General features: G+C 43.3%; 2 protein-coding genes across 3 annotated transcripts; both read right to left on the bottom strand.

Moving 5' to 3' along the window:
- Nucleotides 1-2,935: 2,935 nt before the first annotated feature.
- Nucleotides 2,936-8,375, bottom strand: LOC130253093 (adrenodoxin-like). Its single transcript, XM_056491382.1, has 4 exons — nucleotides 8,131-8,375; nucleotides 5,048-5,172; nucleotides 4,492-4,621; nucleotides 2,936-4,267 (listed from the first exon to the last, which is right to left on the bottom strand). Exons 1-4 carry the CDS (start codon nucleotides 8,295-8,297, stop codon nucleotides 4,147-4,149), a joined length of 543 nt encoding a protein of 180 aa, XP_056347357.1. The 5' UTR covers nucleotides 8,298-8,375; the 3' UTR covers nucleotides 2,936-4,146.
- A 5,633-nt stretch (nucleotides 8,376-14,008) lies between these two features.
- On the bottom strand, nucleotides 14,009-54,739 carry MSN (moesin). Of its 2 annotated transcripts, XM_056491302.1 has the most exons (13): nucleotides 54,600-54,739; nucleotides 32,256-32,339; nucleotides 24,453-24,548; nucleotides 23,681-23,955; nucleotides 23,138-23,221; nucleotides 22,647-22,793; nucleotides 22,083-22,179; nucleotides 20,885-21,048; nucleotides 20,283-20,413; nucleotides 19,499-19,659; nucleotides 18,903-18,995; nucleotides 18,256-18,489; nucleotides 14,009-17,237 (listed from the first exon to the last, which is right to left on the bottom strand). In XM_056491302.1, exons 1-13 carry the CDS (start codon nucleotides 54,609-54,611, stop codon nucleotides 17,073-17,075), a joined length of 1,743 nt encoding a protein of 580 aa, XP_056347277.1. In that variant the 5' UTR covers nucleotides 54,612-54,739; the 3' UTR covers nucleotides 14,009-17,072. The 2 variants fall into 2 exon arrangements, with proteins under 2 accessions (XP_056347277.1, XP_056347278.1); XM_056491303.1 differs by lacking the exons at nucleotides 23,681-23,955; nucleotides 24,453-24,548; nucleotides 54,600-54,739 and having other exon boundaries at nucleotides 32,256-32,314.
- Nucleotides 54,740-70,212: the final 15,473 nt, after the last annotated feature.

The following is a 70,212-nucleotide window of genomic DNA, read 5'->3' as shown; positions in this document are numbered from 1 at the left end:
GAGTAAGAGTTTACAATTTGCATCACATAAAAGTATCATAAACTTAGAGATTAGTTTAGAAGAAACACTGGGAGAGGCAGGGAAAAACACACAGTTTTCTTTGCCGCATCTTAGGCAGCCTAATGTGGGCACAGTTCCCTGGGTAACAGCTCTAACCTAGCTCTGTATTATAGCATTTTTCTTTATTTTAAACAAAACAAAATCCTGCAAAACACAGCACAAACCAGAGTTCTGGGCTTGGAAATTTGCAGCCCTATTTTTCCATGAGCCAGACAATAATGCAACTCAGAGACCAATCTTGAAAATGTTCCACAGCCCTCAGCTTGCTTGTAACAAGAAATAACAAGTACACAGACACTTAGGTTGGCTTTCTGCCCCAGAAAGGACTATACATTAAGGGAAGATGTGGCCTGAGATGCAAACAGGTTTCCCTTCTTTCTTTGCCCATTATCAGATCATTTAGACCACGCTGGCCTGTCAGATACTGAAAGCCCTGCTCAGTGCCCCACCGGATGCAGGCTCTTGGGAAGTGGTGTTACATGGTCACCATCCAGGAAACAGGAGCCTTCAGGGCCTGCTCCCAATTTAGACCAAGGCCAAACAAGTCCAGCTCATCTGCCTTGAAGAGAAATGACTCATGCAGCTCAGCCTCATCTTATTTCTGCTCAGGATATATGATTTCTTTCCTTATCCTGCAGGCTGAGAGAAACATGACAGAAGTGCCTGAAGCAGCTGTAGTTTACTTTAAATTTTCCAGTTCTATTTCTGATGTTTCAACTGCCAGGAAAGCCAATCTTCCAAGACATAGTGTCCCTCACCCTCTGCAGGTAGCTCCTTTGTGCAGAGGCCTCTCCATTATCCCACGGCACCTTCGAGGGACAGACTGTCCCAGCAGAGTAGCACAGGCTACTTTGACTCCCTGCATTTCAATGCTGACAGCTTGTCCTAGAAACTCTTCCTTCAGATGTCACCCACCCTCTGAAGAGGAACCCAGCAGTCATTCAACCCTTCCAATCCAGGAGCTGCTCCCTCCCTTGCCATCCTGCCAGGACGTGTGCAGAGAGCTGACATCTTCCAGTAGCAGCCTAGGGTCCAGCTCCAAGCTCACAAGCTGGGGACTGAGGAGTGGGACTGCAAAGCTCCAGATCACCTTGGCTTTACAAGTGGTGGCACCAGGAGGGAGAGACTTGAAGTGCTACTGAAGGTAATGGCTTAACTGCTTTCATTTAATCCATATTTATTCTCCTTGGTTTTTTTACAGTAAGCCTGGAGGAGAAGAGGTTTGGGAGAAACAGGCACAGCCTAGAAGACTTTTTTGATATATGACAAAGCAAAGGGCTACCCTGTCAAATTCTAGTCACAAGGCTGAAGCCTTAGTATATCACCAAAACCATGATCCCCAAACAGGGCTGGGACCCTGCAGAAATCCTCTCTTCTGCCATCACTTCTTACAGCACATGGTTCTGGCCCATGCCAGGAAATCCTTCCTGCAAGTACCCTTCTGCTAAGGAAAAAATTCTGACATGGATAAACATTTTTTTTGCATGAAGGATCAGAGACGAAGACAAAGGCTATTGAGGATTCACAGTGTCACTCATCACCTGTGCCTGTGCCCACAGGGACACCAGGCCACGCCGGGCATGGCAGCAGCAGGAAGGTGTGAAGGTGCACAGGGATCATCAGACACAAATGGCAACTGTGGCTGCCCGAGACAGGCCCAGGCTCTAGTCAGTGTGAGGGGAAGGAGGAGGGACGGGCACAGTGCATTAGCCTCGCCACCACTGCTGCCTCTGCTTCCTCCTTCCTCCTCACAGCCCCTACTGCAGCCTCCTCCTTCTTCCTCCTCAGAGCCCCCACTGCAGCCTCCTCCTTCCTCCCCCTCAGAGCCCCCACTGCAGCCTCCTCCTTCCTCCTCACAGCCCGTATTACATCCTCCTCCTTCCTCCTCCTCACAACCCCTACTGCAGCCTCCTCCTCACAGCCTCCACTGCAGCCTCCTCCTTCCTCCTCCTCACAGCCTCCACTGCAGCCTCCTCCTTCCTCCTCCTCAGAGCCCCCCACTGCAGCCTCCTCCTTCCTCCCCCTCACAGCCTCCACTGCAGCCTCCTCCTTCCTCCTCCTTCTTCCTCCTCAGAGCCCCCACTGCAGCCTCCACCTTCCTCCTCCTCACACCCTGCACTGCAGCCTCCTCCTTCCTCCTCCTCACAGCCCCCACTGCAGCCTCCTCCTTCCTCCTCCTCACAGCCTCCTCCTCTTCCTCACAGTCCCCACTGCAGCCTTCCCCTCCTTCCTCCTCCTCCTTCCTTCTTCTTCCTTCTTCCTCCTCCCCCTCACAGCCCGTACTGCAGCCTCCTCCTTCCTCCTCCTCCCCCTCCTCACAGCCCGTACTGCAGCCTCCTCCTTCCTCCTCCTCCTCACAGCCCCACTGCGGCCTTCTTCCTCCCGCTCTCCTCCCCTCAGCCGCCGCCCCCGAGCGCCCCCCTGGCGTCCCCGCGCCGCCACAGCCGCCCCCGCGGCCTGGGCCCCAAAGTCGTGTTGGAATTTCATCCACGACGGAATTGTTGAATCGCAGAACATCCTCACTTGGAAGGGACCCTTCAGAATCATCGAGTCCAACTCCAGACCCCGTGCAGGACATGCCAAGAATCCCATAATGTGCCCAGGAGTATTATCCAAACAGTCCAGGCTGGGTGCTGCTGCCCTGGGGAGTCTGTTCCAGTGTCCAACCACTCTCTGGGTGAAAACCTTTCCCTGAGATCATGGAAACTCAAACCTCCCCTGATTCAGCTTTGTGCCACTTTTTCCAGTCCTGTCACTGGTCACAAGAGTGAAGAGATTGGTACCTGTCCTTCCACTTCCCCTCATGAAGATGTTGAAGAGCACAGTGAGGTCTGACCTCGATCTCCAGGCTGAACAAACCAGTGACCTCAGCCACTCATCAAGCTTCCCCTCCAGACCTTTCACCATCCTCATCATCCTGCTCTGCACCCTCTCTAACAGATTAATGTATTTTTTATATTCAGTGCCCAACACTACTTGCAGTATTCCAGGTGAGGCCCCACCAGTGCCAAGTACAGCAGGACAATCCCTCCTTTAATCAGCTGGCAGTGCTGTGCTGAATGAAGCCAACCAAATTTCCATCCAACTCATTCTATTCCAGCCAGACTTGTGGTACCTGAACCATGCATCTTGTAGGTCTAAAAGGCTCATTATTAGGATTTTATTTGACATGTGGGATAGTACAGCAATGAGAAAATTTAAAGTTTGGAGAAAGTGGCTGCTTCTAGCACAGAACAATTCAGGGACTCAAAACATCTCAAGTTCATAGAGCTGTTTCTGTTTACAGGAGCTGCCAGCACACAAATGTCCTCAGTATGCTCTTGCTGACCAAACTCAAGTCACCTCATCACCAAGCCCATCTGAGACTGATAATACTGTAGATTTAATTAGCATATGCAGTTTGATAACCAGGATACCTTGGCAAGAACAAACAGAGCTTTGAAGATTACAAGAAGATTGGATCAAGACTGGCGACAGGAAAGAATATTGACCTAAGTAGAAATGCAAAGTTTATGTGTGATGTTTAACACAATGAATGTAGTAAAAGAATTACTAGCCTTCCTAAAAATGGTATATAAGCAAATGTAGCTCACAGTAAATTGAGATTCTGATCACAAAGCAGTAGTTCCCATCTCTCTCAATTGTTGATACATCAGTACACTGACTTGCAAACCACAATCTCTTCTTAAGCTTCCCAGATTGGAAAAGTCTGCCTCACTTTTAAAGAGCCAAGCCTTGCAAAATTCTCAGCAGTTACTCAGAATAGCAGAATTCTTAAATTTCAAAGGATAAAGCAAGTCACATACAGCAAAGATATTTACTGACACCCACCCAGGGAAATATAAAGCCATAGGCTTTAATCCAGTTGCATGCAGCAGAGCATTTAAGCACTTAAAATACACACCAAAGACACTATTAAGCATGATGCCTTCTTTAAATAAGAGATTAGCCAAACACATCTTTTATACTGAATCAGACCTTTATGGCCAACTGCAAGCCAGCCACAGAAAGCAATAGTGTCAACCAAAAGCTAAGTACCCTGCCACGCCTAAGTGAGGATATGAGCTGTGTATCAGTCGTTTCCAGTTACTGTTTGCTTTGCTTTCCAACCTCCAGTTGCTTCCTCATGTCTGTCACATCCATGGGGACCCTCACAGTAACACCATCCATCGACTTCTTCACGCACACCTGGCAGCCAAGGCGCGATCTGAGAAAAAAACATGAAGTCAGGCTCCTCTGTTCCCAAAGTAAAGAGAGAAATTCCCCACCCACACTGGGATGTCTGGTCCAGGATGGGTTTTTACTAACTCTCCTGCTCTCAAGGCACAGCTATAATACAGAACAAGCCCCATCCCCTTGGAAAGAGGTGCCACAAGGTGTGAATCTGCCTCAGAGGGTTGAGGATCTGCTGTGACCAGCAGGGAAGCTTACGTGTCAGTGAGTCCATATGCCAAGTCCAGCATGTCTAGCTCTTCATCTGAGATGGCACCAAGCTTTTGGAAGGTGTCCTTGTCAAAGATGAGGTGACAGGTAGAACAGGCTAATGTCCCTTCACAGGCACCTGGTGGAGAAACAAGGAGATGGGAGCAAATCAGGAAAACTAAGGTGGTGAGAGGGCCCATCTTTAGGAACAGTGTAAGAAAAGCCCCTTTAACAGATCTGAAGCATGTCAAGAGAGATGCCAGGAAACACAACAGATGGATGCAATTTCCAGGCTGCCTCTTCTCTGGGAGAATCACCATCATTTTTTAAATTTTTACATCAGCTCTATGCAGCCAAAAGCACTGACAGAGGCTGCTGGAATGCCCATGGTGACTGTGTGAGGTTACATTGCCACCTCAGCATGGTGAGCACCCAGCAAGCAGCTGGTGGGGAAGGGAAGCTTGTTTATGGTCTTGGGAGAACACAGGGGCATATGACTGTTGCACTATTCCTGAGTACCCACTGGCCCTAACAGCACATGTACATATCCTGCTGCAACACCTACCAAATCCATCAATGGCCAGGTTGTGATTGACTACCACTTCCAGCAAACTCTGCCCTTCTTTGGCTGTGGTCGTAAGTCGCTCTCCATCCCGATTTATAAAATGCACTGTCACATGATCCTCAGAGCTGTAAGACAAATTTGCAAAAAAATCAGAGGAATCCACCCTTTTCTACACGTCCACAATTGAGGTCTTTTGGCTGAGTGCTAGAGACACTACACTTAGGGGGAAATGTGCATGCAAACACTTTCCCAAAGGATTATGCCATGCCCAAAGAAAAAATTCAAATTATCAGTTCTCAGTGGCAGGCAAATCTGATTTGCCCCATAATATTTCCCACTTTATCAAAGAGCCCACAGAATAAATTTCTATCTGTGTACAATCAAGTGCAGTGGTCTGCATGTGCTGCCCCTGCTTGGGCTGGCTGGCAGAGGCAGCATGTGCAGGCAGGCATAGCATTTGCAAATCCCAGGTTAATCCTGGGTAGAGTGATGCAATAACCAGAAAAGTGCTCAGGATCAGATACTAATCCATCAAGAAGGGCTGTTGTCATTCATGTTTTGCTTCCCCTTCCTTTCCTAAGGGGATTACTTGATGATTGTTCATTTTCTGCTGCTTTTTCTTCCGTGAAATGCCCACTCCTTTCCTTAACTCATCACAGGGAGCCTTCTTATGAGACATGCCCAGCCCCAGTTTACTGAGCTACTGGGCTGAGTAACTTCCTCTGAGCTGATGTGATCCATGCTCAGGAAAAATTGCTAGTTATTTTGACAGCCTGCAAGATTTAATCTGGGCAAGAGTTAGGAGCATGGCCATCAGCTTCTCTGAATGATAACTTGCAGAAAGGGCATCTACAAATGAGAGGGAAACAGCATCCAGTTCATCTCCTCCTGACCAGGCTCTCACACCCTGACACCAGTGCTCAGGATTTCTCACCAAGACAGTATATTCTGAGACTCCTATATTAGCAGAGGAAGCACATTAGCAAACACTGTTTTTTTCTTAGTGTACAAACCAAATGCTCTCTTAGATAGAGGAGGTCCCAGCTATCCAAGGGTTCCACCTCCTGTGCTGAAAGAAGGCAGCAGCACCCTGGAGGTGCACCCAGTAACTCTCAGTGTGGCACTGCCCAAGTGTCCATCATCCCAAAGCCCAGGACATTCTCCAGCAGCAGAAGCTTCTCTTTCATTAGGCTGACAACATAACACCAATTTCCTTCAATAAAGACACCTACAGATATTTCTAAATACACAGTCTAAAGACTAGTTCTCAAATGTCAAAACAAAATAAAACAATCCTCCTCATTTTTGATGGATCATAGTAATTTATTCCATTTGTATGGCAAATAGGCATGTTTCAAGGCAATGTTTGGTTTATCTTTATGGGTGAAATAATTTGTTACACAGTAGAAATAGTAAAGTGATAGAATTCCACTTAGTGCTGCAACAAAATTGATTTTTCAGCTGGATAATGAGAGATGACTGCCTCCAGAGGCTGCTGGATCTAAAAATTCCCAAAGCTGTCTGCACACTTACTGACAGAAAACTTAATTCCTATTATCCTTGAGGCAACTAGAGCTTTAGCCAACATTAGTTGCAGGAGAATCTCTGCACCAAGCTCCCACAAATCTAGCTCCCTGCAGTTCCTCTGAGTTCCACCCTTGCTTTGGCTGTTGCTGCCAGTTATGTGGGCCCCAAGCTGCAGCCAGGGACAGCACACAGGGCATCCAGTTAGGTACAAGGAAGGATTGATGCTATTGTGAGACACCCTGCATGACTGGATAAGCCTGGCTGCAGAGTTCACTCCTCTCAAAAGCAGGGATGATGCCAAGCACTCCTGACCATGATGCAGAGGGCACCTGCAAGCAGCTTCCCTCTATTCTGGCTGAAGAGAGCATTTCAGGTACTTGGCTGTGTTCTCAGGATTGCTGCCTCTGTTGAGGGACAAGCCCAGTCTGATGACTCCCTGTTTTCACTGTTCAATTCAGTAACAGACTGACTTGCATACTGGTCTCATTGTCTTTATATCCCTCAAATCAGTCCCAGGCTCAAGTCTCCTCTGAAAGACACCTGCTTTGGGCACCCAAAGCTGGAAACAAGGCCTGCAGCTTTTTATTTTATTTACTTTTCAATTTGTTTATTGGTGCTTTTGAAACAGTGAAAAAATTCCTTTCACACTTTGTTAAGTAATTTTGAACCACGATTAAAAAAAAAAACAAAAAACACCAAAATTAAACTACATTTTGCTTCATTTAGTCTGAACTATTTTACAATGGCATTACTGTCACAGGTTTGGAAAGATCTCACCAGGATGTGATAAACTCAACACTGCAAATTCAGTGTATACCAACTGATTATTCTCTTTTAAAAATCTCAAACCTTCTATGACATAGGAAATTGGTGAAAGAGGTTTCAAGAAAGTAGTTCTTGCCCCATCAATGTTTTCCCTAAAAGACACTTTCCAAGGCCAGCAAGATACAAACCAGCAAGATCCCTACAAGGACTGCTAGAGATAATTTCATAAGCAACAAACCAATTAGAAAGAAATCCCATCGATAATGAGTCTTCATAAATCCCACCAAGCAGGGTTATCACTGTGACTTTTCTCTAAGGTCAGATAGCAAAATGGTTTGTTGTGTTTTCTGTGATGTTGGTTGGATCTCTCTCTCAATGCCTAGCAGATTACAGTCTGACCTAGATGATACTCATCAAGGAGATCCAGAAATGACATTTATTTCACCATCTCTTCCTGAACTATCCCTAAAGCAGAGAGAGGAAAGGCTGGCAGGGAGCCTGCAGTAGTTCCTGCTGTGGAAATGGGCCAAAGGACTTTTGTGCCTCTTTGTCACCTTCACGAGCTGGCTCCCAGCCACTAGCTGTGGCCCCCAGAGCTCTGGAGGCAGCACTGGCACCACTGACAGGTTCCCACAGCACGTCTGAGGCTGAGTCCTGGCACCACCTTCCTCCCATCAGCATCTGCTCACCTGAGCTGATGCTCTTGTCCCCCACATCCCACTGGCCTCTCCTCGTCCTGTCCCAGGTGCATGCCCAGCCCTTCACATGCAGCAAGGTAGAATCTAACTCACCTTGACTCCCCAGGGCCATCCTGGGACCCCTGCACGGAGCTGAAGCCTCTTTCTGACCACTGTGCTGGGCTGTGGTGCTGCTCAGTCCCACCACAGAGAAGGAGGATTTTGCTGGCGTTCAGTCGGCTCCGCAAGGGCCGCAGGAGCCCCAGAGCGCCGTGAGCCATCCTGCTGCTGTGCCCCCTGAGCTGTCCTCTGAGCAAGGACAGCTTGATGAGGGACTTATACAGCTGGGGAGGATGGGGGAAGGCGAGAAAAAAAAAAAAAAAAAAAAAAAAAGAAGAAGAGTAGGACAGCCTCCCTAGGGGTGGAGGGAGGGAGGAGGGAGGGGAGGCAGGAAGGAAGGATGGACAAAGGGATTGTGCCTGGATCTTGCTGCAGCCCAGCCCATCAGGGCATGGGAATTGGTTGAAGCACAGCAACGTGTGAAACATCACCTCCACATGCCAGTTTCTGGGCAATGTACACTTTGTTCTCCTTACAGAATTCTCTATCAGGAGCCAGAGCTAAATCCAATTTGATGTCTAATCATACAAGGAGTTGCAAGTTGAGGGCTGGAAGAGCAGAGTGCTGATGACTGCTGCCTTGAGGAGAGGGACACACAGTTCTACAGCAATTGAGGGAAAGCAAGGCACTCGAATTCTGCTCTTGATGGCATCCAGCCACATCATTGCCTTACCCAACACAGCAGGCTCCCATCTCTAAAATGTCAATATTCACTTACTTCACATGATAATGGTAAGAGGCAGCCACACTTAGCTGCTCATTTGCTAAACTCTCATAAAAGTACAGATAACTGTCATTCATTTAATACTATCTGAAAATTCATGCTACTAAACTTTGAAGCCTTGCAGAAGTAAACTCTTAATTTATTCCCAGAAACAGTCACTGGTTGAGTCTACCCTTCTCTACAGTATAAATCAATATGAACCCAAGGGCCAAAAGTACAACAGCAAAGACAGTCTCAGTTCCAGGTTTCTGGAGAGTTAGGGAACAGCTCCCACCTCAAGAGCCTGAATGGTTCCTTCCACCAAATTAACAGCTCACCATTTGGTAGGTTGTCTGCTTTAATAAAGTTTTTTTTTTTAATGTAACATATTGGTAGCCAGTGTAAGCAAAAAAGTGTTGATACTGGACTCTGTAATCAATCTGTACAGGGAAAAAACTACAGCATAAGATAGAAAATTTCTGCCTCAACACAGACACACACTCAGTGGATTCATAGCTCTGAAGATAACCAGAAAGTTTTGGCTTTTTGCCCCAAAATGAAAATTTTCCACACAAAGCTTTCAGGTTGGAAGGGTTGGAAAGGCATGCTTAAACTTTCTGAAGAAAGCATTGAAGACAGTAAGGAATGCAAGTATTTTCCATAAGCTGGAAGAGAAATGTATTCTTCAGTTCAAAGGCAAGTGTTCAAGCATTCAAACACACCTGTCAGACAGCTCTGGTGGAGACAAATTCATGTGCAATGCAGAAAATTAAAAACAAAAGAAAAAAAAGTCTCAGGTCAACTTTTCCAAGTGATTTGCTCTTTCCTACAAGTTGTCCCAAATTCTTCAGATTTCAAAGCCAAATTACTGAGCTCCATCTCACCCCCAAACTTAAAACCACTCTGTGCAGCCTCTGCAGCTGAGAGACTCTGGCCAGCTCTGCCTTTGCTTTCCAGGCACTAGAGAGATGCAGCAGACATCCCAGTTCTATCTCTCACTCATTTCCATGGAAAGAAAGCAAGGCTTGCCACGAGAGAGACAAGGAGATACAGCACATGCAAACCACAAAGACTCTTATCTCTCCAGCAAACCTTGAGTTGAGAGAGATACATTGATATATGCACAGCATTTCCACAGCAAGGACATTTGTGTGTTTGTCTGGCACTGAGTCCTCTCCCTGCCAGGAACTCGGAGCACAGCAAGTGACAGGTCAATGTCACCTGATGGAAGAGAGGCCAGTGCAGAGAGGAAAGTCAGGGAGATGAGGTGCAGCAAAGGGGATGACTGCTCTTGGTGAAAGCAAAACAATTCTGCTGGGGCAGGAGAAAATCAGGCCCTTACAGATTTTGGATAGCCTGTTTTAAGGTGTTTGAAATGCTGAGAAAGGGCAGAAGTAAGTTCTTTCCAGAGTAAATCATTGTTCATTTAGCTAAGGCCACAAAAATAGAAAGTTTTGCAAATAACCACCCCTCCCACAAAATACCAAATCAGCCAACAAAAAACCCAAACCAAACAACCAACTAAACTAACTAAGAAAAAATACCATTGCTTTGGGGGAAAAAAACCCAAAAAAACCAAAACCAAAAAAAAAAAAAAAAAAAAAAAAAAAAAAAAAAAAAAAAACCAACCCAACCCCAAACCTCAAAATTTCACTTTACAGGTCATATTTTATGAGCAGGCCAGACACAGCTGTGTTTCAAATATGGTTTGGCAGGAACCAACTTCCCAGCAGTGCACACAGGCACATTGCCCCCCAGCTCCCCTGTTTCTTGCCAGCAGGCCACACTCTGTCAGTGCAGTGGCTGTACCCACACATCCAGTCATGTGTTGGCACATGCTGGTAAGGAAGTGGTTTTCTAGCTTGAAGTAAGTTGTCTTTTGTACCACACACCAAATAATGTGGTCCTCCCTCCCCCCAGTCTAGGGACTCTCATGCAAATATCCAAAACACCTATGAGCTGCCCCTAACTCCACCTCAGCTCTGATTTCTGCACAAGGAATAGAACACTGAAATCAGCACTGGTCTAATCTAAGCAGAAGTTACACAACAACTTTGCAGCCCTCCACAGTGAGGAGATACTTGGATTTTTGAGATACCAAACCCAGCTCCTCTGACCACTGCTAGAGCTTCTTGCCAGCAAGCAGAGCTGCCCTGGATCAGTCACTGCCCACACTTTTCAGGTGTAGATAGAGACAAGTTCATGCTGTTCCCATGGGGGAAGTCTCAGGGACTGTAGTCAGAGCAGCAGGCACACAGACCTGGGAATAATGAAGATTTCTGGAAGCCAGCCTTCATGAATTGGAAAAGCAAGAACAGCTTACCTCTCCCCTCCTAGCAAGCCCACTGCCTCACAAATGCTCCTGTAGGGAAGATATGGAATATATATCTTGCTGACACAGAACTACAGCACTGAACAAAACCAAAATTCACCTTTGCCACTGTCACTTTAAAAACCCATTAACCACCTTTCCTGTTCCAGAGCAAGTTGCTAATAAAAGCAAACAGAATAACTTGTACTGGTTTGGCTTTCTACAAGCCCACAAGCCCAGACAGAGAGCGCTTCTGCTGCCTCAAAAGAGATGCAGAGCACAGATCTGGGACAAAGTGCACACATTGAGTGAAGCCCAAGTCACAGGCACTGCCTCAAAGGGGAAAAGCCTGTAAATGTGCCTCAGCCTCTACAGCTCTCAAACAAGATTGTTTGCCCCATTCTAACCTTCCCTAGATGTTCAGCAGCCTTCTGAGAATGACACAAACAAAAGGAGCAGGAACCATATTCTCACCACTGGAAGCAGGAGGGCAGACATGCAATCAGAGATGGGCTGAGACTGCAACAAGAAAGCACAATGAATTCACAACAGGCTTCTGGACAGCAGCCACTTCTGACAATGCAGCTGCTCCTGGCTGGGTGAAGGCCACTGAAGTCACAGTGCCCCAGCCAAGACCTTCACTTGCACATGCTTCTCCTTCAAGCATCCAGTCAAGGGTGCTTCAAAGATGGATGGGAGTGCAATACTGCTGCATGTGGGGTGTAGACAGCCTTCACCATAACCTCCCAGCTCAAGAGCAGTTTATTTCACACCCCCTTCAGTCAAACTTGTTGACTCAAGACCAATCCCAGCCTGCATTTTGTTAAAGGATGATGCACAACCACAGGCTATAGCAATCATGGGGGCTTGTAATTTTTTAATTAGCTCTGCTCACCAGAAAGATTTGTATTAATAGCTGCTCTGAGCAAGTAATTCTGACCAGAAGCTGAAGGTATAACCCCTTCCACAAGCATCCAGTATTACTTTTTGCAGTTTCAGCATTACTTCCTCTAATATCTCCTCATACTTTCTTCCACTTTTCACTATACCCCTCATCCTGAGACCTGTCCTGAAAAGCTCCATTTGGAATTGCTATTAATGTTTAGATACCCACCACCTGGAGCTAGATACTCATTCAGGCATTGTTCAGATGCAGGAATCTGCTCCCTTGTCTACAAGCTGCACTTAGAACAGGCAGCCTCAGCCTAGCATTTCATACATTGAGGCCCAGACCTTTTTTTACAGAATGCCCTGGGTTGAAAGGGATTAAGATCATCTAATTCCAATCCCCTGCCCATGGGCAAGGATGCCACCCACCAGATCAGGTTGCTCAGGGCTTCATCCAACCTGGCCTTGAATATTTCCAGGGAAGGGGCATTTTTCTTACAGAAGTTATTTTTTCTGCAAGGGACACTTTAATATCACATGTGGCACCAATTTGCATGTGGGCATGCAACAATTATGGCTTGACATCAGCCACAGAGGATTCTGTTCTCTGCCAGTTGTCACATGCTCTGAGATTATATGCCCTGGTATAAGACATTTAAACTACACAGCCAAGACTGAATTATGCACAGCTGCAGAGCTGGCAGGGAACAGAACAGTCACACTGATGGTACAGGGCAAACAAGCCATGCCTGGAGTGCTCTCTGCTTTCTCATTGCAGTCTGCCTTTGTAGGGGCTCAAGCAGCTGCCATGTGAGTGCCTACAATTATCATACCTTACCCTGTACATTACCAAGCTTAGGATGCTGGAAAAATGCTTGTGCTTCCCTCCAAACATATTCTCCTGAGCAAGAAACTAATAAGCTTTTCATCTACCTAGAGAAATCCCTACAGGGCTTGTCTGCATCAAAACAAATCAGAATTTGGAGACTATGCTCTTTCTAAAGCAGGGAATTGCAAGGGCAAACAGGAGAAGGAGGAAGCAATCAGAGTATTATTTCTGCAGTTACTTTGTCCTACTTGGAGTCAGTGCATCTCAGGCCAAATGCCTTAATCTACCAAACAGTCTGCTGTAGCATTGAAGGAGACATTCCTTGAGTGGTCAGGTTTTTTGAATCCTGGCAGGAAGGAACAATAAAAAGAGACTCACCTGTTGAAACTGAATGCAAGCCATGCCTGGTGGGGATTGCAGAAGCCTCTATTGTTCCACACTTCATGTTTTGCTTAGAGAAAAGTTCAGGTCTTTTCCCCAGTACCAGATCTGAGAGCTAACATGTTCCAATGAAATCTCCACCTTATTCTGCAGTGCAGCAACGATTAGGCAGAGGTTCTGTGAGGCCCCTCTTCACAACCACAAAGAAAGCAGCTGCAAATAAAGATCACACAGTTCATTAGCAGAAAGGTGGCAGCAGCCACTCTTCCATTCTGGAACCCATCCCAAGACAGTGGGAAACAGGTAGAGACAGGCACAGCAAGGCAGCTGTGAAGCAAATTGTGCCAAAAGCCCCAGTACAGGCTGGTGACAGCACAGGCTCAGCAGGGTGTCCATGCAAGCAGCAGCACCAAGGGCCAGGCACCCTCTCCAGGCTGAGTGCACACAGGTCTGGATTCAGCACAGCAGGAACTCACCACAGCAGCTCCATCCCCTCCATCTGGCCAGCCCATTGCAAGTTGAACACTTACATTCAGTGCCTCCACAACAAAGTGTCAGTTCCAGCACTGGCTCCAGCTGGACAGCTGGGGAGGGGGAAAGGGCTGTTGCTGAAGCAGTTCCTTTCCAGAGTGCAAGATCTACTTATTTGCACAGGAGCTCCCAGGCTGACCTCTGAGCAGCACAAAGCAGATCTGCTCAGCTATGAGACACAGCACTGGACTTAGAGCAAACCTTAAGTAACCAGCCAGACACAATCTGCTGAATTTCTCTGAACTTTATTGGCACTTCAGGAAGAACAAGGTATGGATTTTAACAACTCCTCTGAACAAGAAAAACATGTCTTAATCAAGGTTCTCTCTGCAGATAAGCACATGGACCCATGAATTACTCCACAACCTTAAGGAATTGATGTTTTATTATAATCCAGTAAAACAACTGGTCAAAAACCTTCAACATAATTTACAGCAACAAAAAATAAAACAAGAAAAAATAAGCCAGGCAACATGTGATAAAGTACTTCCCTCCCCCCACCCCCAAGAGGAGTAGTTATCCAATTAAACTGGAACATGAAGAGGAAGAACAATTCACTGTATTCTAACAAATAAAAAATGTGTCTACAAATCTCACCATAATACTGAAAGCTTCTTACATTAGTTTTCTTGCAAAATATCATCTTTATAATACAGTATACATTCCAAGGGAAGGAAGACCATAAACATACCCTCCATCCCTTGACTAATATTTTCTAATTGTGCATAGCTAGAAATATTGAAATCAAATATCATTAGATACCACTGGAATATAATACTGGTTAAAAAGAAGGCAGGGCTGAAACAACTACAAAGAGTTAGGTGGACTCACTGGCACAAGCCGTTCTATTCCTTTATTGGACCATGTGGAATTAGAACGTTTAAAAAAAACCATATAAACAGAAGTCATGCCAACATCATAATACATGAGAGCTCAGCAGTGCTGTGTGACCCATCAAAGCAGAAAAGGTTTACTGGTTTATTATTTGAACACATATTCCAGGCACCATACGTCAGCTTGTTAGGAAATAATTAAAATATTAGATAGAGGCTTTTCTCCCCTCAAATGCATCAATAGTTGCCATGGACAGAGCAGAAGTGCTGAGAACCAGCTTTAAAGCACCAAAACAGAAGTTGAAAGGTTGTCTGTTCCCCAGTAACAAGACTCACACAGAGCCAATGCCTATCACCTTCAGTACAGAAATAAACAAAAACATTCTGACAAATTGAACTGCAATCTTTCATTTGTGACTTTCATGGTACTGAGGCATATTTTTCTTGGCCAACAAAAAGCTTGCCATGCCATGTGCCCTGCAAAAGCACTCTGTGTCCAGGGGAGAGAAGAGGGCTCCCCATGACACACCTGGATGTTTAAGAGCATAGGTTGGCATGCTGCTTCTAACAGAGGTTGGCTGGTATTTGTATGAAACTCCACACAGACTTGCATTGCTTTCAAAAAATAAAATAACACAACTGGTGAGGTTGTTTCCAGCCACCCAAGGAACTCTTGGGGAAATACTGCAGTTTGTTAACACTATCATGAACATTTATTTTTTGGCACAGTCCCCCTTTGCCCTTTTTCATACACCAGGGAGCTGAAAATGCTCCAGTTTTCAGATGTTTTCCTTCTATTACCATTATCAGCAACATCATATAAAGGGAGAATCAACAAATCTGAGCAAGCCACAAAAGCTGGGATTATGCTAGGCAAGAAAATAAATCCCAGGCTAGCCTAATGACTTCCTATAGGGACAGGCTGATCCAAGGAGGACAAAACAAAGGAGGACTTCACTACTTCACTTTAGGTGGAGCCCATTTTTAAGATGACTCTCCTGAAGGTTAACAGCTCCTTTTATGAGGGATCAAGGCAACATCCAATTGAACCCTGAGCATACATGGCTATTTCCTCCACAGAAATGGCAGGGAGGATTCTGGATAGCTACAGCATGGGCAGCCTGGATGACAGGAGGTGATGGTTATTACAATAACTGGCACAAGCAGCTCTCAGGACCAGTCTCACAACCATTTGTATCTCAATTCTAAGAGAAAGTCTTCTGTTCTCAAAACTGCAAAAGGCCAAAACATCCTTCTGGGGAAGGAAAAGCACTTGAGCCAGGGATGTGGCAGACTGCTAGAGAGAATTAAGAAAGCAATTGGACAAGTGTCTCAGGATCCTCTCCCCTCAAATGCTGCTTGATGCCAGGGAAGACAGATGCAGTCTTGTACATGACCCAAATATGAGAGTAGTTTTTGGTCCCCAGCTGCTGATCACTTTTTATGATTGCATCTAGTTTAAACTAAGGTATCTGAGCTACAGTAGATCTATACACAGTCATAAGGCACCAACAACTATGTGCTAAAAAGGCCTCTTATGGAAAAACCTGAAATCTTGTTCATGTAACTAGAAAAGTATCTGTCCAGCAAGGGAAAATACAGCTACAATAATTTCTAGTCTTTATATTTCTACCTCCCACTTTAGGTTTTCATTGACAAAACCAAAAAGGAAGGCAGTGTACTTTAGCTATCTCTGCCTCACTGGTTACATTGAAGTCAGACAAATGATGGTGAACAAAGCCATTGACCAGAGAAAAACCTCTGGAAAGCAGGGAATTTGAGGCTTCAAACCACACTGTATCAGTGGAAATACTCCAAAGGCCTCCTCATGATTAGGAAATTCAAAGCTCCATCATTAAACAACAAAAGGTAACACCAGCAGGAACACCACAGAATCTGTTTGGTCTGCTTATTTTTGTAGGACAAAAGCTTTGGTCTTTTAGAGAGATAGTCCATATTTTACCTTTAATCCTTCTTCCTAAGCTCCAGTCTCCCCTGTTTAACTAACATGATTCAGACTCTGGGTTAAGTTAGAAATTCAGACCCTGGCCACTAAGCTTAATCCTGAAGCTTGCACAGGTTAGTAGGAAGGCAGAGTGTCAGACTGTCAGCTCTTGACTGTACATAATGCAGTGCAAGTGTCTGCTGGCCTCCCCACACAATGGGAGAAGACAGCAACACAGCCACCTCAGTGGGCAAACCCAACATCTAGGACTTTACCCCAAGCCAAACAACTTCATATTTGCCCCAATCCACATTTGTTTTCCCAAGCCACCCCTAGGCAGACATAATTATTATTCTTTCTTCTGTGACTTAACTCTAGCATTTGCCCAAAACTTGATAAATAAGACCATGGTCACTCTTCTGTAGTGGTTCCAGCATAGCACGATTATGAGTGAATGATGGGAGAGGATGGGGAGAGGGGAGAAGAGAGTGCAGGGCAGCAGGTGCAGGGACAGGTTACATGGACTCGAACTCGTCGATGCGCTGCTTGGTGTTCCCCTGCCGGATCTGCCGCAGGGTCTTGTACTTGTCTCGGCCCAGGCGCATGTTCTCGGCGTGGATCATGTCGTTGGCCGTCTTCTTGGTCTCATCCCGAGCGTTTGCCAGCTCTGAGGAAAGAGCCTTTGGGGGAGGAGAAACAGACAGCAACAGGTTAGCACATGTCAGAGACTCAAGATTTCCTGCAGATCCTCCTAAAGATGCAGTATCTATAGAGACAGGAAACAACAAACCCCAGTGTATTCTTCTGGGCAACCTGCTCGAGCTGACCTTGCTTGAGCAAGGAAGTGGGATTAGATGATCTCATGAAGGCCCCTCCATCCTAAACAGATATATGATCTTGTGGAAGTTGTTAATATTTCTCCCTAACTTTTGAAGGTAGAAAACATCAGGCAGTCACATATTCATCTTCATCTAGCAGAGTTAAGAAAGATTGTCTCCAATGTCTGTACTTTCAAAGAACAGCCATGTGGAGTGATCCCTAAAGACAGCAGGAGCATCTTGCAGAATCTGAGGAATTACTAGCTTTCCTCCAGAAAAGAAACTTGCTGCAGAAGATAAAAATGCATCTCTACCCCTCTGTGTGTAACCACCACAGTACAATGCAGAATGAAAAAAGTCTGGTGCAAGTCAGGCACCACAACTAAATGCTTGGAATTGAACACCAGACCACTGGAGTTCCTCACAAGAAGATGGTGCAGTAGAGCTGTCTCTGTGCTGAGCCCTTGTGGGCTACTCCAGGGTTTTGCAATGCAGAGTTTTGCAATGCAACCCAGACTCGACAGTTAGAGACAGCTTCTGGATAGGAATCAGACCAAGCTCTTCAATTCATTGCAGCCAGGGCTATGAGCAACTGTCAGGTGGCTGGCAATACTCACAAAGCACACAACATCTGACAGATGCTACTTGTTGGCACTGCTTCAAAATACTTCCCTGCTTCCAGTAAAATGGAAATCAAGTGCCAGGAGACAAGACCTGCCTTTCTACTCAATGGTTATTCAGCTATCTGGCAAGATGACAATCATCTCTCTTCCCTGCTTCTCCCCTCATTTTTAAATAACAGTAATACCTTCCAGCTGTAAGAAATGTTGAGAAAAGTAGAAGCAGCACACACACACACACTCTGCTGCCAGCTTCTTACCTTCAAGTGTTTCTGGACCCGCTCATTCTTCTCTGCCTCGGTGGTGCGCTCCTCCTCGCTGCGGTCCTTGATGGTGGCCTCTGACCGCAGCTCAGCGCTGGCCTCTGCTGCATTCTCATCCTGCTCATCATCGTGCTCATTCTCAGCATGCATGGGTTCAGTGACATGAGGGGTGCTCATGGCAGTCTTCAACTCCTCTTTGGTCTTCTCTAGGTCCTCCTGCACCCTCTGTGCCTGCAGTAGGATATGCCACAGTGAGGCAGTCAGTATAATCCTGAGTGCCCGAGGCTTCTCACAGAAGCACCACTTGGTGCTTGTTACAGGACACCTTGCACCTCTGAAGGGGTATATTCCAAAGCTACTCAGCCACCATTATTTGCAAAATTTTCTGGTGGATAACACTTCAGAGATTTGAAGAATGATTACTGTTAATGGAAAATGGGCTACAGGTCTAATTAGTCAAAAATTGTAACATGGAGTTAGAATAAGTCACCCAATTCCATGGAGAAAACCAAAGGTGCTTATTTACAACAGCCTCAAGCTTGCAAGCATTGAGTCTAGTGTGGAATCTAGTGCAGTAGTTTAGGTTACAAGGAACAAAGAGCAATTCCACAAAGAGTATGGCATTTGCTCAGATTCTGCTTTACCTTATGCTGCCACTCCTGTGCCTCACTCTCCTTCTTCTGCCTGGCCAGCTCCAGCTGTGTGATCCTAGCTGTGAGTTCTGCCATCTCAGCAGCCTGCAGAAGAAAGGCTTTTAGTGGAAACAAAACCCAAGGTACTTGCTTAATGAAGGATTTCGTTCAAGTCCTGAATGAAAACACATCTTTTCAGTAAGAAGAAAATCTTCCTGTTAAGTTCAGTTCCACCAGTACCTCCATGATGAAAGAGTAAAGGAAGCAAAAAACTTGTGTTTCATTGTGGGTTAGGGTTTTGTTTGGTTGTTGGGTTGGTTCTTTTTCCTTCTCCCCAAAACAGAGCTACAAAACTCAGTTCTTTGAATCCAAATCAGGGAAAGCCACACTTGATCATTATCACACACAAAAAAAGGGCAAAAAGCAATACAAATCTACTGTACAAATACACTTGTATTTACATGTATTTTCACCAAATTGAGGATAAAAATTAAACAATCTATGAATATAGTGCTTCCTCAGTATATTCATAGCCCAGTTTGCTTCAAAAGCTTAGATGCTTCCCCTCTTACTCTTTTCCCTATTTGATTTTCAGTTCACCAACTTACCAACTGTTCCTGGGTTTTTTGTTGGTCATGGGATGCTCTCAATAGGGCCTCCTTTGCCTCTTCTGCTTCTCTACGTTCCTTAGCCAGTTTCTCTGCTTCCTCCTGAGCTCGTTTTCTCTCCTGCTCCAGCTCCAGAGCTCTGCGGGTCTGTTCTTCCAATTCTGAAAAACAGAGGAGCACATTTCAAGACAGATCAATTAAAGAATGGCAGTAGAAGAGTGAAGTCTGGATAAGGGTTTCAGATGGACAGGTAAAGAAGGGACACAAGCAACTGTGCCCTTTCCTCTCCTTTACATTTTACCTGGAGCTGGAAGACTAGAAGTCAGGCCCACCCCCAAAGGATTTGTGGGGAAGCACCCACCCCAAAATTACATACCTAAGGGCAGAGAGGCATTCAGTATTTTGCTTGGGCAATACACTAACTCCAGCCAAGCAATTAGAGAGTAAATCACCACAGCAATGGCTGGTGTGACCCCTGCTACACTTTTTGACTCCTTCCTCTACAGACATGCTGGGATAAACTTCCAGCCAGCACAGGAACAATGGCAAGATGCTTCCACTGCCAAGAAAGACATCTTCACTGTTAGCCATTTCTTTAATGCAAATCTTTTTTCAGCAACTGCATATGGAAGGCTTACATTCAGCTTCAGGAGGTTCAACCAGAGCCCTAACACCAGTTAGCACAAAACACTGGAAAGACAAATTACTCAGAGATGCTCATAGCTTTACTAATTGAACCCTTCTCACTCAGACTACTCAAAGAAACACAAAGATTTCCTACTACCTTGCTGAGCTTTCTTGGTTTGCTCCTCAATCTGCTTGAGTCTCTCCATCAGCTCCTCCTTCTCACGCTCAATCTTCTCCTTCTCCTTTTCTGCCAACTCCCTCTTCTTCTTCTCATTCTCCAGCAGGGCTCTGATGGAGGAAGTCACAATGTAATTTCAAACCAACTAGCACCCAAACTGGAGCACTTCCTAGTAAACACAAAAAGAGCACACACAAGATGTGCCCTATAGCACTCCAATAATGAGCTTTACCCCAGGTGTGTCCCTTTATAGAAGTGCAAAAATTAAAAAATGCCATGCTCTGCTGGCATTCATCTCAATGACAAGTCCATAATAACAATGTTATAAGGGAAATCTCCACATTTCAATGTATGTATTAGTCCCATCAAATGGACAGACAAATCTGTAAGTTCAAGAAAGTAATGGGGACTCACATTTGTGATGAGTACCATCACTATCAACCCACTAGACCTACTGAAGCAGAAAGCAACCTTCTCTATTTTTGGCTCAAGCAGATTAAGGTACTGCCAGCCATTTATCTAGCACATGATGCTACTTGTGCATGATTAGTCACACCCAGGTCACTCAGACCCCTACCAACCTCTCCATCTGTTTCTGATGTTTCTCTTCCCGAGCCTGTGCCTTCATCTGCTGCACCTCGATGGTGTCCGGCTTGCGCCTGCGCATGTAGAGCTCGTGGTTCCCCATGCAAAGGGCCAGGATTCGCTTGTTAATCCGTAACCGAGGGGCATAGAATACAAAGTCCTTGGGACAAGAAAAAGGCAGCATTAGACCTGTTCTTTCAGCATAAGAAGCCCCTTGTGTATGCACCACAACTCTGTAGAGTTGCCAGCCAGCTTTTCTTAATAATGTCTAATTCATTGCTGGTGGCAGTTAGACATTTCTTTCTGGAATGGATTTCAACCTGACAAACACACCCAGGGCAGGAGCACTCAGTGTGGCATTCCAGTGTTGTGGGTTTCACTGTAACACATCCCTAGCACCAAGCACACAGCATCTTAGCAACACCATTTCATTACAAACACCAGCAGGGCTGCTTTACCAGGCACGCTGAGTCCCTGGCTTCTCCCACCTTCCTCCCCATCTGTACAATAGCCTGGCCAGCCACACTGAATGTACTGGCTTGGCTTATGCCAGAAAGGGTGTTAAATGTTACAATCAATGGTTAAATAACTTTGTTGTGTTAAAAAAAAGCAACAGCAGGAGGGAAATGTTTTCAAGAAGCAATGGAACAAGAATGACCAGAAGAACAGAAGGTACTGGCTAGCACAGTAAATTATTGGGCCTTAAAGATGAAATAAATTACATTCAATATAAGTTTTTAAGGAAAAAAATTTCTAGCCTACCCTAAAAAATGACCTAAAGTTTCTGCTTTAAGTAAGGTAAAAACCTGTAAAAGATCATCCCACACACTATTAAAGCCAGCAGGTTGCAAAGGAAGCATCCACAGTTAATAGAGGTACCTCAGATCCCTAACTGTATTATCAGAGAATCTGAGCAATCTTAGGAGAATCAGAAACCCTAAGCAAAGACCTACTCCCTGCCACTGACCCTAAAAGTTAAAGCTTACACTAAATTTCTACCCACTTAGCTAGAAAAAAAATCATAATTATCACTCGACTGCCTTGAACAGGTTTCCCTGCTTACATCAGCATTAATGCTATTGATAAAAAGATTCTGTGCAAAAAAACCCCAAAAACCCCCAAAATCAAACTCCCAGAAATCATTCAGCTAAGAAGTTGAAAGTTTAATAGATTAATATGAATCTTGTTTCTTACTGGTGCTTTCTTGTCAATAGGCTTAATAACAAATTTCTTGTCGTTGAATGAGATATTTCTGATCTCGCTCCAAGGGAATCCAATTTTCGGTGTTAGCCTGCAGAAATGGGAAGCAAAAAGAAATAAGAGAGCCCAAAGTCATTCCAAATTCTTGACTTAAAATATAAAGCTCAAAATTATACCAAATTAACCCTTGTATTTCAGTGCTCTTATGGTAGTTGCAATCAGCAGACAAAAGTAGTCACACAGGTGAAATATAAAAATAAGCAGTTTTTCAATCCCACTTTTTTTGGTCTTTTGAATGAAAAACAGAACTGGAGAATGCTTTTACAGCAGGAAGACTAGGGACACAAGTGAAACCATCTTAAAAATATTTGCCAATTTCTTGTATTCATTGGTCCAAAGAAGAACATTTTATGGATTATTCTGGCAATGTCAAAAACACAGCCAAGAATGATACAGCAATTGTGGAGTTTAAAGATTTGAATTCCAGGAGAGAGTGATTTTGAATGACTTTATATTGAAAAGGAGATTAAGGCAATGATGAAGAGAGGGGTTTATTACCTATCATTCTGCTCATAAATGTTGAGTCCAAGAGCATCTACACCTAGCCAGAGCTCAGAGCCTTTCTTGTTCTTAATGCTGAAGTAGTTCACACCGTACATTTCCAGATCCTGTGCAATTTTCAGGTACTCCAAGACAGCATCTTCTCTGCAGCATGTAAAAAAAAACCACAGATATTCTTTTTTGAGTCTTTAAGCCATTAGAGCAAGAAGGTGTTATCTTCCCCCGTGGAGTGAGCAGCAACAAGCTGGCAAAGGTTCCAAGCATCACCCGAGTAGATAATTACAAACTCTACAAACTCAGTCTTGTTTTACTAAGAACAGCCAGCTGATGTGGACCAGCAAGAGCAGAGGCATGTGGACCTAGTTATTGTGAGCTAAATAAGCTGAAGAATGCTAACTTATCCTGAAGCAAGTCAGATTTTTGTATGCACTCATATATTACACAATAACAGTACTTCAAATACAGCAGTTTCACACTGCATCAGTTACCTAATCATTCCTCGATGTTCCTCATGCCACACCTGGATCCTCTCCTCCCACTGGTCCTTGTTAAGCTTGTGCTGCTCCAAAACCCTAGAAAGAATATTCATGGCATGTTTAAAACCAAGGGCTGCATACATGCACTACATAATCACATCACTCTATAATAACGCTTCATTAAATACTCCATTGGCATCAGAGTTCCCCCACAAAATTATTCAAAGAAATACACTTTTATTAAAAGGTTAGATAGAGACATAATGGTCAGTATTCAGACTTCTAATAAATGACAAATTCTATTCAGTTTTACTTCTCCTTGTAGCATATTTTGTTTTGGAGCTTCTCTCACTACTTCTGATTAGAGTTTCAGAGTAGCAATAGGAAGTTTAAGGTTAAAGCTCTTAACTGAATACTAATCTGAATGCTCAAAGTAACACAAGGTTATATTTTATCTTGAGCATTGCAATCAAAACACACCCTACATTAAAAAAGAAAATTAAACATCACAAACTCTTAAAAACAGAGAATGTTTAAGGCATCCAGTTCACTTGCCTTTGTGGGAGCAGTTTATCACTAGCAAGGTAGCCAGACTTGTGCACATCTTTGTTGAAGTCTCCATATTTGGACTGGACAGCATAAGAAGCCAGCAGCACAGCTGTTTCTGGAGGACAGTAAATGTCATCATTCAGAATTGCCTCCTTCACTTGGAGGAAGAAAAGGCGCTGTGTGATGTCCTGGATCAGCTCTTCTGCCACATCTTCTGGGTAGAACTTGGCACGGAATTTGAAAAGCAGGGGGCTTTCTTTACGTACATCCTGTGCTGTTACCTGCAACAGAGTTGGCAGATTTTATAGTCTGTATACCAAGTGAAGGGGAGCAGGTTACACACAGGAAGATAAGCATGCACTAGAACAAAAATTTCTTATTTCCAATGTGTAAGAGAATGGGCAGAAAAGCAAGAATTTTCAATTATTTACTGCTAAATACCTCTTCACTTCTCCCCACTGGACTTACACAAGCCACTAGTTATGACCAGTGGTAGCTAAGTTACTTTCCAGGTTTCTCCCCAGCCAAGATGCTCACATGAGCACAACATCAGCATTTTAACAGGAAGGATAACAGACCTGGATGCAGGACCAGGTCAGATACAACAACTCCTCATAACCTGAGGAGGGAGTGTGTGCACTCCACAACTCACTGATCTTGCAGTACTTGAGGTACATGGATAAGCAAGAACAGTTCCTTGAACAGAAGTATGGGACTGAATTTGCCCCTGCAGTCTCAGGAGGGGATAAGGACAAGAAAAATCTTGAAGCAAACATACCTTTTTGTTCAGTTTTAGCCATGTTGAAAAACCCTTGGTGTCTTGATACTGAAGTCCAAAAAACCAGACCTCTCGCAAACCAATTGTCTTGACAACCTGGAAGAAAAGTGATTATTAGCAAGATCCCCAAATGGACTGAACTTACTGAGAATGTGTTAGAGGTAAGTTCAGGCAAAGACAAACAGTGCCCTTCCACCTGCCTCTGCTGCTGCAGTGCACAGAAAGATGACTTGGCATCTAAGAAGTCTTATGTGGATGTGTGTGTAATATTCTTTCTTCTCCTTCAGCTCTTTAAGGCTTGTTGCTATTCATAAACAACAGCTGGGACATTTTTCCTTTTTCAGCTACTTATAAGCCAACATATATAGCCAAAATACAATGCAACAGCTCTGACAGGTTTAGTAACTGCCAGGAATGAGGAACACAGCTCCATTTTCAGGTACACCCCACACTTATCATACAAATGTACTATTCCTGGACAAGTCATGAATCATCCTGCTAGGCTGTGCTTCTTTAAGGTTGGTTTCTACTCCACTGATAGCTGTAAGACAGGCCTTTCATACAGCTCTTTACTGAGCAGCACCATTAAGAGGAAGTGCAAAGGCTAAATCCATATGCTACCCCTTGTGCCAGGACAAAGACCCACCACAGACATTAACTACACCACTATGTAAGCTCACTCTGTAGTTACTTCCCTAGCACTCCAGGCATGCTATGTAAATAAGAATTAAGAAGGCTTTAAAGACGTGTTGTGACAGGAGGCAAAGTCTCATGGTGGGGCAGCAAGACTACTGCAGTACAGTACCACTGTGGGTTAAAAGGAGGGGAAGTTTCTCCAAAGCCTGGCATCCTCCTTTGTGCCCTGAAAAACCTGGGACTTGCCACAGGGTGCAGCAAGTGTACACAGTGAAGCTCCCCCACGACCTGAAGACCCAGGAGTTGGTCTTATATTGACAAACTGGAGAGCTGGGCTAGAGCCCCTGCAGATTCAGGGGAATGTAGGTCACTTGTGCATCTCACAGCAGGATGCACACAGCTAAGCAGGTTTTTGGAGAAGGATCAGGGTTTGCTATGTACATGCAGTTTCAGACACTACAATATAAGAAAGATATTAATCTCTAATATTAAGATATTATAGAAGGTCCAAATGGGGCAATAAAGATGAAGGGCCTTAAGGGGAAGCCCTATGAGGAACAGCTGAGAGCACTTGGTCTGTTCAGGAGGAGACTGAGGGGGACAGTCTTTCCTCACAGTCTACAACTTCCTAGTGAGAGGAAGAGAGGGGCAGACACTGATCACTTCCCTGTGGTGACCAGTGACCAAACCCAAGGGAATGGTCTGAAGCTGTCAGGGAAGTTTAAGGCTGGATACCAGAAAAAAAAGATTTTCACCCAGAAGGTGGCTGGGCACTGGAACTGGCTCCCCATAGAAGTGGTCACAGCACCAAGCTTGACAGAACTCAAGAAACATTTGGACAATGCTCTCTGGCACATGGTGTGATTCTTAAGGGTGTCCTGTGCAGGGCCAGGAGTTGGACTCAGTGATCCTTGTGGGTCCCTTCCAACCCAGCATATTCTGTGATTATGTGACTGGAAGCAGATGGTTTAAGGAGGGAAGAAAGGCTGTCCTAGAGCCCAAGGATAGCTGTTCTTGGAAGCATTAACATATGAATGGGATGGAGGCTCCTCACTCGACTGCATGGGTCTGCTTTCCTCTCTTCCACTTGACAGCAGCTTATGCTGGGAATTCAGCAGGCTGGACTGCCAGCAAGGAGCTGAAAGGCTCCACACTGTGGCCCCACACAAAAGGACTTTTATTCCACAGCAGAAGCCTGCACAGCAATAGCAGAGACAACAACGAGCTGGGGGCAGAGAAGAGGGGAGACAGCCCAGCACTCACCATCACAGTCCCAAACTGCCACTGAACTAAGGCAGGGAGGACAGTCCTCCTCCCTCCTCAGCTTTAGCAGGCTGTTTAGGTCCATTCAGCAAAGGAAAAAACATGAAAAAGAAACAGCTTTCTACAGCTGCAAGAAATCTGGCTGGCAACAGCATAATTATGTCTGGGGGTGTACAGCATTCAGAGCCCTAATGAACTGTGAGATGTTCCAAAAAGCAAACAGCTACTGGCAGTGGCTAAGGATGGACAAAGGCTGCCACAAAGGATGGGAGAATAGAGAGTACTGTTTAGCACTGACCACAATACTTAAATACCTAAAATCTACACTCATCTGGAAAGCAGCATCTCTTCTTCATGCCAAGGGGGAGCATTAAGTCAGTCCCTGAGTCTTGTTTAGCCTGCTGGATTAAAGCCTGGTTTACAATGGGCAACAGAATGGATGTAGCCTTAAAATCCAGCTGTTCCATGGTACCTTGACCAGCTACTACAAAACTCTTGAGTACTACCTTAGAGCACTAGCTTAAAATTCTACTCAGTAAGCCATACTGACCTAGGGAAAAAGGTGCCTTTCTGGTGACTCACTTCATCCTTTCTGCAAAAAGTCTTAGCACAAATTAGTAGGGCTTTTTTACTTATGTTCAGCAAAGAAACAGAAGATATTTCAGGTAACCTTTTCTCTCACTCCTCCTTACTCCATGTTTCCTAGATCTGCATGACAATTCCTGTCCCTCCTCTCAGCACTTATCCAGCTCCCTCTGAATATGTTCCTGCTTTGGGTGCTGCTCCACAGCAGAAGAGGGAGCCAAAAGCAGCCTCTTAAATGTACATTTTAGCATCAGGATGACAACTGAAAATGGATGTCATCCTCAGCCCAGGAAACACACCACCACACTGGCAAACAAGTAGAGATTCTGATGAAAGCACTATTTACACACAGGCAAGACCAAAGCATGCAAGCAGAGGAAAAGGCATTCCACTTGGATCATGTTCCTGCATCAAAGGCCAAACCAGCTCAGGCTATATCATGGTCCAAGTGCTTGAATGATGCCCTAGTTAAAGATGAGGTAGGTCTCACTCCCTTTCTCTGACAGGCACATTGAGTACATCTGAGAGAAAACCTTATTGCTGGAGGAGCTCAGAACTGGTGCCAAATCTGCAGTTTCATATGCCAGTCAAAAACAACTTAGAATGTGGCCTTCCAGGTACCCTAACTTAGTGCCCAAGATAGGATCCATCTACAGTCACAAATATTCAGCTGTTCCTCCTCCATTTAGCTGGTGCTAAAGTGCTAAAATGCCAGCATGCTGAACTACAGGATCTTCAAGTTTTTGTACTTCCTGCAGTTTGCCATTGACATCTTTAGTAACAAGCAGTCCAGTTTTGGTTGGAACTACTGCTTTTCTAAAAGTCAGAAAGTTTCCACATGCTCCTGTGAAATCTGAGACACATTTTCATACCACTCAACCACAAGCCTTCGTTATAGGAACAAGAGTTCTGGGGTTTGCTGGGGCAACCAGCCACTATCCTGAGACTTGCTGCTTTCTGCCATGAAACTACCTTAGTGAGTTTTGGTTTCATGCTTTCATCTAGTGGATTAAGTGTTCCAGAGCCATTTCCTATGTGTTCAAATACTACTAGGTAGGACCTTACCAAGGCTAATGCTTTCTCTTAGACTCTCCCTCCTCAAAAAGCTTAGTTTGCAGGCCAGGAGACACCAACACCTTTATTCCAAACACAGCTCAACTCAGATGGAGTTACTCAAAATTCAAGAGGGGTTTGATCAGCCTTTGCTGTAAGCTTAAGAAAACATGAAAGAATTCTGACAAACTGATAGTCTGCAAAACCAAACTGGTACTCTGCAAAACCACTAAATTCACTGTAGCAGTTAAACAAGAAGGAAGCTGCTAAGCATTACCAAGGTTTCTAGCTGCACAACTACCTCAGTGGCCATGCAGATAGAAAAGCAAGGCAAGACAAGCCAGGGCACACAAATTCAGAATCTTATGAGATCTGGCTTTCCATGAAATCTGAAAGAATCTTAAGAATTAAAAGGAAAGTGAAACAAAAATAATGCCTCCAACACACATTCCACTATGTAGAAAACTTAATGCTGAACATAAAAGACAGGATCAATGATCAGGTTTAAAGTGTGCAGAGAGATGCTTATTGTTATAATTTAATGTTTTAATCCATAGATAAGTGTTTAATGTTTTTAATCCATAGATAAGTGCACTTTTCTATTACAAGCTTAGTTTTGACCCCAAAAGCTCACAATAATGAGGCAAAGCATTTTTGGGAGGTTAACCACATGTTTTCAAAGTTTCAAGTGATAGCTTTAGAAGTTTCTAATATCACATTTTCTTTAACCTGTGACTTGTCTTCATGGCTCTTTACTGGAGAGAAACCAACTTTAAGGAGATTGGATGCTCAATGATTCAAGCTAGGATCAATTTACCCAAAAAAAAAAAAAAAAAAGTTTGAGAGGCAAAAGATTGGAAAGACAATTTCAAAGTTGTCCACAGCAACAAGTGACTAAGAAATTTCACCAGACAACAGATTAATCTTTTATGTGTAGAAGACATACAATGCAAAGCACTGCTTTGTTTTACTGACTAGTCCAGACCAGCTGCACTTCAGTCCAATACAGAAAAGGCTCAAAGGAGGAAAACAAGCAGCTATCATCACTGTTGCAGTGCCTGTGCTCTGTACTCCCAGGAAAGCAATATTTCAAGGTACCTGGGAACTAATCAGGCCAGTGGGATAAGCAGCACCCCTGACATGCACAGCCCATCCTTTAGCTCTTCTTTCAATCCATCACTGGCAGCTGAGGAATGGGAGCAAAGTTACAGTTCCTGCTAGTGAGTCAGTAAGTGCTGGAGTTCAGCAGCTGATGTTAAGGGGTACATCAGCAAAGCTGCAGAAGACACAGTCCAATCCTGTATCCTTAATCCAGGTTTTGTCCATGCACACAAGCCTAAGATATTTAAGCTAAAGCTGTACAGTTACAAGATTAGGGAATAGGAAGAGCTCTGGTACAAATCATGATGTTACTGCACATGTTCTGTGGTATTTCTACAGGCAGCTACTTTGGGGCAGAAACCACATCCTAAAAGCAGTGAAGCACCTGCATTGTTCTGCCACTACAAAAATTCACTTTGAAATTTAACCAAACAGGAAAAAGGAAGACAGGAACATTTCTACCTCATGCCCATTCCTGTATTATTGCTAAGGAAGTTCAGACTCAAATGCTTTCCTGCTTAATAAGCTAAGACCTAGATAGAAGCTTTCCAAAATCTTATGAATCCTATTCAGAGTGGGCCAGAATCATGTGTGGCATAATGAATTTATCTACCTTTATACACAACAGGTGAAAATAAATACTTCCTAAATGTCACTGAGCAAAGCCAGCAGATTGCACTGAGGTAGCCATGCAGCTCTACAGCTTGGTAATGCTTAGCAGCTTCCTTCTTGCTTAACTCAGAACTGACAGCTCAAAGTGAAAGGGCACCCCAGGGCAAAAAGTTGCTGGATATTCTAATATTTTTCTGTACAAGAGTCAAAAATCAGGTTTCACACCAGAACGTCCTACAACAGCAAAACCATACATGTGCTTTTCTCTCCCTTCCCTCAAAAAAGCACTGATGAAAGCAGATCCTTTCTCAGAACCAGCATCATGCAGAAAATACTAGATTGTCAAGCCCAGGGACACAACATTGCTTAAGGGAGCGAGAAAATGAACAGGAGTAACTTTGTTCTTACACACCCCACTATGGGACCCAGACAACCTAAGGACAGAAACAGAGGCAGAGTTTCTGTCCTTAACAATGACCAGCCAGAGAGCAGTCACAGTGTCAGCAGGGACAGCAGCACTGGACTATCCCTTTACAGGAACAAATACACACAAACAGCTCAGTCATGTGAAAGATACTGGATATGTAACAGCTGACAGTACATTTAAAGGTCCATCCCTTCCCTAAAGAGAGCAAATTTTATGCCAACCACACCTTTTAGAAATAACAAATGTTTAAAACTAGCACATTTAGACACATTTTCCCCCCATTTCCAACTTCACCTACAATCCAATTTAGGTGAAGTAAACACTGTCTCAACTTAGAAATTCAGTTCTGCAACAGCATTTGTTTTCTCCCTTGGCAAAGTGTTTACTGTGGAAAAAGCAAAACAAAATTTCTGTTTAGACAGGTGCTGTGTGAAGTACACTGGGGTAAGGAAAACATGCAGCTGCCCAAGAGCATGACAAAGGAGCAAAATCAATTACTAGACATGAAGAGCTGCTGTATTGGAAACAGGACTGGATGCTTCTCAGAGACAAACTGATGAAGCCCAAGTCTGCCAGCAATGTCAGTTTGCAGCAGAAGCCACAGATGACCCAGAGCTGACTGAAAATATCATGTGCAGATTAAAAATATTACTGACGTGAGTAGTATTGTTTCCCAGCACTTGGTGCTTTGCTTGGAAGTCAGATATTGAAAAATAATCATGGGAAGAATCCACATGAAAAACACCCCCTTAAAAAAATTATTTTTTAATGAACTTTGGGACATCTCACCTCAGCTTCATTAGCAAGCACTCTCATGAACTAACTGTGGCAGAGTTCCATGTTGGATTTGGATTCTGGACAGAACATGACTTTCACTTATCAATCCAAACCTGTCAGATCTGAGACCACATGGGCCCAAAATATGCACCAGCTACTACATAGTAAAACAGCTGAGAAGCACACTGTTATTCAGAACTTTTCTGAAAGCCTTTTTATTTTTCCCATTATGACAGGGGAAAAAAAAAAAAAAAAAAAAAAAAAAGTTCTTTCACTAAAGCTTTGGATCTCACTCCATTTCAGGGCTGGGCTGCAAAGAGCAATATATCATCTAGTGTTGAATCATCCAGCTGAATACACGAGAAAACAGTAGTTTGTGGTTAAAGATCTAAAAAAATATATATAAAAATTTAAATTATATTTGCTGGCCCCAAATGAAATATCTGACTTCAACGGGTGAATCAGCCCTTAATTTTCTCTCTTCCTTATGATAGGTACTATGTAGAGCTGACCCCAGAATGCTTAGCTCTACTGAACCACACCCAAATCTCTGACATATCTGGTCTGGCAGCTCCCTCATCTTGTCATTAGTCCAAGATTCAATTTGCATATCTTTGAGCTACGAATTTACTGTTCCCATTTTTCTCCAAGGAGCAAATCCATGGCCAATTACAGCAGAGAAACACAGTGGAGTCTGTCAAAGCTTCCCCCCCTGCAGCTGATAATGTCTGGCTGCTGCTGCTGCTCCAGTTTTGGGCTGCACACACCTCCCTGCTTCTGTTTGGGCCAAAGCAGCAGGAAATTTGCCTGCCCAGAGAAAGCAGAGGAAGGCTGAAGTACCCCATGCAGACTGCCCAATGTAGTATTGTACATCACTGCTCTTAAGGCTTCCCTCAGGGCTTGGTGGGAGTACAGAACATCACTTTACCTGCACTTCAGGGTTGAAGCAGCATTTGAAACCCAGCTAAGCCTCTCCTGGTTTATAGACCAGCTACCCTTTGGAATCAATTACACAATGCTTGCAGGTAAGTCAACCAAAAACAGCTTACTAGGTCCCCCATAAGACTTTTCTTACAATCTAAGACTGCAGATATCTACTGCTTTCCAATTACTGTTATGAGCCATAGCACCAACTCAGTTCACTAGAAGTAAGAGCTCCTAACACAATCTTGGAGATTAAAAATGCAGCAGTTTGGGGAAAAAAGTACAATTTCTTTCTGTGCTGAGTTCTCCTGAAGCTATTACATATAGTGACACTCAATCTTTGAAGTTCTTTAGAAATTATTTGCTGTTGCCTCAATTGAATTACAATTTATCACCTCTATATCTTCTGCAGCTCCATCACTTACCTGATCAAAGAGTTGCTTCCCTGTGGTGTTGGGCTGGATGGCAAACTCCAGCTCAGCATCCATGGTGGTAACACGCACACTGATCTGGAAGACAGAAAAATGCATCATTGCAACACATGCTCCAAGTGATGCTACCCAATAATGAGAACAAACACCTGCCCAGGACCAGGAAGCAGCTCTCAAGCTTTCAGGAATTTCACTGCCAGCAGTCAAAGTCACCTGCTCTGCCAGCATGGTACTCACAGTTTACCTGTAGAATATAACCTTCCTGTTTTGCAATATTTTTATCCTCTCTGATTCTACAAATATTCACATGTAATGATACACATGAAAGCCATTTACATCTTATGAAGTTTAATTTCCAGAGTAGAACATTCTGGTGCCTTTCACAAAAGCAGAGATGTTTCAAAACTTGGTGCACACAAGCAGATAACCAGCCCTTTTGTTTGAAGGGTGAACATCAAGGAAATTCCCAGAAGCATTAACTGCCACAGAAGGCTGGTCAATAATAACAATTCACTTTCAGTGTTTGTGAGTATTTGGAGAAGTTATAAGGCACAGTCCCTGACATGCTCCAGGGCTGTGGGCATGAAGGAGACAGGATGCAAGGATGTCCTCACAGGCTAAGACAAACAGGCTGCATGCTGAACATGGGAACACTTCCCACAGCAGCAGAGTAGCCAATACTGCTTTCCAATTCTTTCAGGAAGATGAAAGACTTCTAAAAACTGCAGAAACTGTTCAAGTGTTATTTAAAATTGCAATCAATATTTCATGACTATACTAAGATGCAAGATCATGAATGGTCTTCCAGAAGAAATGTTATATGGTGCACTATTTTGACAGGAATGTCTCACCATCACATTTTCACTTGTGGCATGAAAGTGGTAAAAAACAGCAAGGGAGTTCACAGTTTCATCCCACAGAAGCAAGAAGACCTACACACACCTTTCACTTCTCATGCAGCAAGTTAAACAGCAGAGGCAATTCACCTCAAATGCTAGAGGAAAACACTGCTGAACCCATTCAAAACTTTTGATAATTACCGGGAAACATTTAGATTGAGATGCTTGGGGCTAGACAAAAACAATCCTGGCCTGAAAGCAGATGCCTTAACCAGGAAAAGTGAGGTCTGTGAGTACTCTAAACTGCCAGAGAATCCAATTCCATTTGCAAGCCTATCAACTGAAAAAGGTAAAGATATTGCACAATTTTTCAACACAAGCTGTACATATTAAAACAGTTTTATTTAAAATGTTTTTCCATCAAAGCAAAGGTTCAAGGCTTGAAATTGTACAGACAAAATACTCACCATGCACCAAACCCCAGCACACAGGCCTTGCATTAACAGTTCTCTCTTGCCAACAGACATTTACCTCAGATCAACAAATCCTAATTTTTTTGCTCTTCAGTGCAATCAATCTTATTAGTACACTTCACCAGGCTTCCAGTGGTGAGGGGTGGGGAGAATTACACTGTGAACAGCTTTAAGAACAACTAAAATCATATTTGGACTATAAGTATGACACGGGAGACCAAAAAAGCAAGAGTAAGCAGAGAAATATTCAAGGAACCCCATAATAGCAATATGATCAGACAGTTCTGATTCCTGTATTTCTACCAAAATATATCAGATTTCACATCTTGTTTACTAAGGAACCAGTTGCAAAAGAACCAGAACCAGGGGGTTTTTCCCAATTAGCAAGAGATGTTCTGCTGGTTCAATCTAGGTAAGTACCAAAAAGAAACCACTGACGATAACAAATACTTTTTGAGGCTCCCTAGAAAGTCTGCTTCAGACTAAACAGACCACTATTTTATACCTGAGATCCTCTTGAGATAAACCTAAAGGTTTCCTTGTTTCAAGTTGAGCTAAGAATTCAAGTTGAGCTAAAAAGGTTAAAGGATGGCTTAGCACATTTAGGCTGAAGTACACATAAGTTGAAGTTCTAGCTGTTTCATGCAAAAGGAATGCTACTTAGACATTACTAGAACAAAGATACCATGAACAAGTATATCAGGAATAAGTTGGTTTTGAAGCCCTCTAAACCTTCTGACACAATGTCAAACTAAGGCAAAACCATCCCACAGAAGTAGTAAGGAAAGCACAAGTGGCCTAAACTTGTAAGAACAAAGTTGGTTTTTTAATTAGCAGATTTCAACAGCATGCAGGTGCCCTAAGTTCTTAGTGTACACCTTCCAAAAATTCTTCTCTTTGAATCATAGACCTTGACAATGGGCTAATTTCATGGTACTTTGGTGAAACAGGAATCTGGCCTCTTCCTAGAAGGGCTGAATGCTCCCCAAAACAGCTTTGGTACTTCCACTTGGAAGCAGACTCTTCTAGCAGGAGGAGTGCTGGCTTGTAAGCCTGATCTGCCCAGCACAGCCACCAGTGAGAGCAAAGCTGTCCATAAGCTACATGCAGGTATAAGAATGTAATACATTATATTACCTTAAATGAGCCATTAAGTTACACCTTACATTTTGTTAACTTTGAAGTATTTCCTGTTCACCTAAAGCATTGGTGCATCAGCTACCATGAAAGAATACAGTCTTTGCTCCACTGTTTATGGGCAAAGCACAGTAGCTATTCTTATCTGATAACATGTGCATAGGTGATTAAAGGCCAAATATCTGAGCACTAGAAAACAGAAGTGAAACATCTGTGGCAGCTCTTTGCCACTCGAGCCTAAATAGCTCTTAGAGCTATTTAGAACAAATCACACCTTAACATTTAAAATAAAACTGCTTAAGTAACCCCATAAATCATGCAAAATACTTGTTAAGACTCACATCTTTGTTAGCACAGTAAAATAAGGTCCCATGCTGGAATCAGCAAAATTCCTTCACTGTCAGTCACTTAAATGCCCTTAAGCTATCTGACTCTAATATTATCCTTCAATGAGTACATTCAATAGGAAGATTTACACATTTCCCCCCCCCACCAAGTCCCCTGTGCTCAGGATGAGTAGCAACCTAAAGTTTAAGAGCAGCAGTCTTGAATGTGTCTGCACTTGCAGCTTCAGGCTGATCTGAGAGAGCAGAAGCTGAGATACCACAGGAAACAGGCTTGTGCTTTGGAGAACCACACCCCGGTAGTGCCGTTTCCCCAAGCTGAGCACGGTTTTAACACATTCAGCAGCACACTGCTGTGAGCTGTCAGCAGGCTGAGCTGGGGAGGGAGCACATCCTGCCCTGAGCCACTGACATTTTAACCATTCGTTACTTTGAACCATCACTGGTCATTTAATACTTGGCTGAGAAGCTAGTTTGCTATAAAATCGAGCTTTGTTAAGGCTCATTGGTGTGAAAACAACACACAAAGGCATTTTTTTTCCCCATTCACTACCAAGCCAGGGTGGTTTTGTTTTTCCAGTTCACAACAACTGGCTCAAAGGGAAGTTTCTACCATTTCAGGTGGTGGGAGGCACTGATCTTCATGTGCTCTGCTTGCAGCTCAAACAAGCTACATGAAGAGATCTACAGACTGCCATAATCTCTACCAGACAAGTATGTGCCAGGCACTGCATGTTTACCTTCTTCCTTATTCATTTAAATTCTCACTTTAAGTAAAACCACTTTACTAAGCTATTCATAGCTGAGTACTGACCAACACAGATGTTACACATATGAATACAGATGCTGTAGCAAAAAGCCAAAACTAGGCAGTCCAATCACAATTTAGACTCATTTGCTTTGTTCCTTGACAGCCTGCCAAAGCACTTTTAAACCATTTATCTCTCTACTTTACTACCAGTGCTGATTCTAAGAAAAGCCCCAAGATTCATCAGCATTAAGCTATTAGATTTTGTATTTCTAAGCCATCTAAAGGTTTTCCTATGTTAGAGTGCTGGCATAAGCCTTGGCATGTTTATAATTCAGCTTGCAAACAGAAAAAAACATCAATAAGGTATCTGACTTGGGCTGCTGAGCATATACAAATTTAGCTCTGTCAGTCCAGACAGGTAAGGTGCATGCTGCTGAGAGATGTGCAAGAGAAAGACATTGCACCAATGGTTCAATCACAAGGTCTGGTGGCAGCAATCAGCCCCAAGTGTACTACCCTCCTATTCCAGATATTCTGTTAATAAACATCTATCAAACTTTCGACATTCAGAAGGTGTTTTGAGAAAGTTTATGAGATTTCATCAATAGATTTATCAAAAATCTTCAAAAACATTCAACTATTACATTTCAACAGGCAAATTTATACTTACCAAATTTAAAAAATATGCCAAAAAAAAGTGCCCATATTCAACTGATTCCTTTCATAACAGCTACAGGAAAGAGATAGAAAACTAGCAACCCTTCCTCTTCTCTATTTGGGGAATTACCATAGTTCCACCAGTCTAAGCACTGCTAAAGCTTGCCACTGCCAGAGCACATTAAAGAGTTTCCTGCTGCCAAGGACAGAATTGTCAAGTGTGATACCTCCTGCACAGACAGAACCTCTGGCATGGAAGAGATACTCTTCCAGCCCCAGAGCAGCTGCAGCCAAAGAAAGCTCCCTTTGACTAGCAAAAGCTTCCCAAAAGCACATGCCACCACTACCCCCCTCCTCCCATGGTGTTCAGCAGTCAAGAGACACACTTAACAGACAGTGGTACCAGGCACCCATCTGCAGCATCTTTTTGGGTATTTTAGTATTGCCCATACACCTCCAAGTCTCACTTTCTGCCCCAATGTTACTCCAAATAAATTTTACTAGCAGCAGTAATTGTCAGGCATCTTTCAGTTCTCTGAATAAATCCTCCTAATAGTGTGCTATAACAACTTCCTGAGATGAAAAGGTGTAGCTGCATATGGCAGGACAAACAGGAAAGACTGATGCTGTCACGCTCAGTAACGGATGTATTGCTTGTGCTAATGCCCCAGTGCATTGAGCAGCATGAGAGGTAGAAAAGACAATTCTGTTTGTCATAAGCTGAGACAGGAATAGAGTACTAGGAAATTCATGTCAGAATAATAAGTGGAGTCAGCACAACAGAGTATCGACCTCTACAAAACCCTGACCCTGAGCTAAAGCTTCTTTCCTCCCTGTATTTCCTGTATGCAAGGAAGCTGTTATACCCTGCTAGGCTGGAGGCTTCAAGCTTCAGACATTCCCTGCTTCCCAGGTTCAGGCCACCAAGTGGACTATTTCTGGAGAAAGTAACATAGGGAAAACTTATACTTTACTGCAAATTTGACTGATACAGAAGAGAAGCAAGCTCAATTAAAAAGAAATTCCAGACCAATCTTTATACCCTCTGCACTGAAAGCCACCAGTCTACCCAGCAGTTACTCCACATAAAAATACTAGACCAATGCCATGCACCAGTTCCAACTGGTATTAAATGCCACAGATGACACAGACCCAGCCTGCCCAGACACTGCTGCTTCCACCCTTTCTTAGGCTGGAGGCACCAGCACCTTTCTCCATCCAGTTTTTGCAAGCAAACTTGTCAAAGCTGTGAACTTTCCCAGGTCTGACCAGGGAAGCACATCAAATCCAGCTGGAGTTGCACAAACTAAGATCTCATAAAGCACCTTAATAATCTAAAAAGCTGCCCAGTTTTGGCTTTTGCCAAGATTAGCAGCAATATGGCAAGTTTAACAAGAAGTGTCCCCCGTTCCTCAGAACGTGCAGGTGGATTCTGGAGTAGGAGTGCTGCATTTCCCTTCCCACCACACTGCTCAGCCAGCACAGGCCCACTGCAAGGACACAGAGCTTTGCATTGCCTTGGAGGGGAATCAGAGGTGATGCCCCACACCTCAGCACCAGCCATACTCACAGACATCTGGCTCCTTCCTGAGTGCCAGCACCCTGCTGAAACAGCCCTGGGTCCTCTGTGTCAGGGTGAGGCTGGGATCGGGTCATGTGAAAGCGCTTGCAATTTCTCAAAGGATTACACTTAATTAACCAAGCCCCCTTGCAGCAGTCTTAAAGGGCCTTTTCATACCTCTAAGCTCATCAGGGAACAGAACAGCAGCAGGGACACCCTAGGCACTACACTGCAGACAGCACAGAGAGGTTAACCCTCCCAGCAGCTCCTGGGAGCTTCCCTGCCCTCTCCACCAGCCCCATCCTGCTCTGCTGGGGACACTTCTCCTTCGACTGGAGCACAGGCCATGCAGTAAGTCCACAGAGGCATCCCATCCTATCCCACCCCACTATTTGAATAAAGCTACCACCCAGAGAAAGCTTGCCATGGTATTTCTGGTACCAGTGAGCCAGAAGTAGTACTTACACCCTATAGAGTATGTGGCTTTCTTTTGGTACCTAAGTACAGTCTGTAACAGGAATGCACCTTTTAAAGCATCCCTATGACTTTAGCATGGAGCCTGAAGACAGAGAGCAGTGAAGGGGCAGATGCTACTACCCAGCTTCACAAACCTCTCTGGTGAGCAACAGCAAGCCTGGTTGAGGAAGAATTCAGGCTAAATCTAACTAAATTTGTGCTCCCATGGTCTTATTCCTTCCTTGTGAAGGAGCAGGGTAGCAAACCAGCTTGGATTCAGAAGCTGCTGAGGAGCCACACCTGAGCAGTATCCCCACCACCAGCAACTGCTCTTTGTCCCCAGCAAGACAAGATGGCTCATGTGGGCAACAAACCACAGCACCCACACAGCTTCAGGAGCCACACTGCTGAGCACAGGAAGAGGAAGCCAGCCAGAGCACCAGCCTGCAAGACCAAGAAAGTTCACAGCTTTGACAAGTCTGCTTGCAAAAACTGGATGGAGAAAGGCTGGAGGCACCAGCACCTAAGAAAGGATGGAAGCAGCAGTGTCTGGGCAGGCTGGGTCTGTGTCATCTGTGGCATTTAATACCTCACTGCAGCAGAGACACCAAGGGATGCTGCCAGTGCTTGCCCATAGCTTCCAGCAAAACTCACCTTCATAGCACCAACTTACAAACACTGGGTAGGGGGGAAACAATTACATCACATCAGTCACAAAAAAAGATAAGCTTTCCTGTGTGGAGCTTGGAAGAGCAGAATATTTCTGCTTTACCTAACAAAGGAGTTCAAAATGAGCCAATTCTGTGCTCATTCCAACTGCATTTCCATAAGAGTTTTCTGACAAGGTTTATAGCAGTCATTGCATCCAGTGATTGAAACCCTAACCCTATTCTTGAAAAGGGTAAAGACAAAAAACTGACTGAGGTTATTAATGAGATTAGCTCAGTTGGTTAGAGCATGGTGCTAATAACATCCAAAGTTGCAGTTTCAATCCCTATACACATCATACACTTCAGAGTTGGACTTGATCTTTGTGGATCCCTTCAAACTCAGAATATTCTCCCTCTCTGTATGTGCCTGTAACTAAAAATCTGCTACAATATATAATGCTAAAGCAGTCAGTTTCAAAAAAGGAAACCAAGTGATTTATTCTAATATGAACCTTGTCATACTGCAGTGTCAGAGCCCTGGTGTATTTGACTGTTAATCTCAAAATACTCCTGAATTAATTTGTACTGCTTAACTCACAGTGATGAGATGGAAAACAAAATTCTTCCATACAGCAAGTAGTAATCAGGAACATTCCCATTTAAAAAATATTAAATAACTTTTTAAAATATTTAGTAATTAATTAATAATGCATTATATTTAAATATATTTTGTATAATAAAAATATTATTTAGAACACAAAATTAAAATTTTAAAATAGTAATTATTTTATTTTAAAACTGTTGAAGGCAGTTGCTGCTGTTGAAAAGGTAATGCCTACAGAGCACAGCAACTCAGCAGTATTTTGTTGCTTAACTGGTTCTCAAGACCAAGTGTGAGAAGCCACAGCTACCTTCCTGTTTAATTCCTCCTGTGCATGTGATTGATACCTGGTACTCAGAGGCCTGAGCAGAGGATCACTAAGTGGGCTGGGAGGGGATTGTCCTTGCAGCAGGATATGTTTATCATTACAGAGATCAGCTATTCATATCAAGTCAGGGAGTCTACTTCAGACACCCTTATATAAACTATAAACTATGGATTCCTTTTTTTTCTCTCAAATAGTGCAGAATCAGATTTATTACCCTCAAGGACAGCTTCTCTAAAAAAGGAGGTCTCCTTCAAACCATGTTTACAGAGTACACAGGAAAAATTCAAACTCCTCATGCAAAGTGTCTGTTGTTTGCAGTTGTCTTACTTTAGATGCCTTCAGTCTCATTCTGCCCCAGCTTTGCAGCTTTCTCACAATTAATGTTTCACTGCTCTGGAGACACCTTCCTTCATTAGTGGGCACACACTTGTAAGTGTACTGCACAAGAATCAAAGCCAGGGCTGTGCCAGTTCTGACTCCACAGGGCTGGAGAACTCCACATTTTACAACTCTGGAGCTATCATTCACCCAATTTAATCTGTGATCTGATTTGGCCAGGCAACTTTTTCAGGAATGAAGGTTTTACTTTACAAAGACTACAACAAAGTTATTAACTCAAAGCTATTATTAAAATTCCCCTGCCACCCACACAGCATGGCTTCCAAAATCATTAATAATGTCTCCAGGTTAAAGCTACTTAAATGTAATCCTTACTTTTCAACCAGTCACCTCCCAGCAATGATGTTTGAACACCCTAGCAGCTTGCCATCATCCTCTCCAGAGGGCAAACAAGTTTCACTTAGAGGAAGGGAGTTGTAAAACGAGAGTACTAAGCCAGCAGAAGCAGCCATGGGTGGATCCCCACATTTACAGTAAAGACCAGATACTTGTATGCCACTTATTACACTACTTACTCCCAACCTTGTGCAATGGATCAATTCCTCTATTTTTGCCATTTCCTTTTCCATAAATAGATTGTTCATGCACCTCCCTTTGCTTTCCTGTAGCTGTTCCAAGTAATTAACATTGCCATTTTCTGTTTCTTTAGAGTCAGTTTGAAGAAGCCCTTGGAATAACTATTTTTGTACCTGTTGTTTGAGCTGCTTAGAGAGAACATCCTTTACTTGTCAAAGCCCAGAAGGAAATTAAAATACCATGGGGAAACTCCCTGACCTCTTTTCTGCAACATCTGGATCAGGAGGTAAAATTTGAAGTAAAATCTAGCAATGTGCAGTTGCCATCATTCAACTTTCACAATCTGTGCAGCTTTGGGTTTTGTTTTTGGGAGGTTGCTTGTTTTGTAAATACCTTTTTTTTTTTGTGCCTGTTAGAAGAGCTTTTCTCTGGAGAAATATACACATCTATTATGGGTTCTGCACACTAACAGTAGGGTTGGCAGTAGTACTTCACATGTCAGAGCTTAACCTAAGTGCAGTTAGCAGGCAGTGGGCATGTTTGGATGCCAGCAGTGGTATGGGTGACATTCCTCACACTATTGTATGCTCCTCCCAGGCAATCCTACACACAGGTTACAAACAAGTGTTTTGTGCCACCCCATTTATGTTGTACATTCTACAAAGGTGTTATGATGTGACTGCAGTCACTCAACCAGCAAAACAGTCCCTGTGCTCCCTACCACCATCAGAGGCACTTCAGATTTTCTGAGAAGGCTCTTTAGAAGGCAACTTTACCCCACTCTAGCCTGCCCTTAGACCAGTTCTTCCCCTTCCATCCTCAAACCAAGGGCAGGGAATTTCCCAGAACCGTTTAGTGGTTGCAAAGACCCAGTTTGAGGGGCTGATCAGTCAAGACTGGGAACTGAGACATGTTCCCAAAAAGCCAACAAGTTTTCCAAACATAGCATCCAGTGAATGTCTGCCAAAATCACAAGCACCTACTTTGCTGGAAGGAGCTCAAAACAAGATCAAGACAGGATGCTAACAAGACAAGTGTGACCTGCATCGAGGCATCACATGTACAGTAAGTACTTGAAGTTCATGAGTTAATAGACTAAATACTCAGTCCCTATGAGAAGGTCTCTAAATTCACCTCCAGTTAAGAATTGTTTCAGAGGTTCCTTGGAATTGAGGGCAAATAAAATTGCTACACTCCAGCACTCTGCTAATCACTAAAGACACTTTCCACGGGGAAGAAAGCATGAAGATAACTGCTGTGGCCAAGCTCTTCCTTCTAAAGGACCCACATTTAGATAAAAAGTCGGAGCAAGCTTATCTGTTTCACGTGCTTCTCTCTGTCCTTCAACTAAGAGACTCCTAGCAGTTTAGCTCTGTTACAGAGAGGGGAGCTGAACACAGGGCTGCCTGTTCTAGACACCCAGAGCATGGCCTGGGTGTGGCACATCAAGTTCTTGGCCAGCTCACAGCCCTCACTGAACCTCTGAACAATGGCCAGACTTCTAGGAGCTAGAACACAGTCTTACTGTGGGATCTGACTGCCCAGACTATGAGCCATCCCTCCAAATTTAACTACATGCACAGTCAAGTATGAGCTAAAGCTGTTTCATCATCCTGTGATTTTCAGCTTTATCATTTCCAGCATGCTAGACAAATCCTGCAACTTCCTTTCAGTACAGGGTCTCATTTAGGCTAGCTACATTTTCATATCTATTTAGGTCATAGTTCCCTAAAACACAGGATTTCCCCTAAATGGCTCAGTTCTACACTTCTTTTTAATATTCAGTTTCCCCACCCATATTTGCTTCCCTCACCACCAACCTACTTTAGATTTTAAATAGTTCTGTTGAGACTGTCCACAGTTTATAAAAGATCAGCTTGTGATTGCTGAAGTATTCTTTGTTATTTTAAGCTCCATGTAGTTCAAGCATTTGAGCTTTCCTAATACAGAGGAGAGGAACTACACCACCATGACACAGAACCTCATGTCCCAAAAGGTTCCTGAAGGGGCACAGGAGCTGAGGAGGCAGTGCCAGCACATGCAGTGTCTGTATCCACCACCACAGGAAGCCATTCTGAACAATCTGCACCCTCCCAGTCACTTCTCTGGGTTCATTCTTGTGCTCCACAACTACACCACAAGTAGGAATTCAAAAGGATGAATCAGGGTGGAAATAACTCTTCTGTTATTTTCTCCAGCAGAATAATTTCATTGGTCCTGTTCAGTACATTTACACAGGGGCACTGTTACAGGCCACAGAAGAGAAAGGTCAAGATGGCTTTTTGGGTACAACTGGACAAGATGGACCAAGCTATTGAACCACTCTTATTCCTCACTCCCATGCATTCCTCCTTTATCCTTTTCAGCAGCTCTGATACACAACCCCTTGGTGAAATTTATCAAGCCACATATATACATGCCATTAAATCCATTTTCTGTTGAACTTCAGAACAGAATTTACAACAAAACTTTACAGTGGCAGCAAACCATCAAAGCTCTCAAGGAAGCAACCAAGTTGATGTAGTTCATTCAAGGCTGCAGTTAAATCCACTCTCTTGGGTTCACATTCATATACTCCTTAATGGGCCTATTTTAGAAAGAAAGCTTGATAAACTTCAGCTAACACCTGAGACCTAGGTGCACTGATGAAGACATTGCTGAATGCCCAGGATTGTAAGTGGTCAAGTAAGACTTATTAAAATAAACAGACTTCTTGTATCAAGTCAGCAAGAGTAATTTCCTTACATGAACTGCAGTTTCAATATCTAGATCCTTGATTCTCCTCTACAGAGGTGTTATGGACCATCTTTATGCAGCCAAACATGCAGAGAAGCCAAACTGTTAGTGGTCTTAAAGCTGCAGGTCAAAACTAAGAAACTCAGCTGGGTAGTAGTAAAGGAAATAGATGCTGAGTACATCTCCTGAACAGGTCAACATACATGGAGATATAACCTAAAAAATGAAACAGCAGAACTCACTAGACTAGGGACAGGCAGGGAGCCTGAAAATCCTTCTGCAAAGAACATTCAGAAGTTAACTTGGGAGTTTAGCTCTTACCCAGACCTGCTGTGTAGGGTTGCTTTATGTGTTCAGGTATCTCCACATACCAAGGTACAGCAGCATAGGGTTGGCAGACATGAACTCAACTTTGATCAGTCAGGGGCTCCTTCAGTGTTCCTGCCTGCAGATATCTTACCCCTAACTGCACTTCTCCACAACACTGGGAGCAGCAAGAGCAGCTAACTACTTCTGCTCAGGCTTGTTGTAGAAATTGATAGATCCACATTCATCCATCTTTCTCTAAGGGAATGGCAGACCAGCAAAATCACTTGGTTTACAAGACTGTCTGAATCCTCTCAGATCACAATTACTTTCAAATCCTTCCAAACACTGCCCAATCAAAGCTGCCATTAGGCTATGGTAAAAGCATTTAATGTGAAAGTCCTCTATGCCAAACTTTGTCCAGAGCATTTGCACAAAGCTATTTGTAAAAAGACAAGAAAAAACTTGAAAGGACAGAGCAATGCAGCACATGGTCCAAGATGTTCTATAGAGAAAAAAAGAGACACTCACCACGCATTTTTTTGCAATATTAAACACATTCAAAACTTAGCCATGGGAGAAGAGGCTGGTCACCTCTGACTAAGATACATTTGGTGCTTAGGGACAGAAGAGACTTTGCACAGAAATGAATCAAGGGCAGAGCAATGAACAAAATCTGTTTATTAAATCTGTCAGAACCTGAAGGAGCAGGACAGCCTTCTGTCAGATTTTTACTTGATTACTTGGTATTTGTCAGAACAAACACTAAGATAGCATTGTATTTCCTGTGCATGATGCTGAAGCAAGTACTGTTCAGCTTGGTCTGATCTTTTAGTGATTTGGAAGTTACTTAGTCCTTCTATTTGCTCTGTCTTTTGGTAGATTCAAGACAACTCTACTATACTGATATATTCTTACAGCTGAAGATGCTGACATGGAACCCCTTTCAAAAAAAGATCTCTACCCTAAAATGCTGGATGTGTAAAAGAATACTCAAACTGAGCATAATAGATTGCATTGCCTCTTGCAGTCACTCATCAATTTGAAATGTTAGTAACAAACCACAGAGAAAGATAAAGTAAAAAAAAAAAAACGTAAGTTGGGGTTTTTTGAGATTTGCACTTCTGCATGTACAGCTGTCAACACAGAACCCCAGGTATACAGTGCAGAAGACATTGGTGTCTACAGATCTCACAAAGCCCAACACATGCAGCAGCAAGACACTACAAGTAGAATAAGAAAATTAACTTTCAGGAATTTGCTGCTTCCTTGTCATAGCTGGGACAGAATACTATCAATTTCAGGTGCAGTTTAGTGTTTTAAGCAAACAAAAAAATATTAAGTCAATACTTGGGTTTTTTCAATACCAGCTTCAGACAAGAGGGGTTCCTTGATAGTTTTTGAAGTGAAGAACTAGCATAGCAACAAAGAAAAAATGTCACCTTGGTATTACAGCAAAGGAAAGTAACAGTCCAGCTCTGTAACAAAATCAGCACAATGGAGCTACAGGCTGGAGGACTAAGACATCACTTATGAAAATGTTTTCTTGGCTTAGTGATAATAACACTCTTCAAGCCTTCCACAGTCCCAACCATGGACTTGGAGCTTCCTGACATTTTTAGTAATATCAGTCTTTTCTGACCCCACTGTTCAAATTACCAGTAAGCTTAAGAGTTTTTGAGGCAGCTCACAAAATGAGCAATCATGTCTAATAGTTCAAACAGCAGCTCCTGGTTGTCTAGGGGATTGTGAATAGTGAAGTGATAGAACATATTCATTTTACTGCTCTCTGCTTCCAGTATTTCAACAATGCAAACAAATTCACATGTTGAGTGTGCCTTAGTGAAAATTATATATAATGCAACAAAAATCCAGTTGCTCAAACAGCACATTTTCAATAACAGAAGAAGCCAAGTTTCTCAACTTCAGGCAAGCTAAGATCCTGATCTTTCACTGTAGGAGGGTAACTACAGCCACAGAACACTGTACATGGACAGACACTGGATTCAATACATCTAGGCTGAAGCTTTCGTTGTCTATCCAAAAAAACAAATGAAGTTAATCAGTCACTTTTTCAAATGCCGTTTTATGGTTCCTTAGTATTGAGATACACGTAGGAACAAATGAAATAAACAGATGTTGGCAAAACAGTTATTGATGCTTAAGCTTTCAATCTTATGTCACAGACCACAGACATTTATCAACACTTGGATGTACCATACAGAAATAACAAACACCCTAGAGAAGCAACACCCTTATGCCTGCTGTGCAGTGTCTCCATTAATGACTGCTGTCAAATCTTAGAGGAACCTATGAATACAATGAGTAATATAATCTAGTGACATCCATAAAAGATAACTTTGCTGATTTTAAAAACAAAACAAAACACACACAAACCATAAACACCAAACCAAACATAATCACAAATATTGCATGTTTTTATTGCTTAGGCACTGAGTGTTCTATTGTCTCAGCTGCACTATAAGCTACAGTGTTTCCCTCAATCCTCCCAGCTTTCCAGGCAATTTTGCTTTCTGGAAGACCTGTCTTAGCAGTCAGAGAGTAATTTGATTAACCAAGTTACTGGTGCTACTGAAAGGCATTTAAAGGACATTAAAGTATTTAAAAGACAATGCAATCATCAGGCACAGCCAACATGGGATCATGAAGGGAAAGCCATAATTAATTTGGTATCCTTCTACAATAAGGTCACCCACTCAATGGATGAAGGTGGTAGATGTAGTTTTACAGTATTTTAGTAAAGCTTTTGATACTGTTTCTCACAGCATCCTTCTGGACAAGTTGTTCAGCTGCAAGATAAGGAAGGTCAAAGTGTGCTGGATGAAGAACCAGTGGCAGCAGGGCTCAGAGGGCTGCAGGGAACAGGGCTGTGTCTGTGTCAGTCCCCAGTGATGTTCCCCAGGTCTCCACAACACCGCCAGTGTGGCTCAGAATTTTTATCAATGATTTGGATTGCAGGAGCTGAATGCACCACTAGCAAAGGTACTGACAATACCAGCACTGGGTGTGCTGTTCACTTTCTCAAGGGACACAAGGTTTTGAAAAGGTGTCTAGATAACTCAGAGTATGATTGATCAGTGGCAATAAAAAATTTAAAAAGAACTAATGCCAGATTCTGCACGTGGAGCAGAGTAAAACCAGGCACAAGTCCAAAGTGGGAGAGGAGTGGCAGGAGAGCAGCCCTGCAGAAAGGGATCTGAGAGTGCTGGCTCAAGAGGAACCAGCACTGTGCCCTTGTAAACAAGGGGGAAAAACACACCCTGGGGGGACATCAAACACAGCAAAAACAGCCAGTCCAAATAGATTATCTTCATTAAAGTGTCCACATAATTATCTGTAAGCAAATCTTTATTTTTAATACATGTGTACAAATCTATTCTTCTCTATAATTTCTGACTAATAGGATTGTTTTCATATAAGATGTATTGGACCATCAAGTATTGTGTGGATTTTGCATTAGTACTTTTTTTTCTGGGCAACCTGATATTGCTTGAATTTGTCAGCAGTGTAACTGCCTTATTTCTTACAGTGTGCCTTCAGAACTACTTGCTGATATTCTGCAAGTCCTATAGACTACAATTGTCAGGAAGGTATCAAGTTCTGGATTTTAACAAAGAAAAATATACACAACCAAATCACTCTTATCCATCCAGAAAACTGCCTGAAAAGACATTTAGCATATTGATGAATTTAAATTTTTTTGCCCTCTGAGTACACTGTTCTGGAAAAGTGAATTGCAAAAATAAAATCTATGCCATATATATATTCTTACAGACATTATGAATGAAAAGCCACACCTCTGGAGGGTGGAAAATATCAATTATCCTGACACTTCATCCTAATAATTTCTCTGGCAACTCAGTTTTTGCACTGTAACCAAGTACAATGGAATTTCAGGCTAAATTTTTCCTTACCATACTTTTCAATTGTACAGTAAAGTTCAAAAGCTAACAGAAGGAAAAAGTTAGCCAAAATTCCATTAGTTGCCTAGAATTCTATAGGCTTTATTAGCCTATGTTATATAAAACTAAATACATTTATTAAATGCTGTAACTAAGTGATTGATCAGATTGCAATGGCAGGTTTTTCCTGTGCTCAGTCACTTCACCACCATACCTAGATTCCTAACCAAGAGAGGAAAAAATTCTCTGATAAGGGCCTACAAAGGAGAATAGCACAAATTAGTGATAAACAGACAAACAAGAATGGTTCATGGCTGCAGAAAACCATAATTTTACAGCTGGACTCAAAGGTCTTTTCCAACCAAACTGATTCTATGATTATACCTCAAGAACATAGGAAGGCATATAATGGCAAATTAACAGTTCTCCAATATGTTGCATGCAAAATTCTCCAGTATCAATTTAATAGCCCCACAGCCCCCATCAAAGAAAAGACAAGGAAAATAAAACAAATTAATTTTTACAGTATTCATACTCCAGGACAGTAAAATTCTGTCTCCTGAGTAGCCTTCCTCTAGAGAATAAACACAAGAACTAGAAATTTGCAAGAATATAGCTCAGTCTGGACCATGGATACCATGACATGATTCACTGCTTCAGGTATTCTTTTTAAACTCCTCTGATATTTCATTTTACTCTACACAGAATCACAGCTGACAGAGAAAGGAGTGTCTCTTCCCTCTCCTAGTCAATCACCTCATTCTTGCCTAATTACACATTTCTCTACAGAGCTGATCAGATTCAGAGCTTTTTCATTCATTCCTCCTTTAGGAGCATTCCTGTGCCCTTGTCCATAGCTATTCATCAACCAGCAAGAGCCAAAGGGAAGGAGGCCTAGCATGGCCAAGTGCTCTATTCCTTAGCCTGGCAATAGGACGAGAACTGAACAACATTCTTTCATCCACACTTTGTATCTTTCAATAGGTTTCTCAGAACAACTACTGCAGCTTCAGAGATGTTAGAACAATCAGGAAAAAGCGTTTTTAAAGGCATGACTCCTGCAGAATATCTTCAAAGGGTGTTTTTTCCCCATATAAGTTCAACAAGCTGCGATACAAAGATGAGTTCCTGACTGCCCCACTACTGCACTGGAGGATCACACATCCATAGAAGTGAATATATCCTTTCACAGCTGCACAGGAAGGAAGCAGCACTACATCACCTACCTATTGATAGCCACAGTTACTGCAGCCATAATTGTCTCTTGTCAATATAAGGCCCAAATCTCTGCAATTTCAGGTTCTAAACCCCCAAACAGCTGTAGATGATCCTGTGGTCTTATAACCACCAAGCCTGCCAGTGACTGTCTCTTCCCACCTCCCCACCAAGTATTTGCTTTAAACATTACCTTAGGAGTCAGTGTTAGCTACTGGACTCAGAAGGGTGGGGTTTATGCCCACAACTTCCAAATGTTTCACCTAGAAACAGTTACAGGAATGTTACAGAGAGATGTACTTAAAGAGTAGCCTTCCATCAACCTAGAGACTTCAACCCAGTTTGGAAGTTTCAGATGGGATAAAAACAAACTCTTAATTCAGTATCATTGGCTGCACTATGCAAATACCTGCTGTTCCACAATACCCCTAGGGAAAAGCAAGCAATTAACTGGCTGCTTACTATTGCTCTTAATTTACATCAGTTAATTGCCCTGGATTATTCCTGGGTAGAGATTTCCTATTTTCCAATAGTGTGACTACAGCAGCAGAGGAGCTGGTTTCTGGTATAATCACTTAGCAAACAGAGAAAAGGGAAACTGGGAAACGGGACACGGGAATCACAGAGATCCTAGGAGTTGAAATCTTGGAGCTCTTTTCAAACAAACCCCATTGTAGTTCTCAGAACAGTGATTAAGCACAGATAACAGCTTTATTGTGCAAATTCAGGGAGGCCCTCTTGCTGCACAGAAGGGGGGGAAAAAAAAAAAAAAAAAATGAAGTCAGCCAAATAAGGTTGCTTGAGCTGCACCGAGCCAGGAAAGAGTCCAGGAGATGACGCAGCCAGAGGAAGCTTTTAGTCAGTTTCCTTCATACCCTGGAGCAGAGCCAGAGCCACCTCTGTGGAGGAAGAGGGGCTGCTCTGTGAGCAGCCATTGATCAGCAGGGACGTGGCCAGGCCAGAGCACCAGGAGGGTGCTGTCCCCCGGCACACCCAGTGTCACAAGCAGAAGGTATTGCAATTCTTCAGTTTCAGTTCAGCTGTCTTTTAAGCAGCTGTAAGGGACTTAGTGAGCTTTTCGAGAATTTTGCTTCAGACTAGACATTATATATAAAACAAGTTTCCTCTAGAGGTAGAGATGCCATTTCCTTTCAAAAGAAAGGAGTCCATATTAAGACATCTGATGAACCATCCTCATGAGAAAAGCAAGAATTGTAATTAAACTTCAGGGATGACTAATCAGACAAGGTAGAACCACCCCAAGGAAAGGGCTGCAATGTCCTGAAGGTTTAAAAAAGATGCTGCTTGTTATGGTGACAGGATATTTGCAAGAATCAAGTGATGAACCCCTGATAGGAGACATCCTGTTCCCCATAGGATTCTCACACCAGAAGCAGCAGACCTAAAACTCTCCTTGGGCCCTTTTTATTAGGTGCACCTCACCAACCTGCTTCTTGCTCAGTTGCCTTGGGCAACAAATCAAGAGGGCAAAAATTAAATAAAGAACTCAACTAAGACATTTATCTTCTAAAACCTCTTGCCTGATAAGCACTCTTAGATGTAACACCATCACCTTGACTACCAATTCAGATCAGGTGTTTGGAACAGTTCTTGTTCACAACAGTGTAAAACCACTATCACTGATGGTTTTGTCCAGTAAGACACAGGGCTTGCCATAAGAAGAGAAAGGAAGATTTTACCATTATGTAAAAACAAAGTGAATGCTTGTTTATCATCAATGGTGTACTTTACTGTTTAACCTTAATATAGAATGCCTAAAAGTACCAAACAGAAGATTTTTCTCACTGTCAGGTTTAATTGCTTCATCTGATATGAAGTAAAACCTTGCTATTCTTGCAGAACCTAGGAACCAAGCTGCTGAATACAATACAAGCTAGGGTGTAAAGGCCTTTCCTGTTTTGCAAAATGCTATAGTAGGTATAAAGCTACAGATAATTCACTGCTTACCAGATTCAGTAGTTTACCTGGTTCCACTGTAAATGCAGCATGTTTTAGCTATTGTTGCTTCTGAAGTACAAGTCATCTGAAAATCACCAACAGGGGAAACACTTCTGTATAAAGAGAGGTCTTTGGGAGCATTCAAACACAGCTCTTTACAGCAAGTCATACATCTGATGGCATTAGAAGAAACATATAATGGACTGAGCTTGCCCAATAAGGCAGCACACATGTCAAACTTGGATCAGTGTCACCAGGCTTCCCAAGTTATACTGAGTGAGGAAAGGAAGAGAGAGCACCAAAGAGTCATGAAATAAGACAGGAGACATCTAGAATGCTTCCAGAGTTCCTTCATAGCACAATAGGATCAGGAGAGAAGAGCCAATCTATTAAAGTCACAGTTTTCATCACTATCCCTTCCCCCCTTCAAGACATCACGCAAATACCATACCAGGAAAAAAAAGGAAAAACCATCACTCAAACAAGTGTAGCACTCTGCTCACAGTTGCCATCTTGTCACAGCACTTGGTACCAAGTAGCTACACACAAGAAACTAATTAACCAGAAGGTTCTCCCTATACAAACCTCAATCTCCCAGTTACTTTTCTTCTAACCAAAACCTCGAAGTTTCAAAGAGAAACCGAAACAAAGCTTCTAGGACCTTTCAGGTTCTTCTGGGAATTAGGACCATCAATTCAAACTACAGACAAGGTCCCTAAACATCCTAATACCTATTGCTACACTTAGCTTCAAACTATGGTATGATAAAGTTGGTACCTTTTCCCTTATTACTTCCTAAAACTTTCTGTATTCACAAGACTAGCTTTGGTTAAAACCCTTTCTCTACAATGAGTAAAGACCTATTATTTCTGTTACCTAAAGCAGAACTGCCCAAGTCCTAGTGACAGGACTGTTGAGTGCACACCTCACATGTGATGAATGCTGTTTCACGTTCAGTGGCCTATCCATTCACAAAGCCACAGAGTAAGCACATGCCAAGGCAAAATAGTCAATGAATCCCAAAACAGCAGCTTTGCACCCATCAGTCAGGGAGAGATCAGAGCCTACTCATGGCAAATAAACAGATTGCTCACAACTGAAGGAGAGACTTTTCAGAGCTTGACAATGGCTCATTTTTAGCACTCAACTACTTCCACCCTCTGCAATACAAAGCAAGGGGGAAATTATATGCCCTTTTTTATATGCTTTAACTGTTCACACTTCACAAACTTTCCAGAGTTTTATCTCTAGATAAAACAGTGAAGATTTGCTGTTGAAGGCATGGCAGGATCAGCAGGCCAATGCATGATGGACTTTCTACACAGCCTACAAAGCCTCCAGCAACCAAACCCCCCCATTACATGTCACAACAGCAAATCATGTGCACTAGTTCAAAGGTTACCAGAGTTAATCTTGGATTCTTATTAATAGTGCTACACAGCCTAGTGTCACTCATAGCAAACCTCACATAACAAAATGGAAATCTCCAGCTACATATGCTAACATTTAGCCTAGCTTGAGGAGGTGTAGAGACTCAGAACTCAACAGGTTTTGCTGCTTAATCCACGCAGCAGCATGTTTCTGTAAGCCTGGTGAGATGAATGATAAGAGTTACCAACCAAGTAGTTTTGACACAAATGCTTTTCCTGCCCAGCCAGAACTGTTCCTTAGAACATTTCCTCCATCTGTCTTCTTCACAATGGATTTATTTTTGTGATGAAGCCCACATAAACCTACATCTAACTGCTCAGGTTTCAGCCACATTTGACCTTGATTTTTTTTCTTGATTGAGGAAAGTCTCTTGCATTTCAGTGTTTTGTTAATTAAGCAGCTATTAACAAATCTTAAGCTAGCACACTAGTAGTCATGTTTATTTCACATGAAGAACTGATTACACAGTTATGCCAGCATATCCTGTTCCTGCAAACCAAATATCAAGAAATAATGTTTCAAATATTATTTCAGTTGGGTCTGTAACTAGAGCAGATGGGGCAGGAAACCAAAGGCTGATACAGCAGCAGGCCTGCAGCTCTGTACTGCAACAGGCACAGACACTGGAACCGCTTTCTGTAGAACCTTCAGTGTGCAATAGAAAGCATTACACCAAAACACTTGCATTTCTCTATCTACTCCAGTTTTTAAAAGCTCCAAAAGCAGAACTGCTCTGTCATAACCAGAACTGCTCTGTCAAAACCAGAAAGCAACAGGCTGAGAAGGTGAATCCAGCCCAGGGTGTGTCTGCAGAGGCTGCAATGAGCACCTCGCAGCCAGCGCTCAGATTCAGCCTGCTGCTGGGAACCCCGCCCTACGAGCCTCTCGTTCAGGATTTCTTGGCCGAGCCACACTAAAAAAAGTCACTCATCACGACTGTAAACTCTCTGGCTAAAAGGTCTCAACTGCATTTTACACAGCAGTCCCCTAACTTGTGCTATTTCTGTTAATCTAACTGAACTTGTTGCCTGTATTTTAGTTGTTTTAGTAAGTAAATCTTCACTAATCATCACTAATATTTGATGGAAGACCTTTCCAAAGCTTAAGAAAATACTTTCTTAACCTTGGACTGGCTGAAGTTTGACATCCCTTAAGATGTTGATGTTTAAAGAATAACCATCATCTAGCTATCCATGCTATCAGAGATGGTATTTAAGACACCAGGAAAAGTAGCTGTCAATCAAACAGACATTCAATATCTAAAGTAAAAAAATTAAACTACTAAAAGAAAAGAAAATCACAGTGGATTTCATTTCAACTTTTATTTGCATAGAGGTGAGTTCCTGTTTGGAATTTTTTTCCCCCTCTCCTTTACGGAAACCACAGACTCTTAGCTTAAACATTAGATTTTCTTAGGCCATTTCAGACCACTCCAGTACGGAAACATCCAGAGACTTCCAGCCTGCTCCTTCCTGTTTTATCAATGAAGGGCTGGGACCAATTCTTTTACTCCAACCAGGAGAAATTAAATGGAAAAACCCCATTCTCCTCATTAGTCACCGAACTCCCGCTGCGGGGAGAGTCAAGTACGGACTTGACTAGACTTTCTAAAGTACTAAACCCTCTTTAGCCAAGAAATGCCTCGAGTCAAGCTGGGACAAGGTTCCCTGGCAACCCAAAGTGAGTAATTGCAAGTTGAGAGAAGCCCAACTTGTGGCGGCCGGGGAGCGCACGAGGCGGCCATGGCAGCCCGGCTCCCGGCCCGGAGGCCTCGCCCCGCTGCGCTCCCCCCGCGGCCGGGCACACGCGGGCGGCGCCGCCGGACATTTTAGGGCGGAGAGGCGGCCCCGCCGCGCCGAGACCCCGCGGAGCAGCACGGTCCCGGCGCGGCTCCGAGCCGGCCCCTCCGGCGGGGGAGCGCAAGATGGAGGGGCCGGCTGGAGGCTCCGCTGCCCGGGACTCCTCCGTGCCCCTCACCGCAGCCGAGCCCAGGCGGGAGGAGCCCCCAGGCCGCGCCCGCCCGGCCCCCGCGGCGGGGCCGCCGTTCTGCACCCACCGTTTTCGGCATCTTCCCGGCGGGCTGGGCACGGCCGTCGCTCCTGCTGCGCCGCTGGGGATCCGCACGGGCTCCGCGCTGCTTCTAACGGGACTCCGCGCCGCGCCTCTCCGCCCGGCCAGGCCCCGCCCGGCCCCGCCCGGCCGCCTCCGTGCGGGGCTGGAGCCGCGGCGCCCCCGCCCCGGGGAGGCCGAGCCGGGCGGTGCCTGCGGAGCTGCCCCGGAGGGCGCGGCCCGGGGCCGCGGGGGCTGCGGCGCGCTCCCACCGGGGCAACAGCCGAGGGCTTCCAGCGCCCATAAAGTAGCGCCCAGACAGCCCCAGCCGCGGGATCAGTGTCATTGGGACTTCTGGTCCTTGATAAAGGCATTATTTAAGAAAATAATGCTATTTTGTCGGCGATTGCGCTGTTCAAAGACCGCAGCGCTGACCTGGGAGCAATCCTCCTGTCCCTCGTGCAGCCAGAGCCGTGTGCACACAGCTGCTCCTCGGCCCGTGTGTCAGTGGGCTGTTCTGTACGAGGTTTTCACAGCCATCTGTTTGACTAAAAAGCACACTTCCAGCTTGTTCGGAAAGTCGCGCTGTGAAAAGCCAGTGACCATAAAAGACACAGAGGAGTCTTGCAACTTTATTCAAATAAAACGGGAAAGTCCACTGGCACATACATGCTGCCCCAGGGCTTTTTCTCTCGAGGTTTTGGACGGCGCAGCCTCCTTTTATCCTAAACTCCCTGCTGCACGTTGCCCCCTTCCTTTCCCCATTGGCCGAGGTACTAGGAAGGTACAGCCTACAGCATATTCCCGCCTTGAACCTGTAATTTTACCCCAAAGTTGAGAAACTCAAGCTTGTGCAGACCCACTTGACTGTATCAGGAGCCAAACTGTCCAGGATCTTCAACAAACCTACTGCCCAAAGTTAGTAGAGATGTTAAGACCCATTTCAAAGACTTTAACGCCCATACCTTCACCCATCGAATTGTTTGTCAAGACATTGGTGCACATCTTCCTTCTCAAGTTCCAGGTGCTTCAAAAGCCCAAGGGACTGTGGCTCCTTGAAGCTTGGCAAGTCACATCTGGTCCTCAAGGCTTCTCCAAGGCCACACCCATAATCACACACTATAAATGAGCAATCAAATTGAAGGATGAAAACAGCAGAGGACCAGTGGCAGGCCATCCATCCACCAAAGCTTCTCCTGCCATCTCTGCTCTGCAACACTGATGGAGGGAATCAAGGTTCACCATTTTCAAAGAGGTCATTTCACCTCATTTGGAATTTTGAACATAACTTTCATACAGCAAATTAAGTCCTATTTTCTCCAAGGAAACTAGCAGTCATTCTTTTTAAAGTTAACAGTGTCCAAAAGAAGGAAATTAAATAAATATAATATCTTATTTTTAAAGAAAATAGGAACATACAATTTTTTTTTTCTTGACTTTGTGTCTTCTTATGAAATCTGTTAAACATTCTTGTCTGCCAGGAGATGGAAACAGGGTCCAGGTGCTTTGTTTGCTTCAGGCTGAAATGCAGGTTTCACTTAAACTAGAATCTATGCTACATAGGAAAAAACTTGAGTATAATTGGATTGATGTAAACTGGTGTAACTTTTCTGCACAGAAAGTCACAGGATGCCTAAGAGGCTGTTTTACAAAGTTTTCTTCCTGTTCTGTCTCCTTTTTATATTGAGACTTTCTTAGACTAGGTCAAACAAGACTGGTCCATGAAAGAGTTACACGTATTTCCTACAAAAATAGATACTGACAGAAGACATACAGAATAATTAAGTCACTTCCTTGTGATTTTTTTTGCCAGGTTTGGATCCAGAAATGTCAGGTGTGAGCTTTCTTCCTAAATTCAAGAGACTCTGTGGATACCTCTTTTATGCTTGCAACATATATGATGGGGAGAGTCCCAATTCTTCTTCTATATCGACATTCCTTCGTAAGACTTAGATAACTGTTTGGAAAATTCCACTAATCTTTTTTGCAAAGGTGATAAAACTTTGGATTATAAAAATCTAGCTATTTCCTTGACAAATTTAAGGGGCCATAGTTTAACATCCAGGGACCTTTCTTCATAGTGCTAATAACAGGAGTGCTAATGAGGCAAATGAATCCCCATGCCAGTGAAACAGTCAGATCCAAAGCAACTGTATTCTCATTTGCAGTGTGCCAGGCATTGGCCATGTCCACAGAAAGTCATAAACCCTGTGTCAAACAGTCTCAAACAGTCTGAAGAGCCAAGACAAAGCTTCAGCTTTACATACACTTGTTTCTGACCCCAGCCACTTCTCTTGTCCTTCTTCCATATTATTCATATCAATAGCCAAACAAAATACCATTCATGCCACTTTGAAAGACAAGAGTATCCTGTGACAGGCACATGAGTCTTTACACTTCACTTCCTCTCCTGCTTCTTCTTTTCCTCTTCCTCTTCACTGTTGAGATGAAGAACAAGATATCTGAAATTTGAAGCTCATGGTGCTCCAGTCACAGTTTCATGATGAATTCCTGCAATGGAGGTGCTGCACCAAGACCTGACCTTCCCCATAGACCTCTCCTTTATCAGCTGCTGAGAAGAAATGGTGTCATCCAGCAGCCTTTTGCTGAGCCCTCCCTGCCTGGCCATGTGTGAGAACAACCATATCAGTGGATCCCTTGAGAGCTGCAGGCAGGGGTTACATCTCCCTCTGAATTTGGGATGAAATTCCAAGGGGTAAAAGTATCAATTGATTAAAACTCCCCATTGCAGGAGGCTGGAGAAATGAGTAACATTACCCAGGGCCTCAAAAATGCTGTTAGTTCCAGACTGCTCAGATCCCAAATAATATTAAAGTATTTCAGAATTAGATTAGACCAGGATGACATTAAGCATTCTCCTGGGAAGAGGTCTGGTATTTCACTGGGGATTTATTGTCTTGGTTTTATTTTCATCAAGCCTTTTGTAGTAGCTTCTTTTAAGCAGAAAGAACGCATAAATTATTTGGTCTGACATACCAGGATTATTTAGCATGAGCACCAAACAAGGGGCTGTTTCATCAGCATATAGGTTTTTGACTAATGAAGAGTAACATGAGCTCCCCTTTATATGCCTTGGACAGAGGATAGAAGTCAAAGGTGTTTCATACTAGAGGTGTATTTCAGAGGGCTGAAATTTAGTTTGATTCACATAAGTAAAGAAAGGCACAAAATGAAATTGTTACCATAGTATGAGAACTGCACCTTCAACACACAGTAGTCGGTTCTGAGATCTTCTTTGAATAGCAGCTAAACGTCTTTCTTCTGCTCTTACTGCTTTCCTTCTGCTCAGACATTAGAACCTATAGGTTCACAATGAGTTGCTGTCAGTGATGATCTTGGATCTTTTTAGTGCTTAATTGTATCGAGGGGTAAAAAGCGTTTTTCTCCCAAACAGATACTATCACTCCATTCACACCTTTATGTCTTGAGAATTCAGGGTAATCTTTTGCAGTGATTCTCAAGCTGGAGGATGAGAGGGGTGAAGGGGATAGCATACCACATTCAGGAAGGCAGGATTTGAAAAGGCCAAAAATAATTCCATTTACATGCAGCTGCACTGAAAGGGAAGAAGCTGATGTGGCCATTGGATTTGTGAACCCTTTATCTGATCCCTTTTCCACCTCAAGAAAAGGAACTCATTACAATATATGGTCCCAGCTCCTGTCTTGTCCATTCACAAGGGCAGAAATAGCAGAAACTGCATGGAAATCCCAGGGATTTGTGTCTGCCAGGTGCTTTGTAAAGCCCTAGTTCCTCATTCCCTCCAGCACATAAATCCCTCACTGGCAGTGACAGCCCTGCAAGAAACATGGAGAAGGCTTTACTAGGAACAATGACTCATTGTATGGCCCTCACCACTCATCTCTTCCTGTATGTCTGGGGATGTGCTGGGAATATGCTGTTTGTGCAGGGGGAGACTAAAGAGGAGGTTTTCAAGCCAGACCAAAGGTGTACAATGAATGCAATGATCATATATAAAAATAGTATATATATATATTATATATATATATATAATATATAAAAAATAGCAAGAAGAACCCACCTGCTAGAATTGTCTCATCTTCATTTTTTCATTGTTTGTATCATATGGGAACAAATGCTTATTCTGCCTACATCTTGTACTGTTTGCAGCAATATGGGGAACCAGGGAAATGTAATGGATATTCTGGGACTTTACTCCAAATAACAGATAACATCACTGGGAAGGACAAAACAATCAATGGGAATATGTTTTGCCAGTTTGTGTGAAAGGTATTGATGTAGAAATGCTCTTAAATCTGTGCAGAATTGGAACAATGTGGGGTTTGGAGACTGATACTGGCACCTTCTCCTTAGAGCAAGGAGGTGGAGTAAATCCCACTGCTCCGTTCCACCTCAAACTAGTAATTATTCCTGTGGGTGATGAGAAGAATCAAGTTAGGGCTTTCAGTTTTAGAAAAATGTATCTAATCTAAAAAGTAACTCCACTAGTATTTATTCTGGTAGGTTTGGTGGTGTGATGTGTATCCAAAAGGAAACATGCTTACTCATATGTATTTCTCAGAGGCAATTAAGCATTTACAGTAACCATGGTCAGCTAAAAACATACTGGAAGCAAAAGATAAAAAACCCACATAACCCATTGCATTTTATCCCCTTGAGGCATGTTAAGGAAACTCCCATATGTGACCATTCAGCAGCCACCCTGGCAGATACACTCCCACCACCAGAGATTTTTATGCTGGGACCAAGGCCCCTTCTCAACAGGCAGCTCCAGTGACCTGGTAAGGGCTCCACTTGACTCCGCACACACTCCACTCTCAGACACTCAGACAAGTTTTCCCTATCAGCTTGACCACAGGCTTCCCATAGCAGAGTTTCAGGCTTCTGGTTCTTTAAAGTAATTTTATCACAGTGCAGCAACAGAATCACAGTTTGTCCTGGTGCCTCCAGGGAGGGACCATGAACAAAGGACTCCCTGCGCTTTTACATCCTCAAGTCTGTGCTGGGATCTTCTGAGTCACAGGCTCCTGCTGTGTCTCTGAGTGTCTGGTCACCTGGCTGGCACCACAGGTCCTCGTGCCCCTGTGCAAAGGTCCAGTGCCAGCCCATGACCTCCTGCCCAGAGCTCAATCCTCAGCCTGCACTGGAGTCTGCACACTGAGCTACCTGCACTAAATGTATTCCTCAACAGGCAGCCCACAAAACCTGTGGGACATCCACCAAACCTGTCTTGACCAGCAAAGCCTCGCTCTAACAAACCATGATGGAAAAAACCCAATTAAAAAAAAAAAATTTCCATGATGGAAAAGAACCAATTAAATCTCCAAAGTCCAACAAAATCTGATGCTCTGCTCTTCATCCATCTAACTTTCTTAACAGGACCATTCAAAGTTTGTAGACATAAAATCTAGCAATTTTTTTATTCAATAGGGCTCAGACCACCAAGAGCTTGCATGCAGTACTAATAGCTTTGCTGCAGAAAGGGAGGTGATTTGGAGTCTCAGCCAAGATCTCCACAGTTTCAGCACCCCAAAGAAACATGCTCTGTGGGATTTTTCTCCTCTCTTCCCCTTCTGTCCTGCTCTGCCTCCTCAGATGGCTGCTGTGGAGCCAAGATGATGGTACTGGTGTGATGACCATGTAGGGCCACTGCCTTTCTGACTCAGAGATTGGGAACTTGGAGGCTGTAACAAAGGCCACCAGACTCTTCCTTCCATGCCTGCCAGAGAATGGGAGTGGCCATTCTCATCCCTCTGGGGCTGAGTACCAGGCTCCAGATGGTTCTGATCCAGGTGACAACTGAACATAAGTCTATATGGAAGGCATCCACTTACACTGGAGTTTTCTGAAGGTGTCAACATTTAATAATCAGGAGTAATTGTATATAAAATCATCCCTAGATAGTGAAAAGGGCCAAAGAAAGACCAAATGGAGTGTTGTTGAACAAGAACCAGGGAGAAGCCACTTCTGAGAGGGATTTTCAGGTCATGCAGTTTCACTATTTAAAATTAAACCTCTCCCAAAGGCACGTGGGCCACCAACACTCTCAATGAGCTGTAATAGCAGGAACCTCCAGCTGCAATCAAAATCCAGTTATGACAGGAGGTAGTGGAGGCAGTAGTGTCCTCTAGATTAGAAACAGACACTAGCAGATAGCTCTCCTTGGTCCTACAAGCTATGTCAGTGGGTGACTGGATGGTTTTATATTCCTTTTGACTAGCTATGAAAGTAATATAATAAGCTTTGCTATCTCAGAGGGGACTGACAAAGTAGTCATCTTAAGGCTTCAGGCAACAGTGCAAATTCTGTATTTTATGTTAATAGTTTATAAATAAATACCTCCACATATTATCTCAATTCTTAATTTAAGAGACTAGTTTCCTGAATTTTTTTTTTTTGCAGCTGTAAATGAAAAGAGCTTATTTTTAAAGTCTTTTGTGGTGTTACAGTTCAAATACCTCAGAGCACTGAAGAGCCAGAGGCAGAGAGCAGGACAAGAACAACAGCTGTTTCTCTTGTTCAGGCTCTATGACACATTAAAAGGGAAAAACTGCACAACAGCCTGGTTCAAATCCCACCAGCTGTGAAGCTGTAGAACAGATGCAAATTAATATGGAGTCTCATTCTCCATATCTTGGTACTTTGTGTCATCAGGCATAGTAATGGTCTAAAATATGCCACTCTACTTGGAAAGAGTCCATGTGCTCATGTTGCATAGGTGTTGAGAACAGCTGGGAAGTCAGGGTCATGTATCTGACATTTTCCCTCTGCACACATAGACAGACACACTGCACCAGTGAACAAATAGTTCTCAAAAAGTTTTCACACACCCCCATCATCATTACCCTTTAGGTCTCCTGGGAAAGATTAGCTTCTCAGCCACCAGCTGCATGAGCAAGTCACATTTACATTAGCTTTTTAATTCAGACCAGGAGTTTGGTTTAGAAGCTAATTTTCTAATTCAGCCCACTTTGTTTCCCATCATGGTGCAATCTCATACCTGGCAAACTGAATTCCTTTTGGATGTGCCCCAGGATTGTACCTATCATGTGCCCCTAGTGTATTATCAGCTGGAGTGTACCTCCAGCTGTCGGCAAGCATTCAGTTAATTGAACCAGAACAGAGCAACTCCAAAATAATCTCAATGTGAAGCACATTTAGTGTTAATGTTAGTCAGCAGCAGCTCTTTTGTTTCCCGTATCTGCTCTTACTACACCACACTACTTGTTAAAGCAGGAATGTTTATCTGTCAAAATGATCCAGACTGGCTGGTGTGTCTATAGAACCTGTTCAAACATTTTTAGCAAGATAGATTTTAATCAGGGTGACAGAATTTAGGAAGCAAGGACACATGTAGATTTACTGGCATCTCTGTGGGGACAGTAATCTCCAAGGAACACAGTCTCAAATGCAGTCAGAAGAGCAGCTTCAGCCCCAGGCCATGCCTGGGAGACATGGGTGAGATTAGCACCAAACTGCAGTTTTGGAGCTGGCTTCAAAATCCTCCTTGTCCCCTCTACAAAATGCCCTAGGCTCACCCATGCATTAAGGCTTCACTGATTAACATCAAATTCCTCCTGGAACAGAGGAGTGCACCTCCTCAGAAGTTTAACTCTCAGGTTAGCCACTACTCCCACTCTACCCCTGACCTTCTCCCTCACCTGACATTGTGATTTAAAAACCTTCTCTCCCTCCCACACAGAGCAACTGCTTATAATCTTTCTTCTCCAGGGCTCCAAGACTGACTCTGTGCTCCAGGAATTCCAGCTCCTACAGAGCAGAATCAGAGCAGGGGTGGGGTTCTCAGTCTTAACACTATTATTAAGTCAGTTCTCCCCACTGTACTGAAACTTGGTCAAGTGAATCAATGCATAGGAAAATAGGGCTCAGAAAGCCATAAAAAGAGAAAAGAAAGCTTGCCCATGTTTCCAGGTAGTGGCATGTAATGTGGAAGATGATCTCAGCACTAACCATTTCAGACAAATGACCCTTTACCAGTTCTTTCCATTTAAGCCTCAGCTCCATTCATTTTTGCCTGTGACTTAGATCTATTTCTGGAAACCTTAAAAATATACAGGGAGTTGCCAGCCATTTTTATTCCAGTGCAGGAACATTTTATACTGAAGGCATTAGTCCTGGCTCTTGCTCAAATATTAGGTTTTTTTCAAGGTGAACACCAAGCCCTGACCCATGGCAATGTCATCTAGGTAAGTATTGCATCTGTTTCTGTGCTAGAACATGAAGTGGACCCACACCCAGAACTTTACTGTGCAGAAGCTGCCTAGAGCAGGAGTCTAATCTAGGAGTGCTGATACTACCTCGCCCACTCAGCTGACACACTCACAAGTGAAAGGAATTCCCTCCCACCCCTGTTAGCATCACAGGGTGTGATGTGCACTCAGGGTTGCATGACTGAGATGTGCTTGCCTGGGCAAGCCTGACTCTACACACACACACACACACTCTGCACAAAGCATTTTTTTCCCATACACGATGATGCACAACACAGAACATGCCACTCAGCTCAGATAAGATGAAGGCATGAGAGATGACATCATTTCTTTTTCTTAGGTTTTTGCTAAGCACATGGTATCTCTGATCAAAAAATGCAGAGAATCAAGGCATTTAGGATATTTGTACAAGCAGAGTAAGTAGATAAGAGGAATTACATGTAGATAGATAGATAGATAGATAGATAGATAGATAGATAGATAGATAGATAGATAGATCACAGATTGACAGGTAGGTACATATATAGACATAAAGATACATATTGTGTTCTTGGCTGCTCTGTGTCACAGAACTTGCTGTCTTCAGTTCAGACACAAAGAAGCAGGCACTTAGTCCCAATTACACCTGTTCCCTTTCAGGAGAATTCTTGTTTTCATAAGGAACACAGACTTCTACCTTTAAAACACAGCCATTACTTTTTTTGCTTTGCCTTACAATTTTTTTTCTCACTTAACCCATTTCTGTTTCTTCATTCTTACAAAAAGAAAATCCCCTGACTTAAAATGATTAGGACAAAAGCCTCTAATGTCAAAATTAGTTTTTTAAGTCCAAACATATTTTGAGAAGATCTCCAAGCCCATGAGTTTTCCCTTTCCCCACCATACATATTCCCTGCATTTTCCTGATGATAGGGCTTCAGCACAATGAGTTTGCTTGAGTTTGGAGCTGGTTTGCTCCAGAGGGGTTTTCAGTCATACAGAGAAACTGGGACAGGCCCCATCCTGGACTTGGCATGAAGACCCTGTCACTACCACCAAAGACAGTGGAGGACAGAATTAGAAACTGAAGTCACTTTGCCTTTGAGTGCCAAGGGCTTCCACTGGCTGACCTTAGTATTTAGTTTCCTGCAGTGTGTTGGCATTGCCAGAAAATATGAAGTTGGATAGCTAACTTTGCTTTAAAGACAGGAAAATGTACTAGGTGGTTTCTTGAAAGTACATTCCTATTTTCTACTAACCCTATTACTTGATGCATTTGTAGGAGCTGAACATATCCAGAAGCATAATAAGTACAGGAGCAGGATGGCATAAGGCAGGACAGAATAACAAGGCAGAGAACAGCACAGAAGCAAACTCATTCTTATCATTGGTTATCATGTCCTCAACTCAGTGTTTACAATGACACAATTTATAGTAAAGATAAAGTAAAATACAGTATAGTACAGTAAACACATAATAAAAGTATAATTCATAGTAACGATTACAGGCAATGTCAATTCAGTAAATATTTCATTTCAGCAACACAGACAAAAAGATCCACTTCCATATTAACCAACACATGGTCAGGCACCACCTGCACAGCCTGCCAAGGTAACTTTAAGCTTTCTTGGAAAAAAATTTAAACCCTGTATTGCCCCACTGCAACATAAAAAATCGGTGAAGTACATCACCAGACCACACTGTATTTCATTAATCCACCTCTGAGCTGATGCCTTCTCTCTGAGAAAACTGATTATTCTGAAAGAAAGGCTTATTTATCTCAAGAGGAATTACTGCAAATTTTTCTGTCTTGCCTCAGTTTCCCCGGTCAATGCTTAATTACTGGGATGATGATAGTCTTAATAACTATTGCAGTGCACTCTGAGGCCTAAAGCAAAAAATATTATGGCATTAGCTTCCCAGGATTCATTTGGTATGAGTATTCTGAGGGACTGATGGGGAATCTGCCTTATATCTTATTAGACAAACCAAGGGTCCAGAGAAACTGTGGAGATCTTACAGTAAGAAAGTGTTAAAAATACCATTAAAAGCTCTGCTAAGGACTCTGCAGGAATCAGAAGGATAGTTCAAATTACCTGAATCTCTGCCAAACCATAGACGTGAACTGTGTCAGTATCCCTTCAGTTGAATTTTCTGGTAATTTCCATTTAAAAGAATTTAGAGGAAGTAGACCAATGAAATATAAATAAGGTATTTATTTTCTTTTAAAAGGTTTTTTTTTTTCCACACAAGCTGTGTTTCTGTGAACACTAATACTGGAGTCACACAGTTCAGTATCGCTGACAGTAAACTTTTCATCTGAAGCAGACAGGACATTTCTGTCTGATTAGCTAGGGCATTTTGAGTTTTGCTGACTTCATGCTTTAATGCTAAAACACTTCAGCAGAGATGAAATTTGATCTGGCATAAGCATATCTATAGGTATGTGGACAGGTGATGCCTGATCTGGAACAAACAAAATGCAGTAAAGATTTTTAATAAATTTGAACTGGAAGAAAGAGCCACCTTTGGACTGGCTCTTTGTATCACCAGACCAATTTGTTTCTGGTCTGATACTCAGACTCCTAAATCTGGCTTTACTGTCCTGGTGAATGATTACTTTTCCACTTTCACTCTGATTTTGCCTAGGTTTTTTTCCCAATAAATGGAGTAAAAATTTCCTGGGTGATTTACTCTGGCTATAAGCAGAGACAATCCTGTACAAACCAGTGGGAGTCAAGCACACTTTGGTCCTCTCCCAAACATATCATAACCTAAACTTCCATCAGTTCTTTGTCAGCTTTTCCAATCTTCTCTCTACATCATTTTGTACTTGTCATAAGGGATTAAGAATTCCAATAAATCCCAATCATACTACATCACAGCACTGTGTCATTTTCATCTTGCTCAGATCCAGGAAACATGACATCACATCAGGCCATAAGACCAAAATGGGAAACATTTAGCAGCAAAGACTACCTATATCAAAAATCACCTGAAAAAAACCTGCCACACTTGCAGTGTGTAAGCACCAAGTGAAAGCAGTCTCATGTAGAAAATCATCCCTGTGCTGCAGGAAAGAAATCAGCTCAGCACATGACCCAGATTTCCTCCTGCACAAACACAGATCAATATCCCAGAAACACACAAACCAGTATCTTAGATGAACATTCACACCTCACAATGCTCCACATGTACCTGTCCCCTGACTCCAAAGCCTTGGCCACCCATCCTCTGCCAGGTACACAGCCCTGCTGCCATCTCCCCTCTCAGTGTGCAGGCCACAGTTTTCCACATGACCCTGCAAAAATCCTAGAGACAGGGTAACTGCACAAAGGACCTGGCAAGTTCAGTGTTTAGAAGAAGAATCTCCTCTCCTGCCCTGCCAAGCCCACCCAATTACCTCAGCCCTCTAATGACACAGAATAACAGAAGTTAATGCAAGGCCTGGACATCCCACAGCTCTCACAAGGGTGCCTGAGCACTTTGTTGTCCTGGTGCCTTCCTTGCAGCACAGCTGGGTGTAAGTCTGTAAGGTCCTGATGTTGTCATTAGAACCTAGCACTTGACTTCATTGGATGCAGGGTCCTGGCACAGCTAGGCTTAAATCCATTTCAGTTCCTAATGCTGCATCCTGCAGCATTGGGAATGAAGAGCAGACTACTTAATGAGTGATAATCATCTTATATATATATAGCTTTGAAAAGACATCAGCATGGTGAAGAATTGAATGGCTTGGTTCTCCTATCCAAAAATAGCTCATGGGGAACAGCCCACTTTTGTATTCCAGTAAGTCCAAGTGAGAGTAAACCCAGCAAAATTTATACATAATTTTACTTCTTGTCCAGTAAACTGCAAGATTATTCTGTTTCCTTTAATATCAGTCTCAGGTATGCTTTATTTATTCTACTTGTTTGTATTATTCTCTAGTTTTATTCTGTAGAACAGAGGTTCGTTTAATCTCAGTGTCTCATTTTCCTTACATATAACATGAAAACACTGATCCCTCATGTTCCAATAACAAGAAGTTACATTGCAGTTACATTGATGTTTGCCAGGCTGTTGGCAGGTGTGCAAAGGAGGGAAAGAGTCCAAATTATTACATATACAGTACTGTATTTATGAAGTTTTTAACCTTGTTTAGGAAAAAACCCCAGATTTTGCAGCTATCCCACTGTGGTCATGTGAAAGTCTGTCCAAAGAGATTGTAGCTGAAGGGTGTGTTGTGAAAGCCTAGTTACTGTCCTTCTCAAAAAAGTTATGAGAGTCCATCTCTCTGAACCTGATTCTGTTCTTCCTTACAGCAGTGCAGACTGAGTGAGTAACTGTAACTGAGACAGAAATCTGACTTGTTGGGTCAAATTCTAGTATAGTTTCTGTATCTATCCACAGAGCTCTTCACTTTCCAGGAACTGATTAATGCTCAGAAATGGAGGAAGAGCATTTCACTGGCAATATCTGCTATATTGAGAGCAGTTTCACCTTTCAAAATTATCAGATTGATTTCATATTGTACTATTTTATATAATCCATGGCTTTTGACTTAACTTCCTTATGTGTAGAGTGATTTGGAATTAATATGGGTATTATAAAAAAGTAGATGTCTGGTAATGATGAACTGATGTAATTTTGGTGAGGGGCTTCCCTGTGTTTGTCCTCAGCTAAGAACATTTCATGTATTTCAGCTCTGCCTCTAAAATAACCATAGTTCAAGGCATTAATATTTCATGAGGCATAAACGGTTCCCCTTTAGGAAAAGTAAAAGCAGTTTTTCCTGTTTGTGAAATTTCCACATTGCCAAGAACAAGAAAGCTTTCGAAACACTATCTTTGCTGCTTGCAGAGCTTCACTGCCTTATAGGGTCTGAATCCCCTGGATTCACGCTGGGGGCGGGCTGGGAATGCTGGCTTTTCCTCCTTCTGGGTGATTCTGGGAGGCCTGCAAATGATGTCATGGTACATTTTAGGCTACAATAACAGGAAATCATCAAGTGTTTACACTGGCAGACTGGGCTGTGATGTGATTTTCCTCCTCTTCCTCTCTGCCCCCCCCCCACCCACCTCGCCCCTGCCATTGACTTCCTTGATATATCTGCTTCCTCTGATTAAAATACTACAAGGTGGTAACACTGGAGGAGGAAAAAGGAAAGTGGGGGAGGGAGACAGAAAGGCATATTTTTAAAAAGGATGATTCCCCTCAAATCACTGACAGAGAGCACAGCCCTCCCTCTCTGGCCCGGCACACACTGTGCTAGTGCAGCGCCTCAGGAACACGTCAGAAACTGGCCTGCTGAGGAACTGGAGGATGGACCGCTCCCAGCTGAGACATGAAAAAGAAACTCTCCCCTCCTAGCACAGATGAGTCACAGAAAAGATCTCCCTGGCAAAGTTTTCTTTGTATTTTCCTGCTGCACAGGCACATCTGAAAATATGTGGCATGGGTTGATGGACTCCAAGGAGGAGAAGGCCACATTTTCAGGGCTTGGGTCAGAGCAAGGATGCAAGTGACTTTTATCCAGAGACTGTACCACAATCTGAGGCAAACATCAGTTTTCAGTTTCAGTTTCAGAGGCGAGGGAGGGTGCTAGAGTTCAGGTCCTGCTTGTGATACAAAGCACGAATGTTAGTTAGACATTGTGTCCTTTCCAACTTGTTAATACAAAGGCAGGAAGGAGGAAGATGTAAGGTTGTATCCAGAAGACAAGGGATTCCAATGAGGTAAAACAGACAAATTGGCTCCAGGGCAGTTCATGTTTCCATGACTATAGAGAATCGTTCCTTAGAGCACGTGCTAACAACATCAGGTTGTGTGTTTGACCCCCAATGGGCCATTCACTTAAGAGCTGCACATGATGACCCTTGTGGGTCCCTTCCAACTCAGAATATTCTGTGATTCTGTGATATACTTCCAGCTCATTGCTATTGCACTGGGTTAGCAGAGTACACACAAGTAGCTCCAATTTGGAGGAACATTAGGGAGTACCTGGAAGGAGCTAACTCTAGAGCAGATATCAGCATTGCAGGAGCTTATGGAGGATTTCTCATTTACAGCAGCGTGGAAGGAAGTCTGAGATGAGAAAGTCTGCAAATATTGAAGAAGTTTTCTGTAAATGAAAAGAAGCACACATCAGGGGTCTCAGTGCCCTGATCTGGAGGACCAGGACTGCAAGAATGATCAACTCCCTGTTGACCCTGAAACTGTGCAAGATCTGCTGCCCCAGATGGATCTCCACAAATCTAAGGAGCCTGATGGGATTCAATCAAGAATCCTCAAAGAGCTGCTGATGTCATTGCAAAGCCCCTCTTTCTTATTTTTGAGTGTCTTGGGCACTCAGAGAGGTCCCAGCTGACTGGAAGCTTGTGAAATTTTCACAATTTTCAAGAAAGCCAAGAAGGAGGACCCTGGAAACTGCAGGCCGGTCAATCTCACTTCAGTGCCCATTAAAATAATGGAAAATATTGTTCTGGGAAGTATTGAAAAACACCTGGGGGACAATGCAGGCACTGGTCACAGCCAGCATTTGATTGTCAAACCTGTTTCCTTCTATGACAGAGTAACCCATCTAGTTGATCTAGGAAAGACAACTGATGCAATTTTTCTGCTTTCAGCAAAGCTTTTGATACTGTCTCTCACAGTATCTTTCTGGATAAAATGTCCAGTATGCAGCTGAATAACCGTGTTATGAGATGGGTGAACAGCTGGCTCACAGGTTGGGCACAAAGGGTTACAGTGAATGGGGTAGCATCAGGCTGGTGACCTGCCACTGGTGGGGTTCCACAGTGCTCCATCCTTAGCCCAGTTCTCTTCAACATTAACAAGTTGGATGCAGGACTTGAAGGAATACTAAGTAACCTTGCCAATGATATTAAATTTTGAGTAGCTGTTGACTCCCTCCTAGGCAGGGAGGCCCTGCAGAGAGTCCTGGACAAATTAGAAAAGTGGGCAATCACCAGCTGTATGAATTTCAACGAGGGCCAGATTCTGTACTGGGACAGGGCAACCCTGGCTGTATGTACAGACTGGGGAACAAGAGGCTGGAGAGCAATGCCACTGGAAAGGGACCTGGGGATCCTGGACAACGACAAGTTGAATCTGAGCCAGCAGTGCCCTGGCAGCCAGGAAGGTCAGCTGTGTCCTGGGGAGGCATCAGGCACAATATCATGGCTGGGCATGGGAGGGATTGTCCTGCTCTGCTCTGCACTGGCATGGCCCCAGGTTGAATACTGTGTGTAGTTTTGAACACTACAATATAAAAAAAAAGGCATTAATTTATTAGAGAGGGTCCAAAGGAAGATACAGGATGGATGGTCTGGAGGGGAAGCTTTATGAAGACTGACTGAGGCCACTTGGTTTATTCAGCCTGGAGAAGAGGAGATTGAGGGGACACCTCATTGTGGTCTTCAGCAT

Source organism: Oenanthe melanoleuca, chromosome 4A (genome assembly GCF_029582105.1).
Source record: "Oenanthe melanoleuca isolate GR-GAL-2019-014 chromosome 4A, OMel1.0, whole genome shotgun sequence".
Classification (NCBI taxonomy): Eukaryota; Metazoa; Chordata; class Aves; order Passeriformes; family Muscicapidae; genus Oenanthe; species Oenanthe melanoleuca.
This window is presented reverse-complemented; position numbering and strand designations above follow the sequence as displayed.

Bases quoted from the DNA above. Each gene is read 5' to 3' on its own strand.
- LOC130253093 (XM_056491382.1), bottom strand. From the start codon at position 8,297: ATGGCTCACGGCGCTCTGGGGCTCCTGCGGCCCTTGCGGAGCCGACTG. The intron at 5,173-8,130 runs GTGAGTTAGATT...TTTGTCTTACAG, and splicing joins GATGGCCCTGGGGAGTCAAG to CTCTGAGGATCATGTGACAG. The intron at 4,268-4,491 runs GTAAGCTTCCCT...TTTTTTTCTCAG, and splicing joins GCATATGGACTCACTGACAC to ATCGCGCCTTGGCTGCCAGG.
- MSN (XM_056491302.1), bottom strand. The intron at 24,549-32,255 runs GTAAGTGATGGA...CTTTTCTTCCAG, and splicing joins GGAAGCAACTCTTTGATCAG to GTTGTCAAGACAATTGGTTT. The intron at 17,238-18,255 runs GTAAGAAGCTGG...CCTCCCCCAAAG, and splicing joins GGGTCCAGAAACACTTGAAG to GCTCTTTCCTCAGAGCTGGC.